Below are 72,089 nucleotides of genomic sequence, written 5' to 3'. Positions count from 1 at the left end.
ATCATATACTATCTGACTTATAAAATCCTAATAGCCAAAATTGAAATTTGTCAATGGTACCAAATGAGCTCTTGAATATCTTATAAGTGCATTCGTGAACTTGTCACTTGTCAGGCTGTGGAGCTCATTTTAGTAAGGGTGATGAGAGCAGTTTAGCTAAAAATGCTACTCCCTATTAAGTACTTTAATTTGTCTAATGGGCTAGAAATTAAACGAGCTTTCACGTATATGTTCAAATTAATATGAATTATGAAAGCCAAAAATTTCATTTGCTCTTAGCAGCATGAATGACAATGGTTCTTGTGCAAATTAATATTTCCTCCGTTTCAATTTAGTTGCGACACTTTCTATTTTAGAATGTTAGCAATAAATGCAATTTCTAGGACCTAAGGTTTGCTAATTAATTTCAAGTTCAACAATAAATGCAAAGTTATAAACTTTAAATGATAAATGTAAGCAATAAAGAGAGACAAAGATATAACGTGGTTCGGTCAATCTTGACCTACATCCACAAGCAAGAACCTTGGAGCTTTTCTTTAGCCTCTCTAATGGAGGAATTACAATGGAGAAGAAGAGGAGAGGGAGAGAGTTATTTTGTAGCTAATTTGAATCTTACAATCCCAAATGACTTTAGGAAGCCTTATATATGACTTCCAAAAGTTTACAAAATCACCCTAAACCCAATACATTAAATCCGGAAAAATCCGGATTAAAATCGCAAAGAAACGAAACATGGCAAGCTGCCCGGTCGGGCTCCCGCCTGGGCTGTGACCCAGCCCGCCCGGGGAACACAAAGGCAGGAGGTTCTGCCTCGAAGGCAGAAAGTTGGGCTTGACATAGGCCCGCCCGAGCTGACACCTAGCCCGCCCGAGCTGAGCCGCCCGCCCGGGCCCATACACAGCCCGCTCGGGCCACTGATGTTGGTGAGGAAACTGCCTCAAGGCAGAAAGTAGCAACCGGTGGCAGCCTGCCCGAGCCACCACCAACCCGCTTGGGCCTCACAGCCCGCCCGGGCTGCTGTGGTCCATGGGTGTGTCTTCGCTCGTCCGGGCTTGTGCGCGCGAGCCTTCGAAGCCCATGAACTTTCTCTCCTCTTGGCCCAAGAAATCAAGGCACATGTTTCAATTCTCCATCTTGACTTGAATTTCTCCAAACACCTCCAATAACAACAAAAACTAAACAAACTGCAAGGCCCAACCCCATAAGGGCCTACAACGAACAAGAGGAGAGACCCACCAAGTTCACACACAAAGTGAACTTAGTGGTTGGCAAAGGCTTTGTCAACATGTCGGATGGGTTCTCCTCGGTACGAATCTTCATCAATGTCAACTCTTTCTTATCAATGACATTCCGAATGAAGTTGTACTTCACATCAATGTGCTTCGTTCTTCTATGGAACGTGTTTTGGTTCTTAGCTAAGTGAATTGCACTTTGGCTATCACAAAATACGGACACCTCCATATAACATGAGCTAATCTCCCCAACCAAACCTTTGAGCCACTTTGCCTCCTTAAATGACTCGGTAATTGCTATGAACTCCGCTTCCGTAGTTGAAAGAGCTACAACATCTTGTAGCGAAGATTGCCAACTCACGGCCGTACCTCCCAAGGTAAACACATAACCCGAAGTCGATTTCCTATCATCCAAGTCTCCACCATAATTCGAATCACAATACCCAATCACACCATTTGCATCTTGACCAAACTCCAAGCAAACATGTGAGGTACCCTTCAAGTACCATAGAAGCCATTTCAAAGCTTCCCAATGCCCTTTCCCGGGCCTTGACATATAACGGCTCACCATGCTCACCGCTTGAGCAATGTCCGGCCTAGAACATACCATGGCATACATCACACTCCCAACGGCACTAGTATAGGAAATGTGAGCCATGGCCCTTTCTTCCTCTTCGAAATGAGGATAAAGCTCCTTTGAGAGCTTGAAGTGAGAACCGATAGGAGTAGAAACGGGCTTTGCATTGTTCATTGAGAATCTCTCAAGAACCTTCTCAATGTACCTCCTTTGGCTAAGGTACATGTTGAGTCATGTAGTATTTTGATGATTGTAAACAAATGATGATTATCTAACTAACATGTGCGTTTGAGATGTGCATATTACATTAACATGAAACAAGTCATCAAAGGTTGAATATATCACACCATGATGGTAATCCAACAAGTGAAGTTCCTAAAAGAGTTCTTATAAGGAACACAACTAGAGCGGTTCCTAGGTACATCCTATGAGGAACATTGAATATGAAGTTCTGGAGCAGTTCCTGAGTGGGAGCAGCAATATAGCGTTTCAGAGTTAAAACAAGAAGTTCCTGAGCAGGAACTATGAGTGCGAAGTTTCTTAAAGGAACTAGCACACTGAAGTTCCAAAAGTGGAGCTATCAACATGCGGTTCTTGAGTTGGAGCAGCATGGAGCATGAAGGCAGAAAATATGAGTTTATTTTCTAGGATTCATGTAAATATATGGAAATATGAAAGGTAATGGAACAAGGTTTAAAGGAACTCGTAAGGTCAAAGGAACTCGTGGAACTTAGAGTCAAAAGTATTTAAGAGTCAATAAATCTGATGCAAATTATTATCTTGATCTATCAGAATTTATTTAGAGTTTATTTCTTAATAAATCTCTACGTGGTTAAATATTTATAAATAATTTGCATTGGTTGTTTTAGGATAAGTTTTAGTTTTAAAATAAAAGATAAGTTTTAGTATGACAATAAAAGATAAGTTTTAAATAAAATAGATTTAATAAAATCGGTTTCCTTTAGGAATTGATTTTAATTAATTTAATTTTATCTTTTCAGTTTTTGGAAAATAAAAAGCCTAGATTTATAATACGTATAATGAGTATTGTTAAAGAAATTGTCTGTCTGTTCCTCTCTAAAGGAACAGACGTGGTAGTCTATTAATCTAAGTTAAAGGAACTAACTATTACAAGGAACTAGACTTAGGCGTGCAGTAATATAACGGTACAATTATAATTGAGTAAGTCATGCCTAAATAATAGGAAATCAGTTTTACCCAAGTGAAAATCAGTTTTAATAGAAAATCTTTTAAGGAAAAGATTTTGTTTTTTGAAAAAGATAAGAAAATATTTATCCGGTTTTTATGAATATTTTATTTAAAAGATAATATTTTCTTAAAGATTAAAATTAAGTTTTAATGATAAATCTGTTTTAAAACTAACTGATTTTGGATAAAGCTCAAGGAACTCCTATTACTTAGGAGTTGTGGCTAAAATATATCCACGTTCATATTGAGATATATGGGATCATGGGACATGATAAGGAACGTGTTCCTTCGTGTAAGGAACATCATGGGATAATGGTTTAACCACTAACACATGATTAATCCCACGTTCATTCTAAAAGATTCTATAAATATACAAGTTCAATTGAGTTTCAAATTGTCTGACTAGTGTCTTTCCATAGTGTTAGACTTATGTCATTCCATAAGTTTGGCTTAAGGAATAGCGTTACAAAAGAATTATATTTTCTATTCCTTGTTTGAGTCAGTTCCTTTGAGTTTCAAGTTCCTACGAGTGCCATGTTCCTTTACAGTTATTCAGTTTCTATATACTAGAGTTAAACCAAATTATCAAGCGTCTGTATTTGAGTTTGGGGTTAAAGGGTTTGAGTGAACTCTTGTAATGGGAACTTGGTAAAGGGTTTGAGTGAATTCTTGTATCAAGTTCGAGTTAGGAACTTGAGTAAGTTCGAGTTAGGAACTTGAGTAAGTTCTTATTGTGTATGCGTAGACTTAGGGTGAAGTCTATCTAGGGGTGAAGGGTTTGAGTAAACCTTTGTAAAGAGTTGTGGGAACTCTTGAAAGACTTAGAGTTAAGTCTAGAGTATAGAGTGGAGATTGTGAGAGAGTTGGAGTTCCGAGTGGAACTGAGTATGTAATAGGTTGAATCATAGGAGATTTCCTATTATAGTGAAGAGTTTAAATCCTGAGTAGGTCGTGGTTTTTCTTCTTGTATTGAGACAAGAAGTTTCCACGTAAAAATCTCTCTTGCACTTTCAGTTCCTTATTGCTTATGTTTTAAATTCCGCATTATTTGGGCAATAAGTTCCACACTACAATTCACCCCCCCTCTTGTAGTGTTCCTAGTGAAATAACAATTGGTATCAGAGCCGGAACTCATTGATAAGCAGGAAACCCTGCTGAGTTAAGTTCCTGCAAGAAGAAAGAACACGTACGAGAAAGGAACTCCACCCGATGTCATTCAAAGGAACAAGTGAAGGCTGACTTTTTATACACAATTAAAAGTCACTCAAGGATTATGAACAACCCCTTTGATGTAAGTATCTCTTCCTTGAGATATTCTTTATACGCATATATTACATTGGAACTTGTTCCTTATAGTATTTCTAGTAAGATTGTTTTATTTGGCTTTGATGTTTTTATAGAAATTTAGGATAACTTTAACATTGTTTTCTAAAACAAAATTCAGATTTCCAATTTTCTTTAAAATATCAAAGAATCATATACTAGAAATGTTGAAGGAACAAGTTATATGGAACAATGCATATTTGTGTCTTGGAACTTGGTTTCTCATCTTAAGGAAAATCCATTATTTTTGGCATGTTATATCACGCTCATATTATTATTCATTGCCAAATGATAGTTTTATTATGCATCATGAATATTTGAAATATTTCTTATGTCGGTACATGATGTTCCTTGTTAGTAGTGGTAGATATGTGCGTGCATCATGAATATGGATATTTTATGTTGCTCCTACTAACAAGAAAGGACCCAACATATATTTGGGTACCAAAAACCAAGAACTTGCTTATTTTGCAGGTAATGTGAAAGGAACTGACATCTCTTGATGTAGAGGTTAGTTGTTTCTAGAAAGTAGTTCTAGACATGAGTTCCTATGACTACAAAAGCTAGAAAAAGTATGTAAAAGGTGAAATATATTTCTTAGGAAATTGGGTAATAATCTTTACATACTATATATCTTGGTCATTATTATTATCAAATTTGATTTTTGATATTCTTATAAATACATGATTGAAGAAGGTTATGAAAGAGAAGTTGTTTTATGTTGTTACATATATATGAATTATTTCAATCTAACTTCTCTTCAAGTTTTTGTGCAAGTAAAATTATATCTTGTAGGTTTGTCTACGGATATAATTAATATTGGTAAAGGAACTTATGTGTAATAAGAGAAATATCTAGTTCCTCTGAAAGGAACAACTTATTGGCACAACTAAATTGATTCAAACGAACTCTAATATAATCACAGAGTATAGTAATTAAGCATGAATCAACAGATCTATTAACTGATGTTCATTTTCAAATAATAATAGAAGCTTAATTAAGGCTATAATTTAGGAAGGTTTTAACGAAAAAGATTTTGACTAATTTACATCATTTTAAAGATTTTTTTGGTTATGGAAAGATTTTAATTAAAAAAAAATCTTTTATATTTAAAGATAAACCTTCTTAGATATTATGAAAAAGAATTGAAATTAACTCTTATTTAGATAAGAAAGATAATAAATCATGCTTAACAATTTCCTAGAATTTAGGAAAGTAGATACTGGATATAACACGTTCAATTGAACGTATACAAAGTGGCGCATGATGTGCTTGTTCCTCAAGGAAAGGAACAACGTGTAAATCCATGATCCTATGATCTAATCTCATGATTAATCTAAATAACTATTATATAGGATCTTAATTAATGAAGTTCTAAGTGTCTCTGACTAAGTGATTAAGTGAGTTAAGTAATTAAAGTCTCAGTGCCTTTATTCTCTTATAATAGCAAATTGTTCCTATTGCCTACTTATTCTATTTCCACCAAATTAAATGCATAAAATCAGCTTCTCAAATCAAGAAACATTGACTATTGATTTGAAGGAAGCGATGGTAAACTAATATTAGTGGAACTACTAAATGGTATAGAAAAATACCAACATTTGGAACAAGTTTCTAATTCTTTTGAAATTAATCTTAGTTCACTTGAACAAAGCAGAAGTTCCTCTTATATGAGACTATATTTTTTAAGGAACTTTATTTCATTATATGCTTTAATATATTCTCTTTACTAAATATTAAAATGCACAAAGTATTTCTTTTTGGGTTCGCTTTATGTTATATTTCTTAGTTTGACAACCCAAACTGAAGGAACAAACAATATTTAGTGAGGGGAACAACTCGTAAGATATAGCTCGACAACGAGTGTTCCAAGCATATGATGATAGACAAATCAACATTACTCTCGCTATATGCTTATGATGAAGATGTAGCTTCAGAAACCAACGTAAAATGGTAAGACTGTTTAATAACAAATGTTGGTAAGTTAAGTTCTTGTTTCATTGTATACATATTTATTGTCGAGTTAATGAAGCACTTTATGTTTACAGTTTTTAAAGTTCACTAACTCTGGTTGTCTTGCAATTAAATTGTGTCTTCAATAAAAGCTAGAAATGTCACACTTGAAGGGAATCAAGTAGGGAACACATACTTTGTGGATCTCAATTTGGTTCCTAACAACATGACATGACTAGTCATTATTGAGGATGATCTACTTATATCTATCAAAATAATAACATTCTAACTTCATCATGGTTGACAAATTTAGACCAAGGAACTTGATTATAGGTATATCTTATATCTAGTTCCTAAAAGGTATACGTTTGTATATGTGTCCATGAAGATAGTATGTGATCTTATCTTCTTTCAAAATTTGGTGTGCATCACAAATTCTTGAACCTTTTCACATGAATTTGCGTGGCATTTTAAGTGTTTAGATTAGAATTTTGAAGGAGATTTTCTTGTTTATAGTTATTTAAGGAACACTTGATTCTTCCTTTAATCACAAAGTAAGTATTCCACATAATGTGAAATCATTGCTAAGAAGATTAAAAGTATAAGTGTTCATAAATTATTATATTCAAGATCTAACCATGGAACCAAGTTCCAAACAAGTTTGATGATGTATGCAGGAACAAGAAACAAGTTAGAAAAAGCAATCGATGTCACTTGCTAAATCATCAACAAAGGATGATTATAAGTTGATCAACAAGACATCCTATGACATCTTCAAAGGAAAAACATTGGTATTATATTCTTAAGCATTTGATTTAAGTGTTTTGGAATTAATAGCAATAAGAATCATCTAAGGAACTTTAAAAATAGAAGCGATGAGGTAGTGTTAAAATGCACCTCTAATTGTTAAACACAAGAGCTTATAGCAAAATGATATATAATGTGTTATAAAGAGTTGACATATTTATTATGAAAACTAACTTGTTTATTCCTAGAAAACAGGTTAAAGATGAATTTTTATGTTGAACTCACAAGTTCCTGTGGAGCTAGAGTTCTTGATATGAAATATGTCACTCTAAAAAGTAATAGTAGCAGCTATATGAACGTATGGAGAAGAGCTTAAAAATGAAGATCAAGTTCAAGTTCATCAAATAAAAGTTCAACTCAATGAATATGTGTAAGCAAAGTTCCTGCCTAATCAGTAGGAAGTAGGAACAAACAATTCCAACAATCGAATTTTTTGATTCTAACTGGAACATAAGAAGTATACCTATGGCTCATTCACAGAGATATAGGGAAAGAAACTCTATACAGGTTAGTTGTTGAGAGGAACAACTAAACAAAGGTATTGATTTTGAGGAAACTTTTATTCATATAGCTAGGTCATGAAATAATTGAATATTCTTTTTGTTGCTTACATGGGTTTTAGGTTGTTCTAAATAGATTTTCAATGTGTTCAAAATAATTCTTTTTACTGGAAATATACGAGGAACAACATCAAGTTTCTTCTTAAAAATGATTTCAAAATTAACAATAATTTCTGTTTTCAAGAGGAATTGACTTAGTAGTTTACATCGTAACATGGATAATATGTTTGGTACACTAACTATTTTATGCAAGAGTTTTTGCTAACCTTATACGAAATGAGTACACGAGCATGATAAGGGAACTCAACTACTCTCTTGGAGCATAATGATATTATGACAAAAACATGTCAAGGAACTTTTGAAGAACGATGAGTATGAGTCAAGTTGGAATGGAAGTGTCCATCAGATGTGAAGACATCAAAATGATGGAACTAACAGTTCGGGAATTCAAAAGTAAGTCATCAAAATCAGTCCAGTACTTGAGGTAATATTATATTCATGGTGAAATATGACTTAAGTTATGATGTTCATAATTTGTATAAGTCTTGCTTTAAAAATTATGTGAATATATATTCTTTATAATTTCATCTATTCATGGACTGTTTAGAGGAACAAGACTTAATGAAGTATGACTTGAGTAAACATGTTCTTTTCCAAAAGTTTTGTCGAATTGGGTTCTTACATACAAAATTGAAGTGATTATATGCACACTAGAGTAAATATGTTACACTTAATTTTTGTGTCGTAAAGGCATATTCCCTTGCCTAAAGAGTTTAGAGGTCTCATAATAGAACTGTGGATGTTGTCAAACATGAAAGTCCTAAGTTGCCAAAGATACAATGAAAGAAACCTTGTTGGAACAAGACGGTAAATTCCCTTAATATATTTCATTTCATTTAACTTTTAGAGGGAACAAACCTATTCTTAGCCAACTATCACAGTTCACACCACATTTCTTCAAAACCCTTTGATTAATTAATTTATCATTCCATTCATATCCTGTCACTTCAAATATCCTAATTCCCGTGTGCTCTAAATTAAAATTCATGACTTTTTATGGTTCAATGATACATAAAGAGTGATAAATGGTAAATACATTTTGAGGGGGAAGTTAAGGAAGAAGTGAGAAGCAAGTATTTTATGTTTTATCAATTGATGCTCAGAAGATATGTCATTAGAAGGAACTACTCATATAAGTTCCTAATGATGAAGGAATGGTAAGGAACTCATGGGGAATAAGGAAGGAATCAATATATATATGTTTTCATTCTTGGTGGTGGATTTCAAGTATGTGTTTGTAAACAATTACTTCTTTGTGGGTAAATGTGACATTCTAGAAAAGTGCAACAACTTGTAATGACACCCTTGTTTTATAAAAAAAAATTAAAAAAAAAAAAAAGGGGTAAACAAGGGTGATCAAATCTTTATTATTTCCTAGAAGTCAATATGTCATATATATGGTTGTGAAGATGCTTACTCATGAATTTGATGAGAAGAGGAACATGAGCGAAAAAATGGAAGAACTTGATTATAAAGATGAATTCGTTCAAGTTTCTTCACTCAATGAGTTCCTCAAGGTTGATTAGTTGAGTAAAAGTGAACTTGATAGATATAATATATCAAGGTGTGTGGGTTTGACAGAGATTTCAAAAGTGTGAGGTGAAGTGATTAACTCTAATGATTGTTGAGAACCTCTTATTATAAGTCTAAACCATAGAGCACACAATATATCTCAAGTTCCTTCTACTCAAAATTTTCCACAAACTTCTTTCATATTTCTTTGAGCCGGATATTACAATGTCCTACTCTTAATCCATTCTTGACCTTCAAAATTGATTTTTGCTTGACTTTTATTTTCTTACTTGTCAAGTTCCTTCAATGGTTTTGAAGTTGGGTCTTTGGATTGTGAGTTGGAAATTTGTGTAGCACTGCATCCTAAGTTTGAAAACTGAGATTCTTGAGGCTTTTGGGACTAACAAGTGTTAACCATGATGGTGGTAAGTGTAGCATATAAAATAATGTGTATATGATTTACCTAAATAAATGTGTGTAAGATGATCCTTTTCGATAATGACAAAAGGGGGAAGAATATGTATGATGCTTAGGTCAAATATAGTTAAGCTATATCCTTCTATGATGAATGTTCTTTATATGATGTGTCTATTTATGTTGATATCTCCTTCATATACATGCATGACTTGTTCATTATGGGGAATTAAAGTACATCGTTTATTGCTTAATTTGTGATAAGCATCATTTGTTTGTCATCATCAAAAAGGGGGAAATTGTTGAGTCATGTAGTATTTTGATGATTGTAAACAAATGATGATTATCTAACTAACATGTGTGTTTGAGATGTGCATATTACATTAACATGAAACAAGTCATCAAAGGTTGAATATATCACATCATGAAGGTTCCACAAGTGAAGTTCCTAAAAGAGTTCTATAAGGAACACAATAGAGCGGTTCCTAGGTACATCCTATGAGGAACATTAAATATGAAGTTCTGGAGCAGTTCCTGAGTGGGAGCAGCAATATACGTTTCAGAGTTGAAACAAGAAGTTCCTGAGCAGGAACTATGAGTGCGAAGTTTCTTAAAGGAACTAGCGGTTCTTGAGTTGGAGCAGCATGGAGCATGAAGGCAGAAAATATGAGTTTATTTTCTAGGATTCATGTAAGTATATGGAAACATGAAAGGTAATGGAACAAGTCTAAAGGAACTCGTAAGGTCAAAGGAACTCGTGGAACTTAGAGTCAAAAGTATTTAAGAGTCAATAAATCTGATGCATATTATTATCTTAATCTAATGAATTTATTTAGAGTTTATTTCTTAATAAATCTCTAGTGGTTAAATATTATAAATAATTTGCATTGGTTGTTTTAGGATAAGTTTTAGTTTTAAAATAAAAGATAAGTTTTAGTACGACAATAAAAGATAAGTTTTAAATAAAATAGATTTAATAAAATCGGTTTCCTTTAGGAATCTAATTTTAATTAATCTAATTTTATCTTTTCAGTTTTTGGAAAATAAAAAGCCTAGATTTATAATACGTATAATGAGTATTGTTAAAGAAATTGTCTGTCTGTTCCTCTCTAAAGGAACAGACGTGGTAGTCTATTAATCTAAGTTAAAGGAACTAATATTACAAGGAACTAGACTTAGGCGTGTAGTAATATAACGGTACAATTATGAAGTTGAGTAATCATGCCTAAATAATAGGAAATCAGTTTTACCAAGTGAAAATCAGTTTTAATAGAAAATGTTTAAGGAAAAGATTTGTTTTTTTGAAAAAGATAAGAAAATATTTATCCATTTTTATGAATATTTTATTTAAAAGATAATATTTTCTTAAAGATTAAAATTAAGTTTTAATGATAAATCTGTTTTATAAACTAACTGATTTTCGGATTAAAGCTCAAGGAACTCCATTACTTAGGATTGTGCTAAAATATATCCACGTTCATATTGAGATCATGGGATCATGGGACATGATAAGGAACGTGTTCCTTCGTGTAAGGAACATCATGGGATAATGGTTTAACCCCACTAACACATGATTAATCCCACGTTCATTCTAAAAGACTACTATAAATATACAAGTTCAATTGAGTTTCAAATTGTCTGACTAGTGTCTTTCATAGTGTTAGACTTATGTCATTCCATAAGTTTGGCTTAAGGAATAACGTTACAAAAGAATTATATTTTCTATTCCTTGTTTGAGTCAGTTCCTATGAGTTTCAAGTTCCTACGAGCGCCATGTTCCTTTACAATTATTCAGTTTCTATATACTAGAGTTAAACCAAATTATCAAGCGTCTGTATTTGAGTTTGGGGTTAAAGAGTTTGAGTGAACTCTTGTAATGGGAACTTGGTAAAGAGTTTGAGTGAATTCTTGTATTAAGTTCGAGTTAGGAACTTGAGTAAGTTCGAGTTAGGAACTTGAGTAAGTTCTTATTGTGTATGCGTAGACTTAGGGTGAAGTCTATCTAGGGGTGAAGGGTTTGAGTAAACCTTTGGTAAAGAGTTGTGGGAACTCTTGAAAGACTTAGAGTTAAGTCTAGAGTATAGAGTGGAGATTGTGAGAGAGTTGGAGTTCCGAGTGGAACGTGAGTATGTAATAGGTTGAATCATAGGAGATTTCCTATTATAGTGAAGAGTTTAAATCCTGAGTAGGTCGTGGTTTTTCTTCTTGTATTGAGACAAGAAGTTTCCACGTAAAAATCTCTCTTGCACTTTCATTTCCTTATTGCTTATGTTTTAAATTCCGCATTATTTGGGCAATAAGTTCCACACTACAATTCACCCCCCCTCTTGTAGTGTTCCTAGTGAAATAACAGTACAACACCCCCTTAGATCGATCTCTCCAAATCTCCATCCCAAGTATCATCTTGGCTTCACCAAGATTCTTCATATCAAACTCACTACTCAACAACTTCTTCAAATTGTTGACCTTAATCAAATGCTTGCAAGCAACCAACATATCATCAACATAAAGCAAAAGGTAAATGAAGGAACCACTTACTAGCTCTTTGTAGTACAGTAGGGGAAAAAAATGAAGGGCTGCGCAGGAAGGGCTGCGCTTTTCCTGACAGCGGAGCCCTACAAGTGAAGGGCTGCGCTTTTTTTAAAAAGCGCAGCCCTACATAACAGAAGGGCTGCGCTTTTTAAAAAAAGCGCAGCCCTTCACTTAGTAGGGCTGCGCTTTTAAGAAAAGCACAGCCCTTCTTACACTCAGAAGGGCTGCGCTTGTAGAATGCGCAGCCCTACTAAAATGAAGGGCTGCGTTTTTTTATTACACGCGCAGCCCTTCATGGACTTTTTTTTTTTTTAATTTTGAAACAAACGCGGGCTTAAATTAAACAAACGCGGGTTTACTACTTTACTCCATGAGCCGTTTTTCAGCGCACTTGCCTCCCATTCTCTCACAAAATCTCAGTCTCTCTTGTCTCCCAATCTCTCTCGTCTCTCAGTCTCTCTCAGACTCACAACCACCTGCGTTCGTCTTCTCCGTTCGTCGGCTCATCAACGACCTGCGTTCGTCTTCTCTCTGTTCTCTCGCCGTTCGTCACTAAAGAGTTCAAACGCGGCCACCTCCGTTCGTTTTCTCTCTCCTCTCTCGCCGTTCGTCTCCGTTCGTCGTTGGTCTTCAGATCATCCATCATCAACTTTAGGGTTTTTTTTATTTTTTATTCTTTTTTGTTCGTTTTCATACAGTTTTTAGGTTTTTTTTTTCATTTTTTCGTTCATTTTTGTTCGCACTTAATTTGCAATTACAGATCTATAATTTTAGGGTTTTTGCATTTTCGTTTATTTTTTGTTATTTTTTCGTTTATTTGCAATTTCAGATCTCATTTTTTGTTCATTTTCGTACATTTTTTAGGGTTTTTTTTCATTTTTTCGTTCATTTTCGTTCGCACTTAATTTGCAATTTCAGATCTATAATTTTAGGGGTTTTTTTCATTTTCGTTTATTTTTTGTTATTTTTTTCGTTTCGTTTATTTTTCATTTTCGTCGTTCATTTTCGTTTATTTTCCGGTTCGTCGTTCATTTTCGTTTCGTTTATTTTTCATTTTCGTTTATTTTTTGTTATTTTTTGGGATATTTTTGTTTTGGGATTTTGTTGAATATTTTGTTGCGGTTAGACCAGTAGTGAGTAATATTTTCGTTGGCAACAACTACTGTAATGTTATTACTTTTCTTTTTTTGTTGTATTTTGATGTTTTATTTTGATGTTTATGTTAATTTTTACCAAAAAAGCGCAGCCCTACTTAAAAAGTGAAGGGCTGCTATTGAAAGGGCTGCTGTCAAAAAGCGCAGCCCTACATGCCTTTTTTAGCGCAGCCCTTCCTCATTTTTCCACTAGTGGTAGACACAACTATCATAGAAGCTTCTTGTGAACTCATGAGCCAACATAAACGAATCAAATCGCCTATACCATTGCCTAGGTGATTGCTTCAACCCATACAATGATTTCACAAAACAGCGCACATGCTCTTCTTTCCCTTCTACCTCAAAACCTTCCGGTTGCTTCATGTAGATTTCCTCCTCCAAATCCCCATGGAGGAAAGCGATCTTAACATCAAGTTGGTGTAGCTCCAAGTCTTCCATAGCTACCAAGGCAAGCAAAACTCTAATGGACGAGTGCTTCACAACCGGTGAGAAAACTTCATGAAAATCAACACCCGGCCTCTACTTGAGTGAAACCCCTTGCCACAACTCTTGCCTTGTAGACGGGACCTCCCGAATCCGGTGTACCCTCTTTTCTCTTGTACACCCACTTACACCCAACGATCTTCTTCTTCTTAGGTGCAACAACCAACTCCCAAGTATTGTTCTTGTGCAAAGATTCCATCTCTTGCTTCATTGCCATCAACCACTTGCTTGAATCGGGTAGAGACATTGCTTCCTTGTAAGAGCATGGATCATCAAATGTCTCCACCTCATTTGCCACGATGAGAGCATATTGCACATAGTCACACTCCTCAACATATCTTTGAGGAGGCTTGATTTGCCTTCTTTGTCTCTCACTAACAAATGTCTTGCGTTGGGTTTGAGGTGAACCCTCAACATGCCTCTCATGAGTGAGAGCATCATCTTGTGAAGCACTTTCAAGCTCCACCTTCTCCCCGGTGTCATGTGATGAACCTACATCATTACAAATAGAAAACTCCTTCTCCGGAGTGATCATGCATAATTCATCAAACACAACATTTCTAGAAGTTATTACCCTCCTAGATTTTTCACACCAAACTCTATATCCCTTAACCCCCAAACCATAGCCAACAAAACACATTTTCTAGCTCTAGGTTCAAGTTTATACTCTTTTACATGAATATAGGCCGGACAACCAAAAATTTTCAAATTTGAGTAATCACATGGAGTTCCGAACCATACCTCTTGAGGAGATTTAAAGTTAAGGGCGGAGTGAGGAGACCGGTTCACCAAATAGCATGCCGTGCAACCGCTTCGGCCCAAAAGATCTTCCCAACTTGGCTTGTGAGAGCATACATCTTGCTCTCTCTAGAAGAGTCCTATTCTCCTCTCCGCAACACCATTTTGTTGAGGCCTCCCAACACAAGTTCTATGACGAACAATGCCTTCATCAAGACAATACTTAAGAACTTCTTTTCAACAAACTCTAGGCCATTGTCGGTTCTCAAAACCTTGATCTTCTTGTCGGTCTTCTTCTCAATCATAGTCTTCCATTGAAGAAACACGTCAAACACACCATCCTTGTGCTTGAGGAAGAACGACCACACCTTCCTAGAGAAATCATCAATTATAGTGAGCATGTAACTACAACCACCCAAAGAAGTCTTCCTAGAGGAACCCCACAAATCCGAATGGATGTAATCAAGAGGTCCTTTGGTGTTGTGTATTGCGGGCTTGAAGCTAACCCCGCTTGTGTTTACCAAAACACACAATGCTCACAAAAGTCAAGTTGCCAAGCTTCACATTTCTAGCAAACCTTGCTTGCAAAGTTCGGACATTCCATGCTCTCCCATATGACCAAGCCTCAAATCCAAAGCTTGTATCATCATCTCTCATAGTGCCGGTGGAGACATTTGCCAAACCACTAACCATGGAACCTTGTAACAAACAAACTTCCCCTTTTAATGCCCTTCATCAACACAAGTGCACCCCTAATAACCTTCAATACTCCACCTTCTGCTATGTACTTACACCCATTGTTGTCAAGTGTACCAAGAGAGATCAAGTTCTTCTTCATTTCCGGAACATGGCGGACTTTGGACAATGTTCTAACCGTGCCATCAAACATATTGATATCCACGGACCCTATACCAATCACCTTGCAAGTAGCATTGTTGCCCATGGTGACCGTGCCTCCATTGAACTCCTCATATGAGGTGAACATGTCTTTGTAGGGTGTCACATGAAAAGAACATCCCGAATCCATTATCCATTCACTTTTGATCTTGAGCCTATCATGAGTAACAACCAATGCACCACTTTCGCTATCGGAATCAACATAGCTTACATCGGCGGAGTTCATGGGTTCCTTGCCTTTCCCGGGCTTACTATCCCATGATTGCTTGTTCTTCAACTTGTAGCATTCGGACTTAATGTGTCCCTTTAGATGACAATAATTACAAGTCTTGTGTCTATTAGAATTAGGCTTCTTAGACTTAGAACACCCCCTATTCTTACCTATTACCTTGATAAGTAGATGCAACATCATTTGATCTACCCCTAACAAACAAGCCATCACTAGAGTTTGACGATTTAGATGTCAATTGATTATCAATCAATTCCCTTTGGTTCAAAGCATCCTTAACATCATCAATACTCAAATCATCTCTACCATATAAGATAGTTTCCCTAAAATGCTTGTATGAATGTGGTAATGAGCACAACAACCAAATAGCCAAATCTTCATCATCCAAAGTCACATCAATGTTTTGAAGATCCATTACAATAGAATAAAACTCATCTATATGAGACTTAAGAGAGTTACCTTCCTCAAGTCGAAGGGCATACAATCTACTCTTGAGTAGAAGTCAGTTGGTGACACTCTTTGCCATGTAAAGAGACTCCAACTTCAACCATAGACCCGCCGCCAAATCCTCCTTAGCAACTTCCCTCAATACTTCATTCGAGAGGCAAAGTTGTATAGCCGATAAGGCCTTCAAATCCAATTCTTCCCATTTCTCTTCGGTCATAGTAGTAGGCTTCTTCACCTTGCCTCTAGAGCCTTGTGAACACCATTTTGAATCAATATTGCCTTCATCTTCACTTGCCATAGTCCAAAGTTAATGGACCTATCAAACTTCCCAATATCAAGCTTCATTGTTGACATATTCTTCAAAGAAATAAACTAGAAACCACCCAAACCTTAAACTCTTGATATCAATTGTTAGCAATAAATGCAATTTCTAGGACCTAGGGTTTGCTAATTAATTTCAAGTTCAACAATAAATGCAAACTTGTAAACTTTAAATGAGAAATGTAAGCAATAAAGAGAGACAAAGATTTAACGTGGTTCGGTCAATCTTGACCTACATCCACAAGCAAGAACCTTGGAGCTTTTCTTTAGCCTCCCTAATGGAGGAATTACAATGGAGAAGAAGAGGAGAGAGAGAGAGTTATTTTGAGGCTAATTTGAATCTTACAATCCCAAATGACTTTAGGAAGCCTTATATATGACTTCTAAAGTTTACAAAATCACCCTAAACCCAATACATTAAATCCGGAAAAATTCGGATTAAAATCGCAAAGAAACGAAAAAGGGCAAGCTACCCGGCCGGGCGCCTGGCCGGGTGCCCGCCCGGGCTGTGACCCAGCCCGCCCGGGGAACACAAAGGCAGGAGGTTCTGCCTCGAAGGCAGAAAGTTGGGCTTGACATAGGCCCGCCCGAGCTGACACCTAACCCGCCCGAGCCCATACAGCCCGCCCGGGCCACTAATGTTGGTGAGGAAACTGCCTCAAGGCAGAAAGTAGCAACCGGTGGCAGCCCGCCCGAGCCACCACCAGCCCGCCTGGGCCTCACAGCCCGCCCGGGCTGCTGTGGTCCATGGGTGTGTCTTCGCTCGTCCAGGATTGTGCGCGCGAGCCTTCGAAGCCCATGAACTTTGTCTCCTCTTGGCCCAAGAAATCAAGGCATATGTTTCATAGAAAGTTTTAATTTAGTTGTGATGCATTTATTTTGGATAATAAGTGTTGGAACATTTATAGTGTAATGGGTTTGCATGCTCATATGATCATATACTAGAAGAGGAGTAGGTCTAGTAGGTTAAACATTAGAGTACACGAAGACGCAAAGGCACGTGGAAAACCAAGGAAAACAAAAGACTGGTCGCGGGTCCCGACACCCGTCGCGGGTCGCGACCAGCGCCTTGTCGCGAGTCGCGATGAGTCTTGGGACGTGAAAAGGTGCGTTGACGGTTTTCAACCGTTGTGATGTGTATGTTATCCGTTTAATGACTATTAGGATTCTTAATCAGTGGATTAAAGGTCTTTAATCAGTGATTAAAGGGGGGTTATGAAAGTAACAACTCTAATCTATGAAGGAGATATTTCTATATAACCTTTGTGATTCATATGAGGAGAGAGATAGAAAAATCGGTTTTTCACACTCAAACTACTTGCTTTTGCTTGAGAAAAACTTTGCTAATTTCTCTTGAGTGTTCTTCACAAACTCTAAACACAAGTTCTTGTTGATTCACTTAGAAGATCAACTAAGTGAATTTTTCTCTCCATTGTATCTCATTAGTTATTTCGTGGTAACCCGGTGATCCTAGAGGGGCGAAATTAAACTAATAGGAAAACGTAGTTTCTGTGACTTAGAGTAATATATCCGATCCGGTTCTCTCGTTGATCACACCTAACAATCTATTAGTTTAATTTTCTCTTTCTTTTCGGATATGGCTCAATCACTCAAGGACATGGCTATGAACTTCCAAAAGTTGGACAAGTTCGAGGGGGTGGGATATCGAAGATGGCAAAAGAAGATGCACTTCTTGTTGACTACTTTGAGTGTGGTGTATGTTCTATCAACACCCATACTACCATTCCCGGAAGATGGAGAGGAAGAGTCTATTGAAACTGCAAGGAAGAGGATAAAGTGGGAGAATGATGACTACATTTGCCGGGGTCATATTCTCAACTCTCTTACCGACCCTTTGTTCGATCTCTACCAAAACGTGGAGAGTGCAAAGGAACTTTGGGATACTCTTGAGGCCAAGTATATTTCGGAAGATGCTTCAAGTAAGAAACTTGTTAGTAATTTTAATTCATTTAAAATGACTAATGATCGGCCTATTGTAGAGCAATTTCATGAAGTTCATCACATTTTGAACCAAATAAGATCACATGGTATGGTGATGGATGAGGTGATTGCGGTTGCCTCAATCATCGATAAATTACCAAACTCTTGGAAAGATACTAAACATTCCTTGAAACATAGGAAGGAAGGTATATCCATGGAGCAATTAGGAACTCATCTTCGTATTGAAGAGGAAATTCAGGCTCAAGATGGGGTTAAGGATACTACTACTAGTATTCCTAAGTCTACCGTGAATATGGTAGAGGTTGGTGGGTCTAGTAAGACCAAGGAATCCAACTATAACAACAATAACAAAACCAATGTTGCAAACAAGAAGAGGAAGACCCTCACTTGTTGGATATGCAATGGTCCTCATCTCAAGAGAGATTGTCCTTCTAAGAACAAGAAGAAGACAAAGAATGAACAACCTAGTGTTGTTCAAAACCAAGGTAACATTGCACATGAAAATGCAATTGAAGAAATGAATTTTGTGGCTCTGATTTCTGAAATTATGTTCGTGCAGGTTGATGATTCTTGGTGGATAGATTGAGGAGCCTCTAGACATGTGTGCAATAACAAGCACTTCTTCAAGTCTTTGAAAGATTTGGATGATGGTCCTATCTTGTATATTGGGAATGATTCTACGGTAAAGGCTAAAGGCATAGGCCAAGTAGAATTGTTGTTAACCTCGGGAAAGACTTTAACTCTCCGGAATGTTGTATATGTACCGAAAGTTAGGAAGAATCTTGTGTCGGGAGGTCCTTTGAATAAGTTTGGTTTTAAAGTTATTTTTGAATCGGATAAGTTTATTATTTCCATGGGTGGTATTTATGTTGGACAAGGTTGCTTTTGTAATAGGATGTTTAAATTTAGTATTAATAATAAAATTGATACTAGTTCTATTTACATGCTTGATGTTTCTTCTCTATGGCACAATCGTTTATGTCATGTTAACTATCGTAGATTATATGACATGTCTAAGTTGGGTTTAATACCTCCTTTCGATTTAAAGTTAGAGAAGTATAAGACATGCATGCTAAATAAGATTACAAAGAATCCTTATCCTAGTGTGACTAAACAAACGGTATTGCTATAATTGGTGCATAATGACTTGTGTGACTTTCATAGTTCACCTTCTTTGGAAAATAAAAAATACATTGTAACTTTTATTGATGATTTTTCAAGATTTTATTACATATATTTATTATTTACTAAAGATGAAGCACTAGAAAATTTTAAGATCTTTAAGACCGAAGTGGAACTTCAACTTAATGGAAAAGTTAAAAGACTTCGGACGGATAGGGGTGGTGAATACTATAATCCTAGTTATTTTAGTTCCATTGGTGTAATTCATGAAACAACCGCCCCATACTCACCTCAAAGTAATGGTATAGCGGAAAGGAAAAATAGGGTTCTAAAAGAAATGGTAAACACCATGCTTTCTAATTCGGTTCTTAATAACGGTTTTTAGGGTGATGCAATTTTAACTGCATGTTATATATTAAATCGAGTTCCTAATAAAAGGAATAAGACTACTCCTTGTGAACTTTGGTGCAACAAAAAGCCTAATCTCAATTACCTTAAGGTATGGGGTTGTAGGGCAATTGTAAAATTGACGGGACCTAAAAGGAAAACTTTAGGTGAAAAAGGAATTGATTGCATTTTTATAGGCTATGCGGTACATAGCAAAGCCTATAGGTTTTATTCTCATCGATTCCAAGACCAAATGACATGATATCTAGTACTAGTTCCAATGTTGTGGATGACATTTCTAATGATCATAATACTACAACACCGGAAATTAGGAAAAGTAAAAGAATTAGAAAAGAGAAATCTTTTGGACTAGATTTTCAACTATATTTAGTTGAAGAGTCAAGGGAGTCAATTTTGACTCAAATTTCATATTGTTACAATATGGAGGAGGATCCTAGGACCTTTGATGAGGCTATGAAGTCTCATGATTTTGCTTTCTGGAAAGAGGCAGTGAATGATGAAATGGATTCAATAATGGGTAATCATACTTGGATTTTAGCTAATTTACCTCCCGGTTGCAAACCACTAGGTTGTAAATGGATTTTCATAAGGAAAAGGAAAATCGATGGAACCATACTAAAACATAAGGCCCGGTTAGTGGTCCAAGGTTTTAGGCAAAGATATGGTATCGATTATTTTGACACTTATGCTCCGGTAACTAGAATAGCTACTATTAGACTTTTGATAGCATTAGCTGCGATTCATGGTCTAGTAATTCACCAAATGGATGTAAAAACTGTTTTCCTTAGCTTAATGGTGAATTGGAGGAGGAAGTGTACATGAATCAATCCGAAGGGTTTGTGGTCAAAGGTCAAGAAACTAAAGTTTGCAAATTAGTTAGATCTTTGTATGGTCTTAAACAAGCACCTAAGCAATGGCATCAAAAATTTGATGAGGTAATTTTGTCTAGTGGGTTCAAAATAAATCAGTCTGATAAGTGTATATATAGCAAATTTGATAATAACGGTAAAGGAGATATAATTTGCTTATATGTTGATGATATGCTTATTTTTGGGACTGATTTGGAACAAGTAGAAATAAAAGACCAAAGTTTTTCTCTCTTCTAGCTTCTCCATGAAAGATTTGGGTGAACTCGGATGTTATTCTAGGTATTAGAATAATGAGAGGTAAATGGTCTATTTCTTTATCACAATCTCATTATATTGAGAAGGCGATCAAGAGGTTTAATGAGTCAAGTTCGACTCATTTTGCTACTCCCATGAATACTTTTTGGTTCTGAGTAGTGGTACTCCTATTTCACAATTGGAGTATGCAAGCTTAATTGGAAGCTTGATGTCTGCTATGACTAGCACTCGGCCGGATATAGCTTTCGCTATTGGCAAGATCAGTAGGTATACTAGTAATCCTACTATGTTGCATTAGCAAGCGTTGAAAAGATTGCTAAGGTATTTGAATAAAACCTTGGATTATGTCATAACTTACAAAAGAGAACCGTCTATTCTAGAAGGTTACTCGGATGCTAGTTGGATTTCCAATAAGGAAGATTATTCATCCACTAGTGGTTAGGTGTTTCTTCTTGGAGGAGGTGTTAAATTCATGGGCATCCAAGAAGCAAACATGTATAACGGATTCGACTATGGCATCGGAATTCATTGCTTTGGCTTCTTGTTGCCAAGAAGCAGAGTGGCTAAGGAATGTGTTGAGTGAGGTTGACTTATGGGTCAAACCTATGTCACTCTTGCTATCCATTGTGATAGTGTCAACCATAGCTAAAGCTTATATGTCTACAATGGGAAGTCAAGGCACATTGGAGTTAGACATAGCTATGTGCGGGAAATGATAAGGAATAGTTGTATAACTATTAATTTTGTTCGGTCTAACCGTTGTCAAGGGAACTAGTGAACAAAATGAACAAAGGGATGGGTCTTAAGCCTCTTGAACAACCTATGGTGAAGGAAAACTCTATTTGATGTCTAATACAATGTTAGATCTCAAATTCAAAGAGGATGGTACTTCTCTAGAAGGTTGGCAGCACTTGTTTAATACATCCCGAGGTTAGTGCTTGTTGCTACAATGTTAAAAGAGGTTGAATTTATTCTTAATAAATCTTTGATAAAGTTCTCAATTGTAGGAGCATGTTCGTAAAGATTTACCTATATAAGCTAAAGGTTTGGCCACTTCACCAAGTCTAAGGCTTGACTTGGAACGTTTATGAATGGATATGGACACCAAGGCTTCATAGTAGGTGTCGAAGGTTAAGAACTTAGTTTATGTTTATGTGTGTATTAGTATCTTCAATGATTTGTAGTGGTTATATGATTCAAAGCTTTGTCTATCATTATGATCGAAATTATTGTAAAGTTACTTTTACTAAGTGGAAATTCAATCGTAAGATATTTCCATGATGCATGAACATGTTTGTTTGTGGTTTATAGCAAGTTGAAAACTTTTCAACATTACCCTATAAAGGGAGGAGGATTGTTGGAACATTTATAGTGTAATGGGTTTTCATGCTCATATGATCATATACTAGAAGAGGAGGATGTCTAGTATGTTAAAGATTATAGTACACAAAAACGCAAAAGTACGTGGAAAACCAAGGAAAACAGAAGATTGGTCGCGGGTCGCGACCAGTGCCTTGTCGCGACACGCGAGCTGTTTCGCGAGTCGCGACGTGTCTTCTGTCTTGGGGACGTGACAGGTGCGTTGACGGTTTTCAACCGTTGTGATGTGTACGTTATCCGTTTAATGACTATTAGGATTCTTAATCAGCGGATTAAAGGGGGGTTATGAAAGTAACAACTCTAATCTATGAGGGAGATATTTCTATATAACCTTTGTGATTCCTATGAGGAGAGAGATAGAAAAATTAGTTTTTCATACTCAAACTACTTGCTTTTGCTTGAGAGAAACTTTGCTAATTTCTCTTGAGTGTTCTTCACAAACTCTAAACACAAGTTCTTGTTGATTCACTTAGAAGATCAACTAAGTGAATTGTTCTCTCCATTGTATCTCATTAGTTATTTCGTGGTATCCCGGTGATCCTAGAGGGGTGAAATTAAACTAATAGGAAACCGTAGTTTCCGTGCCTTGGAGTGGTATATCTGGTTCTCTCGTTGATCACACCTAACAATAAGTTCTCTCTATCTCTCTCCTAACACATGGGAACCTTTTATTTTCTTTCTCTATCTCTCTCCTCTCCAAAAATTACTTAGGAGTCCATAATTTTAAAAGTGTCACAACTAAATTGAAATGGAGGAAGTACTTGATTTTCTTTTATACAGTACGCAGAATATTTGAGGACGAACTTTAGCCATCAATTACTCTCAGTCTATATGGTTTGAAAGTATTATATAAATAAATCTTAAGATGAATCTATTCGTATATTTATTGTCATCTAAAACATTACACTATACTTTTTTTTTACAACGAGAAAGTTTGCATTAGTTAAAAACATGATATATCCTAAATATAGTACATCCATTCTAAAAAAAACAAAGAAACTAAACTGAGTAATATGTGCTCATATAGAACAAGTACAAAAACGTAAATAACTGAAACTGAGAGAAATCTGCTCGACTTGGAGGTCTCTGAGGTTGGATAAATGTATGGCTCTGCTGCTAATGGATAACGATCGCATGATCAGAGACCAAAAGAAAGGAGAGGAAGGAGTGGGTCAGCTTCACAATCGCAGCAACAAAGAAACAGCGAGTTGAGAAACTCACAACATGACCGAGCTAAGTCACAGTCCTTTGTGACTTAAAATGCATTGGAACGGGTATTGTAGGCTTCTCCTATGAGGAAAAGCTCAAATGAGTTGACGTGCTATAAACCCAATTAACAAATTTGGGAGTCGCCTTCAGATTTCGTTTTGTCAAGACAATGATTGATAAGATCATTACCAAGCGAGATGGAGATCTAACCATTGTTATATCTCGAACAAACATCTGATTTGCAAAATCGCAGAGAACAAACCCCAGCCATGAAACATTTTGCTACACAAACCTAAACCAATCGTATAAACTAGACCTAACATCTTGAAGACAAGAACTACCTCCATCAAGAAACAAAAGTACCAAGTAGATTGAGAAAACAAAACACATACCCATACTAACACTATCAAGAATTAAAAAACGCGGGAAAAACCAACTAGGGTCGACACTCGCCGACGAAAATGATAGCAAGCACTCTCGAATAGAGGACGTTGAAAGGGAAGTCGGTGACTACCGCATCACTAACCAATGGAAGGGGGAAGGGAACCCCAGAACAACCGAAACTAACAATAACCAGGGGGAGGCCAGGGGGGAGGCCAAACCAAACTAACAATAAGCAGGGGGAGAGGGGAGGCCAAACGGACCTTCCACGAACACCATCACAACTAACACCAAAGGGGGAGGTGGGAGGGGAGGCCAAAACAAAAACGAAAAACACCTAACAGGGGAAGGGGGGGAGGCCAAACTGACACGAAAACAAGGGAGCGGGAGAGGAAGCCCAACTAACGAAAAACAAAGGAGGGGGAAGGAAACCTCACCGACGCGACTGGGATGGGAGCCAACGAACTGGAGGCTGTCGGAAGTTTACTCTGTCCACGGCGAAGAAAGAGCTAAAAAAAGTAGGGAAAAAACCGATAAGAGAAATGAAAAGGCGACGAAAAAACAAGGGAACTCGTTGGAGAACCCGCCGAAAACCTAAGCGGCGCTGGAACTCCAGCTAGTTTCTAGGCTTTGGTTTGGGGAGGGGTTGTTTTGTTTAGAGAGAAGTCAGAGAATTGTTTAGAGAGATAGGCGAAAAATTCTTCTTCCCTCGAACATTTTTTTGGTTAGACTATACTAATGGTCAAAGCAAGAAAGCCATGTTCCTCATGTAAATATATGTAGGGGCTTTAAACATATGAGGGTAACCAAGCGATGCAATCTTAGTAATTTTGAATTTTTCAATCATTTATGAAAATCATAAAATATCATGCAATCAATGTAAATGAAGTTAATTCACCAGAATTAAACCCATGTACCCAAACTCGAATGTCATGGCCCATGCGACTTGTATGCAAATTACATTCATTACTCATTACAATACTTATACCTAATTGAGATACAAGTCAAGATGAAATTATGCGAACGGTGATCTTGCCCGGATACAGATCAAAACTCAAGAGGTATTAGTATGGTCTGAACTTAGTTAATTGGAAAAAAATCCCGACAGAATTTTCTCAAAGTATTTTTCCCTACGTCTCAAAATATAGTGCTTATATTTCATTTTGGTGTCTTAAAATATAGTGCCTATTTAAAATCTTTCTAATTTGATTATAAACTTTGTTATAATCTTATTGGTTGTTTTTGTTTTTTATAGTTCATTTTATTGGTTCAGTCATTGAGCACAAACCACAAGTTTTAGTTTATGGTGTTTGGTAATTTTTGTTTAAAAGAAAAGGGAAAAGAATCACTGACTACCCAATATAAGTAAAGCATTAATTGCACATAATGATATATTCCACTTTCTTAGATTTCCACGAAAAATAAAAAACGAACGTTATATTATGAGACAAATGGATTGATTGAAAACTTGCGAGACAGACAGAGAAAAAGGTCACACTAAGTAATGCCAGAGAGAGATTGTACTTGATGACTGATTATGAAAAACTGATTACTTAAGAGAAGATACTAATTCCAACCCAGGAGTACTTATAACATTCCAATTTCCAACCATGGCAATTCTACAAATAAATTAAGTAAATACTATTTCTTAAAGGAAAAGCAAAAGTAATATTGCCTATTAAAACAGTTGTGGTATGATAAATAAGTAAATAACAGATTTTGGATAAGAAAGTGCTAATATTGGCCTTGTTTGGTAATTGGCGATTGGCGGTTTTATGTGGCTGGTTGTTTGTATTGGCAGTTTGTGTTGGCTGTTTGACTATTTTTATTTTATAAACATGTTTGGTAAAATTATCTTTAGTTGTTGGCTGTTACACTATAAAATGACCATTATGGGCATTAATTTTTTTCTTCCAACTTATACCATAAGGGTATATTTGTAATTTTATTATTAAAAAGCCAACAGCCAAGGAAGAAAAGCTACTTGGAGTAGCTTTTGGCTTTTGGCTGAAAAGCCAGCTTAAAGCCACAAACCAAACATGATTTTTGGCTGTTTGACCAAACTAAAAAGCTAAAAGCCAAAAACCAAGCAAAAAGTCATTTACCAAACACCCCCATTGTATATAAAAAAAGGCAAATGTTGTACTTCCTCCGTTTCGTTTAATGAATATTTTATATCTCACAAAAAATACTCCTTTGTTGCATTTAAAAAGAAATAGACGAAGTATAAAAAATTACAAATGCTATATATAAAAAAAAAAAAAAGTGAACGCAGATTTTTATCCATTGGAAAAAAATTGAACCTCCCAAGTGGGAACCAGGCAACGCTTGATTACTTTTTGTCCAACCAAATCACCCAATTTGAAAAAACATTGTGCCTCTAACAGTCTAACTAGAGAGCAAATAAGCTGCTTTGAACGAAAGACAACATCATATATTCCGACTTACATTTTTTCAGGAAACCTATAAGAATAAGAACCATGCATGCAGCATATGGCTAAACCAGGTCAACTAAATGCAAGCACAGCATTGCAGCAGTATATATACATTTGGGTAAGATAACACAACTTCTCAACTTCACAGCAAAAAAGATGTGACGATCACAAAGCTTGTGTAGTTGTGTACAATGGTCACAGTACAAAATATAAACATACAACTTTAGCTAGCTATAGTTGCACAGGCAATTGCTTCCTAGAGAGAGCAGTGACAGCCTGTAGAATTTTCTTCCTCGGCCCCTGTTGACAGAGCAGAACATGTAATCAGAATTCAGAAGTGCTAAGGGTTAAGTACATAGTAAGTCTATATTAATTTAGCATTTGCATCACCTTCATATCACCAGGTTGCAAAATTCTAATGTGCATAAGTATAACGACTAAGGCTCCGTTTGTTTTGAAGAAAAGGTTTTCCAGGAAAACCATTTCCTCAATTTATGTTGTTTGGTTGGATAAGCGATCTAAAAAGGAAAACTTAGGTAGAAAACAGTTTTCATCCCTTTGTAAACATTTTCCTCCAAAATTTAAAGGAAAACCATTTTCCTCCATTCTCTCATTCCCAACATCTGCATTTTCCCTTCTTAGCCTAATAGTTTTCCATCGAACCAAGTAAAGGAAAACTAAGTACAATTCATTTGCATTTTCCACCGAAAAATACTTTCGAGGAAAACCATTTTTCATGGTAAATGTTTTTCATTAAACCAAACGGACCGCATTCTTAGATACACAAGAAACAGATAAGCTGGAGTACTTCAACTTGGAGAGGACAAAGGTTTGGTTGTCACAACTCACATCTCAATATTCATGAGGGCACAAGAGGAAAGGTTTTGATATCAGAGAGTTACCAATATAGGCTCAGATGAAATAGACAATTTCAATGAAAGATACGCTCAAACAAAAAGAACAGATGAACAATAGTAATCATGACAGGTAAACTTCAGTATAATATGTCAGTGATATACGGAAAGTGATAATAACATGGATAACAAATCAGATGTAGCATGCTATAGCAAAGCTGTTGCTTTCTCACAGTCCAGTAATTAACTTGAGACTTCAAACAATTTAGCTTTGCAGATTGTACATTTAGTTATAAAATTGTCATGTGAACTTAGGGCCACGGGTAACAAAAATCATACTCCAGCTTTTCCAAAAAAAATCACCAACTTCTATTTTCACTAAAAGCAAGATCATTGAAATGTTGCTGGAACTTGGAAGGAGACAAAAAGTAGATAGAGGAGAGAGAAAAACTAAGGCATGTGAGAGTAGATGGAAGAATAAGTGGTCGGTTCTATTTTCCAAATTGGTTACATGTAAAGTATATCGTTTTTAAACGGCCGAAAAAGGGAAGTGATTAGATCTTTATGAAACAGAGGAAGTACATTTGCACAGAAAGAAAAGAAGGGTTGGTCCTAACTCCTAGTAGGGACCAGTGTTCCAACCTGTGATTTCACCACATAAAGCAATTTGGAGGGAATCTTTTTAAAACAATTAAAAAACACATTAATTGAATAACTTTGTAAAAAAACTCTATTTACCTAATTGTTCGGTACTGAATAAGATGTCTCTTGACATGTTTGCCCTCACTCACTATTGATTGGTTGAGTTACTTGAGTAGCTACTTTATTTTTTATTGTTCAGTTAGACACTATAGATCAGTAACCTGTGATATATTTTCCTGGTAAAAAATATTCTGCTTAAAATCTCTCTGTATATTTGAAAGGTATAGCTGTCCAGAAGTATATTTTACAAATGGCCTGTTTTCTAAATCAATCCATCAGAGTCTCATGATCTTAAGTCTTAATAGTGAGCTGTTAAGAACGTTCAAGAGGTTGAACAGATAGAGAACTAATATTATTACTATTTGGGTCTTAACAATCACGTCATCTTGCCATGTAGAACTGTTTTTTAGGCTTCTACAAAGTAATGATAAAAATGAAGATCTCACAAGCTGAACAAATATTATTCTCTGGGTAGATTGAGGCAAGAATTGTGAAGGGAGAGAGTAAAGTCGTAGTAGTAAAGGCAGAGAAGCAAGGAACTCAAAACAAAGATAAAAATAAACAAAAAGAAAAGAAAAGAAAAAAGCAGCTTGACAGAAGAAAAAAAAAATCATGTAAATTCATGTATATAAATGCTACAAAGTTGTATACTATACCATTGGTATTCCCAGATCTTTCAAGTCTATTTCCCCCATCTGCTTCAAAGCTGACATGTCCACCTGAGCATAATAAGGTGAGTTGCATTTCCACATTAGTATGTACTCTGATAAAGGAAGTGAAACAAAAGGAAGTCAAGCAACATTGAAGCGCGCCTTCGAGGTCATCCCTCCCAAATAAATCATCGAACGAGAAGGTAGTTGAAGTTCAGGCTACAACTTTGCAGTGGTAAAAGGGCCTCCTCTATAATTGGTTTCTTATATAGATTTATGGTTTCCATTCAGCTGAATTTGGGAAATCTCATCCAGGCAATAGGCATAACTTCGTTCCGAGGATCTACCTTCTTGGGCTTGGTTCAATTATCAATTGCATATTTGACAGCATAGTAAAGCTATAATAGATTCAATTTGATGCTCTGGTAGCAGGGAAAGCAAGAACTACACTAAGTTACTTAGCTACCTTCGAAGGCATGTTTGGATTTGTCCTGCTTCAATGCATCTACAGAAATAAGGGAAGGAAGGCTATTTTGTTGCTTGGCTATTTTGCAGGTTTGCAGCTAAAGAAAATACTTAAATTCGAGAAGATGTCTTCCAAAAGCAGCTCCATTTAGTTTGCGTGATTTCAGTTCTTTTTCCTTCAATTATATCGAATGAGATTCCTGGTTCACTGATGCATCATTGTCAATTTCTTTTTTAAGGCAACTTCCTTTAACCTACAGACTTTTTGACCACTTAAAAATCTTGAAATTCAACTGCAAATTCACTCTACCAGATACATTAACGGTCTTCCAAACAAACAAATGAAACGAAAGACTCTAGACTCTTGACTCTAGACATTACCTCCTCAACCTGAAGAAAGATAGCATATTTGCCCAAACCAAGTGAGTTTAACAAACCAGCAACAGTCACAGATGGATCAACCTGCACAAAATGCCTAAAGGTTTGAGCATTGTTATAAAATGGCAAACCTAGAAATAAATTAGACTAAAGAACAAAATCAAGCCCCGTTTGGCTGAAGATCAAAAAACAAACCCCGCCCCCCCAAAAAACCCCCAAGTCCCAACCCCCTTCTACAAAAAGGCTCTGATGGGTAGCAGATAGTTGTCTAAGATGTCATGCATGTTATAGATGAGATTCACAGGAAAGCCAAATCAAATACTAAGCAGAGGCACTAGTACTTTTATGCAGTATGGAGATAAGGCTTCTTAGCAGAAGAGGGTTCTAGTCAACTCACACAATTGCTATCTAACTTAAGTCCCTTGGAGAACAAATGGCCCCTTGCAGAATAGAAGAAACATTTTATCCCATCAGCTCATGGACTAAGAATCTGATGAACTAAGTACTAGGCATCATAGAAACAACGGCCAAGCCCACACCGATTTCTTGCCTACATTCAGTCTAGGGTGGTCTATAATAGAAGTGCAAGGAGGTCCATTCCCCGTACCCACAATACACAAGCAGTCCAGTTTCAAAGATGAATTTCCTGGTATCAACTGACAAAACCATCGATTTATTATGACTTACTAGCAGTACACTGACATATATACAGATTTAATTATTTGAATAAACAGCCTAATACATCACACGTTATGTATACTATACAGATTTATGGATTAAAAGATAAAATAGAGCAGAGAAAGAGAGAGAGCAAGTAAGAGAAACTATAACTACAAAATGAAACTGGAGTAATAAATGTGTGCTGTGCAAACTGAGTAAATAAGATGGTGTACTGCAGTTGGACGTCCAAAGGAAAAGTTAGAAGAGGTGTAAAGCCTAAACATGAGTGGATCATTCCTGTCATTGGGTGATTTCCTGTCAGAATTCTATATAGCCATCAAAGGCGGCAGCAAAGAGAGGAGTATTACCATGAACGAACTTCTTGGGACACTGCCACTTGATGATGGAAACAAAGCCACAGCTTCGTCCCTTCTTGACTCCGCTAACGTCATCAAATGTGGTGGTAGAGTTGATCTAGCTGGAACAGGGACAGAACTGCTACAAGCATGTCGACTACCTAAGGGATCAATTGATCTTGTTGATGTCACTTTCTGCATTTCTGTCCTAAAAGTTGGTGGTGACAAATAGCCGGAATTATAAGTGGGTCTTGCAGGAGATCTCTGCCTTAAATCATCTCGTGTCACGGTAGAATAATAATTTCTCGATGAGTCCAAGTAGGACAAGTCTCTAGTAGCTTCTCTGTAAGGATCTCTCTGGAAACATATATCCCTTTCAGATTGAGGGCCATGCTGAAGCACATTAGAACGTATAGATGACTTGGCAGGTGCACCAGAGAATTCTCCTTTGAATTTCGCCCTCTTCTCACCACCAGTAACTACAATACGGCTTTCACTGGATAGCCTTCTCTTGGTCAGTTTGTGACGGAGATCATTTCTGTCAAGGCCCAAACCTTCAAAACAATGGAGATAATATAATCAATTTAGGCATGAACAGGAAGAAGATATTATATGTAAGCCTTCAAATGTTTCCTGTTAGGCTAATTATTACCATTTTCACCAACATTTCTTAAATGATCTTCCACGGCAATATCCCGCAGCCTGCAAGATTGAAATAGTAACTGCATTAATAAACTAACAGTTAGTAGTGACCAAATGCACACTCCATATAAAATTTGCATTCATTCACTAGCCTCGCACGCCACAACAGAAGCAGTTTATGTACACAAAACCAGTGCCCTAACACGCTGATTTTTGTATATATCTTTTTATTTATCAGATAACAAATTCCATTAGTGAAATATCTACGTATTCCAGAGCCATTTCTGGGGTTTAAATTTCTTATCAAAAAGTGGTGCAAAATTGACCATAACCCAGTTTTCTTTAGTTCACAACAAGTTTAGCTAATTATGATCTATGGGTGCAATATCTTCACATGAAGTCTCCCGAACTTATCTGAACATAATTGAACTTAATGAAACCTAAAACTTATTATTGTTCATTTAAGGCGAAGAGAATGCACCCTATATCAGTTTAAACTCCAAAAATTGAGTTTAGAACATACACAACATTTCACTAACTGAAATTATTATACATAGAAGAACAAATTAAATTTCTGTCAATTTGTTACCCTGAACATAAACCAAATGAACAAAATGACTTACATTACGTTATCAAAAACCAAGAAATTACAAAAACCTTTTATGGTGAGACGAAATAGAAGCGTCTTTATTTCTCGCAGAAAATTTGTAGGAATGAGAGCTATTTCCCGCTAAATCCGACGGTTTCCTCTTCACTACCTGCATCAAAATTGAAAAGAATTACACACTTTTAAAACAAGAAAGAAATTTGCGAAATTTAGGATGAAAGAGATGAATGAAGTAAAAGACTGGTACAAGAAATGCAATTAAGGTGGAAGAAACTATAGAGAGAGAGTATAGTTTATACCTGACGAGAGCGGCCTAAAGTAATGGTGATTTCGGGTGTGAACATTGAAGAGAGAGAAAGAAAGAAAGAGAGCAGAGTGAATTTTGGAGTGAGATGCTGATCAATGCTTTTCTCTATAATTTGTTTGTGAGGGAGAACTACAACTGAAACGCCGTTGAGGAAGTATTAACCAGAATTTTGCAATTTTTTTTTTTTTTTTTGGCAACAAAGGGAACATATATAAATAGGATATCAAAACGAGTTCAACAGCTTAGCCATGGTCCGAGTGACCATGCACCATATTACCGATATTACAGTTACGTGAGTCTGTTTCTAGAAATTTAATACAAGCCGGGGGAGGGGTACAAAGTTCATTCAAAATATTAAAGCCTACGGTCCTCCCTTGTGCATATTTTGCTAATGAATCTGCAAGCTTGTTGGCGAGTCTCCCTTCATGTTGTAGCTCTAACCCTGGATTTCCTTGGAGCAATTCCCTACATTCAAGAATAGCATTATACATAATATTCCTTATATTTCTATTGCTTTTTATTTCCTCTACCGCATTTACGCAGTCCGACGCAATGATGCACCGGGACCAATCCTGATTGACTGCCCATTTTATAGCCATTAATATGGCTCTTAATTCAGCTTCCATGGCATTTGCACAGTACGAGATCAAAAATACCGCACCCTGCCACTTACCAAGGTGGTCTCGGCAAGTTGCCGCAAAACTAGATTTTTTTGTTAGTGAGAGGAAAGAACTGTCCACATTGATTTTCAAGGTTGATGCTGGGGGAGGGGCCCAAACAGGCTCACGTGGGGCAAAATTTGAGGAGGAGGATGGGTTTAGAGAGAGGGAGGGGGAGGCGGAGGAGTAGGAGTCGGGTGCTTTACCCACCTTAGGTTGGTCCCTAGAATAGAACCATTCGGTGGCGGCCCAACTGGACTTTTTGATTGTACTGGAAGAGGAAATGTTACTCTTGGTGAATACCCATGCGTTTCGCCTCAACCATAGGCCCCATATTGTGAAAAGGAAATCAACTTCCGGGGGAATCCCATTTAGAGGGAGGTTAGTATTTTTTGTGATTTTTTCTTTAAGCCATTCCTTGAATGGGATATTGATGTTATGGTACTCCTTCTTTTTATCCCACACCTGGATGGCTCTTGGGCAATCTCTAACAATGTGACTCATGTTTTCGACAATAAGAGGGCAAAAAGGATAAAATTTATTGTAAGAGTTAACTCTATAATTTATGTTTTCGTTTGTTGGCATTCGATTCCACCAAACTTGCCAGAGGAAGAACTGGTGTTTAGGCAGACCTGGGCTCTTTCCAAATCCAACCCCAGTCCTCGTTATCTTTGGGGGAGGAGAGAAATAAGTTAGCATTTTTTGAACTGAACTTGCCCTTTACAGTCCAGGTGGAATAAGTAAGGTCGGCCTTTGAAGATAACTCAGTGGCTCTCACTCTTTCCACTAGGACCTTGGGGAGATTTATGGAACAAACCGAGGTGATGTCATTATGTTTTAACGAGCTCAGGCACAGATTATGTTCATTGATATTTAAGGGCCCCTGCACTAGAGATCTGAGGCTGTCACCTTGTAACCATTTATCATTCCAGAATTTTGCAATTTGGTAAAACTAGTTATTCTAATAGCTATTCGCTTTTGCAATAGCTATAAAAAACAAACGGATAAATTTTATATTAAGGGTCTGTTCATTATCGTTTTTTGTTTTCAGTTTTCAGCTTTTTTTCTAAACTAAAAACTGGAAACAGGAAACAGAAAAAGTGGTTTTCACTTTTTAGTTGTCAGTTTTCAAAATCATAATGTTTCCAATAAGTTTGACTAATTTTTTATTCATTATAGAACATTAATTATATGACTATGAAAATCAAAAAACCAAAAAACAGAAAACCACAGCAATACCGAACGGGCCCTAATTAGTCAAAAAGTATTTGTACACACGAGTGACAGAGCTGTTGTGATTATTAAGGGCATGTTTGATTCAATTTATTTTGTCTTGTTTTATCTTATTTTATCTGAACTTATCTTATTTGATTTGATCTGATCTTGTCTTATCTTATTTTTTTTCTGAAATGACTGAAAATAAGTTGAATATGACATCTTATTTATCTGATCTTAAATAAGTTCAAATAAGTTGAACAGAACGAGACCTAAGCTAGTAGTGACCAAATGCAATTTGGTAAAAACTAAAAGAGAATCTTGAAATTTGATAAAACTAATAGCTGTTTTAATGTAGTGTGCAATTTGGTGTCTTTTAGTAGTGAACATAATTCTCTCTTTACCAATTTGGTCACTAATTGTGCACACGACAAAGCTATAATATCTCGCTTATAGGGCTTGTTCTCTTTGACATAAAACAATTGAACTGAATTGAACAGAATTGAATTGAACTGATTGCAACTGAACTAAACTGAATTAAACTGAACTAATTGCAATTGAACTAAACTTAGGCCTTGTTTGGTTGACAAAACAAATCATAGGAAGTGCAAATTCTTAGGAAATAGAAGTATATGAAGTTGTTTGGTTGGCAAAATCATGGGAATTTGCACTTATTAGGAAGTTCTACTTCCTCCAAAATGGAGGGAGTTCTACTTCCTCCAAGATGGAGGAAGTTACTTACCTAGGGCCCCCTACGTAAGTAGAGCTTCCCATAGGAAGTTCTACTTCCCATTATCAACCAAACACAATTTTACACTTCCTAAGAATTTCAAATACATGGAAAAAATAACTTCCTAAGAAGTATGACTTCCCATATACAACCAAACAAGGCCTTAATTGAACTGGACTGAAATGAATTAAATTATAACTAACAGAAATGTTAGTTGGAGCTGAATTGAATTGAATTGAACTGAATTGATTGCAACTGAACTGATTGCAATTGAACTGAACTGATTGCAACTGAACTAAACTGACTTGAATTGAACTGGACTTGTTAGCTATTAAAAATTAAAGTAGTTGTTTAATTGTGAGGGTTTGATAAAGGTAGTCGTTGAAATTGTACAAGATAGTAAATTATATTTATTCAAATATAATCAACTACAATAATTTTATATGTTCGTTCAATAGTTAAATTCAATATTTATTTTTTCAAAGTACTTACAGAAAAGATAGTATAGGACTTTTTAACTGCTCCAAAAAATATATAAATTTAAGATAATATTCACCCTCAAAAAATTTATATGACCTATTTTAACTACAATGCTTGTGGAGTGAGGACTGAGGAGTATATAATATTGTGCAATATTTGTTATATTTTATTCTTGAAATAAATATTAAAATCACATCCCTGTTATTATAAAGAAAAAATAATGAATTGTGATGAAATAAAGCAATTAATAAACAGAAAAAGGAAAAAGAAACTAAAAAAATTGGTTAACAATTCTACCTTATACTATTATATAGTAGTGTTTATTTGCTAGATCGCTACCTATAAATCTCAAACGTTACTTGTATTAACGTTCTACGACCACTACCATAATCTATTCCAACCACTACCCACTACTATACAACCACTATATTATCAAACACTCATAACTTTTTAAGTAGCGTTTTGATCTTGTCCAACCGCTACCCGCTACCTTAAACGCTAGTGCCGAATAGGGCCTTAATCTAACTACTCCATCTGATTTTTTAATTGCTACATTTTCTTAAATGGTTGTTTCTTTTTAATTGTTATTTTAGGGTACTTGGCCCATCAAAAGTAGTACTATTATATTTGTTTTTCTCTTTTTCTACAAAAAGTGATATTTTTTCATTTTTTTTCCATTAGTTTACATTAAATTGGTCAATAAGCACACTCCAAAAAGTTGGAAAGTGACCTCGCCTAAACCCTTATATATAGCACGATGTAGCAATTAAAAAGAAACGAATGAAGTAATATATTAAAAAGATGTTGCCCTTTTAGGGTTTAACTTCATGTAATCCACATATAATAAAAAAATAGAAAATTTGACCCTAGTTATCAATGAGCACAATCATATACTACATCCATTTCTAAATAAGTGTTACATTCACCCTCGCGCAACCCACTACGCCTCTTTTATCATTAATATCTTTAATTACACACAAGTAAAAATTATAAAAAGATATTTTGATAATATACATTGAAAGGGTTCTAACAAGATCTCACTTGACTATATTGTTCTTTATGTATAATAGCGAGAAAATAGAGTCAAAGTTAGTTGAATTTACTAATACTTAGTCCCTCTGTTTTGTTTATCCTTCTCTCTTTAATTTCATGTGAGCGTCTTCAATGCACATCTTTGAAGTTAAATATCTTTTATTACATATTAGTAAAAAATCATAACGATTGAATATTAATGAAGTACTAATTGAGTCGAATCAAACAAGACCTCACATGACTATATTTTTTCTTATAAATTGAAAAAAAAATTGAGAATATTCTCTCTAAGTATAAATAGTGTCAAGATTTCAAATGAGAAAGATAAAAAAAAGAGAAAGTATTTATGAATGGAGGTAATATATAATAATATCTTAAGCACTAAACGAACATATATTTGATGATATTATTTCAAAGTAAAATAATAATAAATAAAAGATAAAATTACCCCCGGATTAAAAACTAGTTCAATTTTTTCTTTATTTTTTCTAAATTCTTCTTTTTTTCCCTAAATTTTTACTTCTAAACTTTTTCAAATTTTCTTAATTTGTCTCAACTTTTCCTATGTTTCCTTAACTTTTCTTCTGAACTTTTCTAATTTTTTTCTAAAATTTTCTAATTTATTCTGAACTTTTCTATTTTTAACTAAAATTTTCTAATTTTTTCTAAACTTTTCTTTAATTTTTTTCGGAACTTTTTTTTTCTAAACTTTTCTTTTTGAAAAAAAAAGCAAAAATTAGGTGAATAAAACAGACCCTTAATTGTCCTACTTTTATTGATTGAAATTTATCTCTATTATATAAGCCAAGGGAGGAGGTGTGGTGTCCTCTTTTGAAGTGACTAAAATACCCTTAATGATCTAATTAATGGAATGAAAAAAATTACAAAGCAAATCATTTAAAAATTCTCATTCCAACTTGCCATTTAAAACAAGTTCAAAATGGTATATGCATCAAATACTTCAATCAAAAATTAAATGGACAAAATACTTATACCTTATAAAAAAAATGGCATACATAACATGCACATGAAAAGTCTGAACATTCACTACCTTTGATACTCTTTAATTCAGCTAAACCAACTCATTATTTTTGTTCTTTCTGTTCAATATTCATTCACAAAAAATTAATGTCAACAATCACTCACAACCTTTTTATTACATTAGCGAATTAATATATCTAAATTCATCTAACTGTTGAATTTTTCACATTTAAGTTTAATCATAAATAAAGTACGAATGGAGTATCTAATAGAATAATAAATTTTAAAATTAACACACGCATCGCGTGCATATGAAGGCTAGTTACTACTAATTGAAACCAATTTTTGCTTATTTAAAACTTATTTTTTATGATTGTTTAAATTTTCTCAATTTATAGATTAAAAACCTTTTTTTAGTAGTTGTAATTAATGTTACTTATTAGTACAAATATTATAACTTATTTTCAATAAATTAAATTCGTGCATCTTTTTAGTTGTCCCCTTTTTTTTTGGGTTGACATTCACCACTAATACATTCAAAGGTTCATTCAATTCAGGCGTAACTTGATTAATCTAAACATATTTATATCATTTAAACTATTTAAACTTATATTCAATTTATCTTAACTTTATTGTAATTGGTTGAAATTTATTAAAGGTTATTGTATAAGGGATTAAACCTTACTGAAACCCATTCGAATTCGTTTGAGTTATTTGAAACTTATATTCAATTTATCTAACTTTATCTTAGTTTAAATTATTTTTTCATAATCAAGTTAAACTGAACAAAACATTTATTATCAATTTGTAAAGATTATGAAAAAAATAAAATATATATTGAGACAAATACAATAATATAGTGGCATGATAATTTTTATTTTCATTGGAGTACTCACTCCGTATTTTCATAGTCTTCCTACTTTCAACATAAACATGCTCCTAAAAGATCTTCCTATTTTTACTTGTTACAAATTACACTTTTCAGGTATGCTACCAAAATAAATCTCAAGATTACCTTAAGATTTTTGGTTCATGCATCTTCAATCATGGATTGAAATGTGGACCAATAAGCTTTGATTGTGCTCAATACAATATGTAATAATCTAGCAATTTTTGCACGCTATGCGTGCGTGTCCTATTAATATTTTTTGATTTTTCATTTAGTTATCCATCAATGTTATAAAAAATTTGATTCGAAAATACATTTATAATAATTGTTAACTTTTTACTATATTTTTCTTAAATCAATGTTTCATTGGTTTTATTAGTTATGTATTCATCATTATTCAAATACATTATCGAAAGAAAGAAATATACATTAGAAGAAAGTTTGTGCTCAAATAAAGTAAAATAATTTATATATCAATTTCAATCGTCGAAAATAGTTTGATTTATATAATAGAGATTACCGAAGAACAATCAACATTTAGGTTTTAAAAATATTATGAGTATAATTATTAATATGAAATTCAAGTTTTAATTTTTTTCTTCTAATCGTGTCAATAAAATAAGTTATATTATTAATTCAATTTTTGAATAAATTTTTTTCACACGTAGGTAATAAGAGGAAATCATTCTCCTTAATTTAATATTTAATTGAAATTTCAAATTCAATTCTTTTATTATCTTGTTCAATATATATGACAAGTAGAAAGAAGAAAAGATTTATATGACAATTTAATTTCATTAAGGATATATTAGACTTTTTATGAGAGGACACCATCTTCCTCCCCCCTTCACTTATATAATAGAGATTAATACTAAGGGGTGTTTGGTTCACTAGTTTTAGGTATGAGGTATGGGTTTGGAATGAACAAAACCCATACCTAGTGTTTGTTTAACTTATTTCTAAATTTTAAATCCATACCTCAAACCCATAAGGTATGGGGTTTAGAAACCCATGGGGGGAGGTGGGTTGGCCGTATGGCTCATACCTTATCTCTAGGTATCAAATAAAAGAAGATTTTTCATTCCTAAATGAAACCAAATACAAGGTATTAAGTATCAAGTTCCAAACCTATACCACCTTGGTTTCATTCATGATTCCAAACCCATACACCATAATATGAACCAAACACCCGTAAGACTTTCCTTTTATGCTCTATATACCTATTCCTTCTAAAGGTTTGTGCCCAAAAAAGTGGATCAACTATTAAAAACCGAAAGGAGTATTAGTGAAGAGATATTTTGAAGATATACATTTAGAAATTCCAAGCTCTCCTTCAACCCCCAAGGGTCCCAACCTATGAAAAAAAAATCAAGACAGGAAGAAAGAAAAAAGCAAAGAAAGAAATGAAAACATAGTTTGATAAAATGACAGTGTTAAGCAAAGTTGTCGGGGGACTGAAATGCGCATCAATTCTCCCCATTACATGTTCTTTCAATTACACTTGAAAGTTGAAATCAACTTAATGGCTAGTTTCACGAACACCAAATGCTCTCTACAAAGTCTCACAATTCACTTTCAAAAGCCATAACACTGAGATGAAAAAAGAAGATAATGATCTTAACTGTAGTAGTAAAAAAAACAACCTGATCACATCAAAAGGTAAAAACCACTGAGTGCCGGTAATCACAGCGACGCAGATACATGACTGAGAAAATCAAATACATCAGTACTCATATAAATCAAGTATGGCTATATACCTTGATGAAGCTCTAGAGTTAGAGATGACAAAGCTCTCCAACATAAGTGTATATACAGCATAATAGTACAACAGTTATTGGCATCCTCGTGATAATACGTAATGTACAGGCCTACAGTGGCTACGCAGAAGAGGACTCAAGTCGTAAAAGATCACATATTTGCTGTTGTTTCCCGTATTTCATCCAAACTGATAGTCTGCAACCAACATGACATGCTTATCAGACAAATTATGAAAACACAGCTAGGATCTCTTTCATTAGTTCCATCACATACAAAAAAATATATGCTTTTTTTTGTTGGGAAGAACAGCATATAAGCTAACCTGATCCTTGCCAGCAAAATCATTGTCAGGTGTCAAGAAAAGCATGCAGTGGCACTCTTTCCTGTCAAATTGCCAGTTTGATATTCTCCTTTGTTAGATATGAGGATTGACATCAACTAGAAATAGAAAAACTGAGGAATAGTGAAGTTTCATCATAACTTTTCTAAGGAAACTTTCAAAATACAAGGAAAATCAGTATCATATGGGATCTTTTAGTATCAATACTAGCCTTTATATGCACGCGATGCGTGCGTTAATTTTAAAATTTGTTATTCTATTAGATACTCCATTCGTACTTGATTTATGATTAAACTTAAATGTGAAAAATTCAACAGTTAGATGAATTTAGATATATTAATTCGCTAATGTAAAAAAATAAAAAAGGTTGTGAGTGATTGCTAACATTAATTTTTTGTGAATGAATATTGAACAGAAAGAACAAAAATAATGAGTTGGTTTAACATAATTAAAGAGTATCAAAGGTAGTGAATGTTCAGACTTTTCATGTGCACGTTATCTATGCCATCTTTTTCATAAGGTATAAATATTTTGTCCATTTAATTTTTGATTGAAGTATTTGATGCATATATCATTTTAAACTTGTTTTAAATGGCAAGTTGGAATGAGAATTTTTAAATGATTTGCTTTTGTAATTTTTTTCATTCCATTAATTAGATCATTAAGGGTATTTTAGTCACTTAAAAAAAGGACACCACACCTCCTCCCTTGGCTTGTATAATAGAGATAATGTGTATTTCAAACTTATGAATTTTGTGTACTTATCAGCTTCAATAGGAGGTATCACCGAATCAAGGTCACCGAGTTTTCTTCCAGTGCCATTATGAGGTTAGGTCGTGTAGCCTGTAGGCAACTCACTATGTTCTATCCCAAAAATGTGTACTGCAGACCGCAGGGTTAATAGAATACTATCTTGGTTGAGATCCTGACATCAAATTCCACCAACAGTTTGGCTATTTGGCTAACTTTTAATTAGTATCAGTCCCTCGAGTCTTAGATAGGCCATTTTTGTAAATGCACGGGATGTGGAACCCACTACACTACCTCAATTAAATATCTAGGGTTTTTTTTCTTCAAATAACCCCATTTGAGTGGCGGAGAGAGACAGACAAACTGAGAAACAAAGATTACCAGGAATTATATAGCATAATCATGGCATCCAAAGATTCCTATATATGAAATATTCATAAGTTCCTACCATACTCCTAGTTTGTATTTTGTAATAGATCCACATTAACCACTCATAAGAGAGATGCCGAATGATAAGTGCATATTCTAACATAATTTAGTTGCATATTGGGGTGCATTTTCATGTATTATTTGACCATTTAAATTGCTTTATGCATATTTAGGTCCCTAGAGTGCTTTAACGGGTTGTTTGATCTTTTGATGTAATTTCAGGTACTTTAGACTTCTTCTTGAGGATATGATGATTAAGGCACTTGGATGACTTTCAAAACGATATATCATGTGCTGGAAACGGATTGGAAATGAAGAAGATAAACGGCTATGCGAAATATGACACCTCTTCACTATTTTGACTATAACTTTTGGCACAAAACTGATAATGAGGTAACTCCAATTGGGATGGAAACTAAACTTCAAGAGCTTTCCAACGTTATATTACATGTGTCAAACAAAGCTCTAGATCAAAAGATATAGTTGTTCAAAGTTGAGCCGAAAAATCTGACGATTACTGGCCAACACGTCTGTGTCACCCTAAGTTCTTCGTGGTAGTAGCTTCTATTCGTATTATAGTTCATTTGGTTACAGGTCAACACATCCGTGTTGATCTGCTACTGTAGCACGTTATATCTTGTCGGTTTTGTTATTTTAGGAAGATATAAATACTTTTTATTTGTTTGATAACGATAGAGAGAGATTATTATATACACTCTTTAAGGTTTCTAGAGACAACTTGTAGATCTTCATTGTTCTCCAAAACTCTATCTTTTTTCCATTAATTAAAGTATTTATTTTCTCCTTCTTTGCTCTTTTTTTTTAGTATGAATTTTACTTTTTCTCTAGTTTGTTTATTTATTTCAATTATTAAGTAGTTCTTTAATCTATGGTTAGAATGAACCCTAGTATGAATTGATTCATGATTATACCTTTAAATTCTCAAATTAATTGTTTAATAATTCTTGCTTAATTGATTGTGCATATTCCAATACTAGATTAGGGATAATTAGTATTGTTATTATTCTATTGTTTTGACCATAACGGGAGTTGGCTTTTGACGAATTTGAGTATTTTAATTAAGGACATGAAATTCTCCACGGGAGTAGGTAAAATGGATTGTTATGAAGTTAGGGTGTTGTGTTTAATGTCTTTAATATGCATGATTCCACTAGAATAGACTTGATTGCATATTAGGGAAGTTATATATATTGTGGGAGGTTTATGGTATTTTATAGGGTGTCCCTTTCCTTATGAACATATAATTGATTAATTTGGGGTAGGAATTATTTTGTATTACTTCATGCTAATAGGGATACTTAATTCTAGAATCATTTATTTATATATTGATTAGTATAGTTGATTCGACCATCATCGACACTAACCTCCGTTAGTCTTACCATTACTTAAGGATTAATCATTAAACAACCTTCTCTCTATTAGATCCCCTAACTTACACTACTACATTGTTAGGAGGATTAGTTAGGTTATTTATTTTTGTTAGGGGTGTAAATATTACTACATAGAATTAAGTTGGTTCCATCAGTCTCTAAAGTGATAAAGCATAAAACACTATCGAATTCTTCACTTCCTAATAATCTCTAGAACAGACTACAAGCACGCTTCTCCTAGGGCTCGAAATGTGCCAATTGCACAAATGTAGAACAACATTTTAGCTAGTGTAAGCAGAAATATAAAATACACACATCAAACTCTTCTACCACTTTGACACAGACAACATACCAATAAATACAATTTCCTAGTACCACCGAGCTAAAAATCTCCGTAACAAGAAATTTAACATCACAAGTTTCAACATTATTAACTCTAATTGCATGTTTGGTTCAACTCATGAATAAATAATAAGAGAATCACTTATAGGTGTGGGATTGAGGAGGGTGATAATTGGGTGGAATTAGTTACCCTTAAGTAATTCATACATTCATTCCTCATACAAAACATGCTATGTGAATGGTTTCTTATTTCCGTTTCCAACAACTAACAATCTCATACCAAACATGCTATTATTGTGCTCACAAAACCAGCTCTATGCTCCACATGTGAAGAAGGTATGACTATATGCTGAATCCAAGAGGGGACATGCTTTACTTAGGAAGGAGATCATACCTCTCCCTCATCGGCACACATGGGCAATTCCAAAATCCCTGCTTCGCTTCAGCTGCCTTGTCATCATAATGCCTGCGGCACATTAGAATAACTAATAACGTTAAAAATGTAAATAATAGACTAAGGAAGAAAAGCTTCATGAACATAAAGGAATACTCACCGACAAGGGCAAAGGGGGGCACCTAATGTGTCCTTATGTTCTGCTAATCCCTGTTAACATCCCAATAAGCAAGTTAAATTTAGACTTTGAATGGCATGATGAGAACAAGTGCATCTGCGGAGAATGTTAGATATCTGACCAGAGACTTTTTTCCATAGATATGACCAGAGGGAGGAGATAACCCTTAGAAAATCTACTTCGTCCAATATCTATGAATTTCTTTTAAGGACTTTTCATATATATTCTCTTTTACTTCTATTATGTAATGATCATTTAGGTATCTCAACTAAAGGTTGGCCAACCGCCAATGTTTGCAGTTACATAATCAACAAGGAGCAACCAATTGCTTGGTGTAGTTGGTAATGACTCCAACTTGTGATACCGAGTGTGGGTTTTTGGGGTTTGTGCTTCCTTTATCCTTTATACCCCCCACCCCCCAAACTCCTTGCCCAAGGGCCCATAAAGGCTATATCAAATCGACCAACAAAAGGATTTGATCCAGTTGGATCATTCATCTTACCTACCATAATATATAAAGTTGAGAAGTAGCACCAAATTTTGAAACACTGCATATAGTTTTAACTCCCTAGTTACAAATCTTTCTTATTTTTTATAGCACCCTAGTTACCTTTCTTGACAACACTACACATCATGTCCCTACAAAATATAGGTTTATGAAATTTAACCAAAATACCATAATCATCGTTTATTTTGAAATTTAAATTTCCACCTTACCAATGTAGCTTTTCATTAAAATCTTAGTGAAAAGTCTCGCCACGAGTATTATAGGAAAATTCAAAATTTTACTTACTGAATCTAGATAGTGGCTTGCTTCTTTGAGACGGCCCAAAATAGAAATATGACATTATAAAGGGACGAAAGGAGTAGCATATTATCTTAGGTGGCCTCCTAGGAAGTTCTCATATTCAACTCTCTACTTTGAATGTATTGGCAGTGGTAATGTTCTATATGGTGTGGCATCTTATAATACAATCATTTCTATACATTCCCAAATCCCGGGTCTTTCACCACAAAATGGGGCCATGATTGCAAAACCGAAGAGAGCAGAGAAAGATGGTCATATAAAGCAGTCTCTTTTTGAAGAAAACAGTAACATCTCTTTCAGACACACATGAAACAAAGAACAGAGGCAGTAGCATCAATATGAAAACTCTTTGGCAACAACAGGACTTTCTTCCGCTTGGCCATTTTCATTCAATGGATAACAGTTATTTGAGGGCCACTTTTATTATTTGAAGCAAGTTCTGCCTAAAATTATTGAACCTACAATAAACAAATTAGATACAGAGAAAAGAATCGCTTCGTATGTGGTTTCTGTAGGCTAACATAATCTTCTTTATACACACACACACACACACACACACACATACTCAAGAACAAAAGTACCAAACAAACAAGGAAGAGAAACGGTAGAATCGCTCCCCTCTTATGTGGTTTATGTAGCGTAATGGAATCTTCTTAAACAGAGAAAGAACAATATACACAGGGATAGTCAAGAAACAAGTGTCAAACAAGCAGGGCAAGAGAAAGGGCAGAATCACTCCCTACTAATGTTGGTTTGGTAGGGTATACATATAATCTACTTAAACAGAGAAAGAACAATATACACACGCATAGTCAAAAAAGAAGTATCAAAGAAACAATGTAAGAGAATGTAAGCATGTAATCTAGGGGATGAATAGTACCTTGATAACAACAGCAGTGACACTTTTATCAGCACAGAAGTATGTCTCCGACTTACGACAGAACTGCTCAGAGAATTTCCTCATCACTTCAACAGATTTCTCGGAAGGATCCACTGAAAGACAAGTTGACATATCAAAAATATATCTAATTAGACACATCATACATGTTTTTTAAAATACAAAAAGAAGTAAAATCAGAAAAAAAAAAAAAACATATCATAGACCCTTGAGTGTATAATCTGCAGTCTTTAAATATCTTGTGCAGCAACTAGAGATTATGAATTGAGCTGTGGCAGTCAATTGCACAAACAGTATTTCTGCACACCCTTCAGTGTTCAGACAATCCATGAAGTCCTATAATAGAAGTCTTGATTTCGACATAATAGTGCGTCTAAGCCTTATCGGAGATTTCTCAAGGAACTTTTGGGAAATAATCCCACTTCTTGAATCAAACTGAGTACATCTTCTGAATAAAAGAGAGATTCTATCTAATGCATTTTCCTTACAGTAGTTCTTTCCTAGTGGTCATCTATTGGTTCATGTAAAGTTGCATATTAGCTGTCATTATCTTTTTTATTTTATTTTATTTTTCTTTTTCTGTGCATTTTCATTTTTCACTTGATTTTGCCTTGAAATTGGTTAGGGTGATTGGGTGAGTAATCCTAGGTTAACAGCTAACTACTAAAAGAAGATAGGTGTGTATAAGGCTGACAGCCGCATCGTCAACAGGCAAGAGTGAATACAGATTACAGATAAGTAGGGATTCTTCCCAAACCAAAAACATAATCTTTTAGCCAATTTCGTATTTGCTGTATCTAAATAAGAAAGATTTCCCCATCTATTTTTATCGTCACCTTTTCAAAACTCATCCATGATAGGAACTATTACCGCCATGTTAGCATGACTGAAACCTGAACTCCAAAACCTCCAGCGTCCAGACAAGTACATAATACAACTTCTGGGTAATACAACTTAACCATTTCATAACGTTCATGATTTGAATCAGCTGATTGGGCAATCCAAATAATTTTTGCCATTCAGCTATACTAAAATACTTTTGGTTAAATTATCCATCGAGCTCATAAATAAACTTCTTAGCATGGCGAAATATTCTACAGGTACCATACAACACCACAAAGCATTGGAAGTAAAACATGCCTTATTGCGTTAGGGCTTGCTTATTCAAACACAACCATCCATGAAAATTTCAAGTTTTATGAACGAAAGAAAGAAAATAAAGATACTTGGTTGTCTCATTATAGTTTTTATGTCATCTAATTGGCATAGAACATTAAAAGTTGCTTACCTAGGGTACCTAGGGAAAATGAAACATCCCTTGTTCACCAACAGTTAAGTACTATCTCGCGGTGTGATAGGCATCCATTTCTAGGAGACATTCGAGTATCTATCACATAAACTGGTACAGAAATCTCTTCGATATACTACCACGAAAACTTCAAATTGGTACTCCTTGACTACATAAGTACCAATTGAAAGAGTTTTGAGTACTGATTGAATTCCTTTTTGGTACCAATTAGAAGAGTTCTGGATACCAATATAGTGTCATGTCGTGTTAGTGTTAGATACCAAATTGGTCTCCCAAATATAGATACTGAGACTTTCCGGTACTATATAGCATCTGTTCCTCTTAGTGAAAATAGACAAAATATTTATCTAGCATATTGTCTTCGAAAATTAACTTGCCAACCAAATAAACCAAAATACCTTTATAAATAACCATGTTTCTTCAGAAATTTTAGTTCCATGAATATAAAGTTTAGCAAATTCAGTTGAACTACTTCCACTACACATAACCCTCCATTCTTTTTGTAGATTTCACATCCTTGATGACTACAAATGATATATTTATTTGAAGACATAAATTCAATATATAATCAAAACAGAAACAAAAATAAAAAGAATATAAACAAAGTTTCAGCCAATTTGTAACAAGCTCAAACGATTATATCCACATAACATTCTCACATTTTTCAACAACTTCAACAAAGATGTGCCCACTATTTCTACTTCAAAATCTCAACACTACCCAAAAGAAAAATTTCACACCCACCGAAAAAATCCCAGATAGCTTCATACCCAATAATCAAGATTGAAAATACCCATCTAAGATAAATCAGTTCTGTCACAAAAAAGAAAATCTAGATTGAAGAAATTAGATTAAATTATACTATGAATAGTAAATAGTAATATAGTATAAAGTATTTACCTTGAGCACGAATAACACGGGAGAAGCGTCTGGGAGAGATTGAAGGAGAAGAAATTGGGAAACTGTAAGCAGTTGAAGCTTGGAGAGATTTCATGGTCATTATTTTTGCAATCGAAATGATTAAAGATTAGAAAGACAAGAAAACATAATAGAAAAAACCTACGAAATTTTATGAAAGAAATATTTTTGTTGTTTTTGAGGGGTTTAAGGGAAAATGAAAATATTAAAAACACTGCGCGCCACTCGTTGAAAATATCTTTGATAATTTTTGTAGTTTTTTTAGGTGAGAAAATTAGTGAGCCACTCGGTTTGGCTTTGGTTGTTTTTGGGCTTAGGGTTGTGAAGAATAGAGCTAGGCCTAAGGGTAGGACACTTTTTTTGGCTGTCTGCTTTTCATACTTGATGAGCCAGATTTGGTTTCTTTATTAGATTTAAGAGGTTATAATTAGGGTGAAAGTTATTCGGATAAAAATCGAAATCTAATTCGAATTAGTAATTTGGATTGAATTCGAATTATGTTTAAATTAAATTCGGATGGAGTAATTTTTAAAAATCAGATTTCCGGATTAGATTGAGTTGAGGGTGGTTGCATCCAAAAATAAAAAATAATTGAATATTAAATAAGCCTTATATTGTATAGCTATTATTGAGCTTAACTAATTTTTTTTTTAAAAAAAAAGCTCAAATGGTACGGCAACCTTTCCTTCATCCTAAAAGTTATAACTCTAACTTGTTATAAAGTTGAGCCTGATGTACATTTAAACATGTTGTTTTGTAGTTGTTGAACTTTATGTTATAATGAATTATTAGTTGTTATTAGTTTATTAATTAAATTTAATGGACCTGTATGAATTACTTATATTATTTGACACTTTTATATTGATTTTTGCACCAAATTCATTTCATAAAAAAATCAGAGTTTAAAAAAATTGGATAATTCAGGTCGGATTCATGTGTCTGAAAATTTGAATTTGATTAGTTTGGACTCAAGCTATAGTTGGTTTGGATTTGGATTAGAAAATTAAAATTCAAATTTTGTTCAAATCAGTTTGGATTAGGCCTAAATCCAAACTGTACATCGAACTTTTATTCCTAGTTATAATAGCAATAAAAATGTTAAAGAACACATAGTACCCTCTCTGTTCGTTTTTAATCTACACATTTTTCTTTTTAGTTTGTTTCTTTTTAACAATCCGTCTTGTGTGGACCCGGTTCACATTAAAAATAGTGTGGACCAGGCCTAGACACGTGCCCCACTACAAACTAGTCATTCCCGGTTTCCAAAATCCGCGCGATTTTCTCTCTTTTCAATAAGATTCTCTCGCCCAAAAATTTTGACAAAACAGTTGTTCAGAACAAACATACACTATATCATTTTAAAATACACTATATCATGTCAAAATACACTATCATGTCAAACACTATAACGATCGATTAAGATAATTTTGTGTAATATACAAATAAACTACACTATCACATTTCAAAATACACTATATTATGTCAAAACACACTATATCATGCAACACTATCATGTCAAAAAACACAGCAAAACACTATCATGTCAAAATACACTATATCATTTCAAAATATACTAATTATGTCAATATACAATATAACATGCAACACTATCATGCCAAAAAACTCAGCAAAACACTATGATTTTAAAATACATTATATCATTTTAAAATACACTATAACATGCAACACTGAACGCGGCAAAAACGGAAAGTTGTAATCACTAAAACTCACGTGAGATGGATAAGGTGTACACTAAGTAGTTAGTGTGCACCGGGTTCAAATTAGTTTTTTTATCTTTTTAATATACACATTGTTGCTTTATCTATTCCTGGTAACATGTTCTATCTAATTTCTTATCTTTTTCCACATTTGTGATCCACTTTTTAATATTGTAATCTACTTTCTAGTTTCTTTCTCTCACTTTTCATTTTCTCTCTTGATCTTTTCATCTTCTCTCATACTTCTATACTACCTCCTTGATTTTTCCTCCAAAGTGAAATGAGCAAACTAAAAAGAAATACCGGAGATCTTTTAATTGGTCATCTGATTTTATACTACCTCCTTGATAATTGGTCTACAAAAAAAGAGTCGTTAACAATAATGGGGGGAGACCCAATTCAGATGACTTTTGAGATCCTTAAACGCATTAATAACAAGCGGACAACTAGAAAAAAGATGAGAGGCATTCTCATAATAGTAATTAGAGAAGACACACTCCATAGGTAGAAGAAAAATATGACTTAATTCCAATCTTTTTTTTGTAGGAAGGCCATTTTGGCAAATTTTCTAAATAAAAAATTTAATTTTTGGAGGAACTTGCAGCTTTCATATCCAATGAAAAATTGTAGGCTTATACGAATGCGAATGAAGACCTTGAATAAGATCGACACCTAACTTAATCGAATAATTTCCACCAGGAGATAGGCCCCTAAACATTTTGTTAGGGATTTGATTACTAGGGATAAATAATTAGCCACTATTATAGAAAAAGCTAAAAGGATATATTGGATAAGAAGAGATTTATCCCATTGACGATCCTGATTAATAAAATAACTAACTTTTATCCTTTTAGTCCCACTAACTACAGGGCAGAGATTCACAATAGGATAAATAAAAATCGATTTTCATACCAAAAAGAAATATTCTTACCATTCCCCACACACTATCTTAGCCCCTTCTTAAAAGAGCTTCTTAACCCTATCAGTTTTCTCCACTGACAGGAAACTTTAGCTTTGACTTTATAAGAAAATAAATCATCACTCTTTAAGTATTTTTTTCTTAACTAGATTTACCCATAAATTTTCAGGAGAAGCTAAAATCTTCCAAAGAAGTTTATGTGTGTTGTGAGAAATATTATTAGTCTTACTTTTCTAAGTCCCAAACCTTCAAAATTTTTAGGTGTACAAACCTTATCCCACACTATAAAATTTGGAGACTTAACATCTAAAACTTTGTTCCCAAAAAAAAACTCCTATAACATTTATCAAGGGAAGATAAAACTGTAGGGGGGGGGGGGGTTTTAAAACTTTACTTTTGATAATTGGCTTTCATTGATAGATTAGATTAAACAAGAGCATGGGATAAAAAATTAGCTTTCCATTTGGTCAGCCGAGAAGACACTCTCTCTTGAATTTCAGCAAACCTAACATTCATTACTTTACTACTAATAATTGGACATCCAATATCTCTATTACATAAGGGAAGGGGGGAGCAATGATGTCCTCTTTTGAAATGCATATTTTACCCTCCTTTCCTTTCTAAATTACAAAAGGAATGTCAATATTAAAATGGGGGTTCTAACAAAGCCATCGGAAATCAATTTTCAACATCACTCAAAAATCACTTATATCAGGACACTTTACAAATCACTCATAGAATTGAGAAAATCACAAAAAATCACGAAAATTACTCAAATGATCGGGAAACTTTACAAAAATAAAATATTTAACTTACAAACTAAAACTAATATACTAGGACGTCAATACATACAAAAACATTCACAAAATTCACTTACAAATCATTGTTCTCAAAAATCATCATCTCTATTATATAAGGGAATGGGGAGCTATGGTGTCCCCGAACGAAGAGACTATTTTACCCCTTTTCCTTTCTAAATTATAAATTCACTTACAAACCAAAGGGAGATTCAAATAAAAATACTGGAAATAAAATTATAACAATCACTCACAAGTCAACTAAATTCATAGAATTGCATAATTTACATTATACAAATCACCCAAATGAGTAAACTTTACAAAAACCAAAAAATTAACTTACAACCAATACACTACAACGTCAATACATACTCACAAAAATTTGACTTGAAATCCAAGTGTCCACTTTCTTCACAATATATGAAGTAGTATACTTAATTCAAAAATCAACTAAAAATTATAATATTAGAAATCATAGATAAATTCAATAAAATTTCTATTTTGTTCATAAAAGACTGGTGAGAGACTTAAGTGACAGAGACTAAACCAATTAAATTTTGTAACTAAATACACTTTTAATTACTTTGTATGTCTAATGTTCAAATTTAGTCTTTTACATACGTCGAAAAAAATCGAGTTTCTGTCTTAAAAAAATTCAAGCACGCATCGCGTGCAAAAAATGCTAGTATTTACCTAAAGGGAGGGATTCTTTTATTTGTAGTATATTAGCAAAATTAGCATAATCTAATTCTGAAATATTTTGCGTATATTGGAAAGCAGCCTCATGAAAATTAACAAGTTGACCTGACATACCACAATAATTTTCCAAACTATCTTTGATAGTATGACAACTTTCCTCAATACCTTTAGCCAAAACCATAGCATCATTTGCAAATGTTAAAAAAGGAATTTAACTCTTGAATGCCCTAATTTAACACCTATAGATTTCGTTCCCACTGAACTTGCTTGAAGCAATTGACAAGCTACAATTTCTGCACACAAAATAAAAACATAGGGAGGTAAAGGGTATCCTTGATGAATTCTTTTTATTTATAGATAAGTGAGAGTATTATTAAACATGAAAAAAAATAGTTTACAACCTAAACTTCCTCCCTTAGCCAAGCTAAACAAAGGACCAAGAATAGGATAAGCTAATTACAAAGACTCCAACCAGCATTTATCTCTATGACTGATCTTCTTAGGCATAACACTAATACACCTGTATTTAACTATCTATTGTATTATATTTACAGTTTAATCTATATGTTTGACTTTCCCTAACCACAAAGCTTCATTTCTGACATGTCATATAAAGTAAACTAAGTTAAGGCTTCCACTGTTGCATCTTGAGCCAGTCTTCGATATTAATACCTCTTCTCGTACTGACTAATCAATTAATCAAGTGTTTAAACTCCATGATGTGAGTGTGCATCCCACACCATTGCTTGATTTTCTTGAGACACCAACTGCTGCAAGCACAGTTAAAAAATAAATTCCCTAGATCTTTAGCATGTTCCCCATAGATTAAACATATATATCATCACAAATGCCCATGCTATGTAATTTAGCCTTAGTTTGTAGTCTCTCCTGAATTGCCAACCAGGTGCAAAATTAATGTTTTGGGACCCTAGATCCCCAGATAATAGAACTCTGGTGTAACTTCTCATAATCTCTAGTGAGCTTCATATACACTTCCTGAAATGAGTATTGTTGTATTTGCTGGAATTGAGCACTAGTTAAAAAAAGCTTAAAGTTTTTCTTTAACACTACACACTTGCCTCTAATACAAACTGCTGGTATTTTTTTTGGCAAATAATCGAACCAGCAGTCCTGCTGAACATAGACAGCATGAACCCATTTAACTCAAAAATCGTCAAGCTTTTTCTCCACAGCCCAAACATACTTACCCATCGCATCTATGTTCCACAGTTGAGTATTCCTTACACCTAAACCACTATCACTTTTAGGTATATATACTCTAGACCATTTGACATAGCCTACTTTAGTACTGTAGGATTCACCTGACCACAAGAAGGTCCTGCATATCTTTTCAATCTAATGTAACAAATTCTTGGGCAACACAAACACTTGAGCCCAGTAAGAATTTATACTTATCAACATAGAATTAATAAGTTCGACCCTGCCAGCAAATGAAATATTTCTAGTGCTCCAAATCCTAATTCTAGCCACCATCTTTTGAGTTAAGCTCTCACATTCAACTATAGATATCCTTCTGGAGCAGATGGCAACCCCAAAGTATTTGAATGGTAAATAGCCCCTGACAAACCCAGACCTATCAAGAGCTCTCTAAACATCATCTGCCTTCATACCACTACAATACATGGCTAACTTTTGAACATTTGCTTGTAACCTAGATGTTTCATAAAAGAGTTAAAAACCCCTGAGAATCAGATGCACAAAAGTGAAATCACCCTTACAACAAAGTAATATATCATCAGCAAAACACATGTGTGTCAATTTCATTACAGCACACCTAGGATGAAATTTGAAATCAGCCTTCTCGATCAGTCACCTTCAATTCAAAACCCTTGAAAGGTGCATATTACAAATTATAGAGGGGACAAGGAATCACCTTGTATTATACCTCTTTTAGAAGGGAAATAACCAAGCATTACTCCGTTGATCGTAGAGAACTTGGGAGAGAAAACACAAGTCATGGCATATCCAATAAATCTATCTAAAAACCCAAGGCACTCAAGCATTTGTTTCAAAAACCCCCATTCATAGTTCATAAGCCTTCTTGATATCTATTTTCATCATACATCCACGAGTAGCATTACTCCTACCATACTGTCTCACAAAGTCCTGGCATATCATAATATTATGCATGATATGTCTACTGTTAACAAAAGCACCCTGATTTTCCATGATAATATCAGGTAGAGCATCCCTCAATCCGTTACAAATAACCTTTGTGATGCATTTATATATAACATTGCAGCAAGATATAGGCCTAAAATCACCAACATTACTTGGACAAAGTAATTTGGTAATGAGAGTAATAGTAGTAGAGCTTACCTCTGTCAACAACCTTTCCTGTTGAAAGAAATCCACCACAGCAGATATTACATCTCCTCCCACTATATACAAACAATCTTTAAAAAATTGGTTGCCAAAACCATCAGGCCCAGGGCCTTGTCTCCATGAATGGACTGTAGGAATAAATAAGTACTATAAAGCGGAATTTCATGAATCAAATTCATAAGCACTTAAATCAGGATCACATGCATATACAATTAAGGATCACATACAAGTTTAGAAATAACCTTTGTAGCGTGATTTCCACAAAGCTTGAAGAACCCGGATTGAGAATCTCAGATGTGATTCCTCTACTTAGTCCACCAACCCAGATCAACACTCCACCAATGCTAGTTGGAAAGGAAGAAACTTCTTCTTTGTTTTCTTGGAGTATAACGTGACTTTTGAAGAGAGAGAATAGGAGAGAGAAAATAATAAGAGAATAAACTGATTGTTTTCTTTTCTGCCTAACCCAAATATATAATAGTATTTAGGTCAGATTTCTCTCCCCTTTTCCCATCTCTTGGCCGGCCACCCTAGGGCCCTCTTGGGCTCTAGGTTTCTTTTGTTGATCCAAGTTTAATGTGTGACCTTGTAGGATCCGTTACATTGGGCTTCGGGTTTATTTATTTACTAATCCGAAGTTCTATAGCTTTCTCTAGCAAGACGTATAGACGACCCAATATAACGAACTTATTATCTCTATAATACGATCCATTATATATTAGTAATTGCATTTAAGTCGAGGACATAAATCCTTCAATCTCCCACTTGTCCGAGACGAGTGTGCAATGTTTTTATTCCTCAAGTCTCTTAATGTCTTAATTTGATAGTATGATCATATTTCTATATCATCCATACTAGCTTTCAAATTATTCCTTGAAATCCGAGTTCAAATTGTCAACAAATGATCATCGAATGATCCATTTGAGCACGGCCATGCATTTTCAATTTTTCACTCTTCAAGGGGCCAAGACACCTACCTATCTCATATAGGAGGACTTTTCCAATCTTGTAGTAACCAATACTCCCACTCAACTTTAGCACAACCTGAATGCTGCCTTTATAGTCCCCTTTTACGGCATGACGTTTGACAGTATCAAAGCTATACTAATCATTGGGCTGAGTAATGTTCTACTCATGTCTCAGGAATCTACTAATATAATTTCGAAGTTATAAAACTTCTAAGTAGGTCAAGTTCGACTATGTATCAACTATACATGTCCATATGATTGATTAAACATCTCTATGTTTCCATAGCCCATGAAACGGCGCTATCAATCAATCTTATATGCTAATCCCTTTAATAAGTCATTTATGTCCAGTTTAATGACTTAGATTAGGAACTTTAATATTCTATGAATTCTGTTCACTTATGGTGTTTCATTCATCAAATCACATATTTGACAAAACCATAGAATTCAAGATATATTTTGGACATTTTATTTAATACCAAACCAAAATTAAATAAGACAAAATTTATTATTAAACATAAATAGCAAAACCATGTCTTTACATTGAATAAGTTTCTCTAAACCTAGTACAATCTAAAGCCATCTAACATTTGCTTCAAGCCTATAGCCCTAGCGTGACACTCATGCTTGGGTTGAGGTAGCGGTTTAGTTAGCGGATCAGCCACGTTCTCATCCGTATGAACTTTGCAGATTCTGACATCCTTCCTGTCAACTATCTCTCGAATAGGTGATACTTCCTCATCACATGTTGGACTTGTTATGTGACCTTGGCTCTTTTGCTTGCGCAATAGCACCATTGTTGTCACAAAACAACTCAATTCCTTCCAGAACACTAGGTACGATATCCAGCTCTGTCAAGAATTTCTTTATCCAAACTGCTTCCTTAGCTGCTTCAACTGCTGCTAAATATTCTGATTCTGTCGTAGAGTCTGCTACAGTGCTTTGCTTTGAGCTCTTCCAGCTCACTGCTCCTCCATTCAGACGAAAGACATACCCTGACTGAGAGCGGTAGTCATCTTGTCGGTTTGGAAGCTTGCATCCGTGTAACCTTCAACAACCAACTCACTTTGTCCCCATATATAAGAACATGCCTTTAGTCCTCCTTAAGTACTTAAGGATGCTCTTAGCTGCAGTCCAGTGTGCTTCTCCTGGATTTGCTTGGAACCTGCTCACATGCTCAAGGCATATGCAACATCAGGTCGAGTACTTATCATGGCATACATATAGACCCTATAGCCGAAGCATAAGGAATGCTACTCATTCGCTTTAACTCATCAGGCTCAGTCGGGCACTGACTCTTGCTAAGCGATATGCCATGTGACATGGGAACGAAACCTCTCTTCGAGTTTTCCATGTTGAACCTTGTAAGAACCTTATCAATATAAGTTTCTTGACTTAGCCCAATCATCCTTCGAGACCTATCTCTATGGATTTTGATTCCCAGTATGTACTCAGCTTCTCCAAGGTCCTTCATAGAGAAACAACTTTTAACCATTCCTTGACTGACTCAAGCATTGGTATGTCGTTTCCCATGATTAGTATGTCATCTACATACAGAACCAAGAAGACTAAGCTGCTCCCACTAAACTTCTTGTAAACACAAGACTCTTCTTCGCTTTTGATGAAACCAAATTGTTTGATTGCCTCATCAAACCGAAGATTCCAGCTCCGAGATGCCTGCTTCAATCCATAAATGGATCTTTGAAGCTTGCAAACCCTTTTAGGATTTTCTGGATCTTCAAAACCTTCAGGTTGTGTCATGTACACATCCTCATTCAAGAACCCATTCAAGAATGCGGTTTTGACATCCATCTGCCAAATTTCGTAATCGAAAATGCAGCAATCGCTAAAAGTATCCGAATTGATTTAAGCATTGGTACTGGAAAAAAGGTCTCATCATAGTCTATACCATGAACTTGTCTGAATCCTTTTGCAACCAGTCTTGCTTTGTAGACATAGACATTTCCATCTTTGTCTGTTTTCAATTTGAACACCCACTTGCATCCAATAGGGTTAACCCCACAGGCAAGTCAACCAGTGTCCAAACTTTATTCTCAGACATGGAGTCTAACTCGGATTTCATGGCCTCAAGCCATTTCTCAGAGTCTGGGCTCGTCAAAGCTTGTTTGTAGGTAGTAGGTTCTGAATTTTCCAAAATCATAATTTCAGAATTTCAGTCATTAGGAAATCAACCAACCTTTTGTTTGGAATCCTTGGTCTACTGACCTACGCGGGGTCTGAGCATCAAGAGAAACGTTCTCTTCAACAGTTTGAAGATTTTCGCTTGATTCAACTTCGAATGGGACGGTAGGAGGTTCAGCGTTGAATACGTTATCTCCTCAACATGACTTTCGTCTTGTTGGGCCGTCTCTGACATGGTGTGAGCCACGTCCAGTTGTTGCTCATCTCGAATTTCTTCGAGTGTTATTTTACTCCCACTTGTCTTTCTAGAAACAAATTCCTTTTCAAGAAAGACACCATCACGAGCAACAAACACTTTGTTCTCTTGACGGTTATAGAAGTAATAACCCCTTGTCTCTTTTGGATATCCCACAAAGAGACATTTATCTGACTTGGGTGCGAGTTTGTCTGATAGTAACCGCTTTACATAGACCTCGCATCCCCAGATTTTAAGAAAAGACAAGTTTGGAGGTTTTCCATTCCATAACTCATATGGAGTCTTTTCTACAGCCTTTGACGGGCTCCTATTTAGTGTGTGTGCAGCAGTTTCGAGAGCGTATCCCCAAAAAGAAATCGGTAGATCAGCAAGACTCATCATAGATCGAACCATATCTAGTAATGTTCGATTCCTCCTTTCAGATACACCATTTAACTGTGGTGTTCCTGGTGGAGTTAATTGTGAAAGAATTCCACAATCCTTTAGATGATCATCAAACTCTTGGCTCAAATATTCACCACCACGATCGGATCGTAGTGCTTTTATTGTCTTACCAAGTTGATTCTGTACTTCATTTTGGAACTCTTTGAATCTATCAAAAGATTCCGACTTATGTTTCATTAAGTAATATAGCCATATCTACTCAAATCATCAGTGAAGGTGATGAAGTAATTAAACCCTCCCCTTGCCTTTGTGCTCATAGGACCACATACATCTGTATGTATGAGTCCTAAAAGATCGCTGGCCCTTTCACCTTTTCCAGTAAATGGTGATTTTGTCATCTTACCCATTAAGCATGATTCACATACATCAAATGATTCGAAATCAAATGATGGAATTATACCGTCCTTTTGTAACTTGTGAATGCGCTTTTGGTTTATATGACCCATTCGGCAATGCCAAATATAGGTTAGGTTAGAATCATTTGATTTTTGTTTCTTGCTATCTATGTTATAGACTTGTAATGATTTATCAAGCACATATAAACCATTTATCAAATTAGCTCTGGCATAGAACATATTATTGTAAGAAATGGAACAACATTTGTTCTTTATTTCAAAGCAAAAACCTTCAGAATCCAAAACTGAAACCGAAATTATGTTCTTAGTTATTGTAGGAACGAAATAACAATTATTTAATTCTAAAATAAGCCCAGATGGCAAGTGTAGACTATAGCTCCCGACGGCAAGTGCAGCAACTCGTGCTCCATTTCCAACGCGTAGCTCTACCTCGCCTTTTGCCAACTTCCTACTTCTTTTTAGTCCCTGCACATCATTAACTATGTGAGAACCACAACCGGTATCAAATACCCATAAAGAAGTAGAAGTCAAATTGATTTCTATAACATATATACCTGAAGTAGAAGCCCCAGACTTCTTTATTTCCTCCAAGTATATCGGGCAGTTCCTCTTCCAGTGTCCAATCTTGTGACAGTGGAAGCACTTGCTTTCCGCAGCAACCTTGGGCTTGGCGGTTGGCTTAGGTTTTTCAGCGACAGTGGCAACTTGCTTGCCTTTGTCCTTCTTTCCTGCCCATTTCTTTTTGAAACCCTTTCCCTTTTGAACCAACAGAACCTCTTTCTTTGGTTCAACCTTAGGGATGTTCCTTTCAGCATTGACCAACAATCCATGCAGCTCTTGCAAAGTCTTTTCAGACTCATTCATATTGTAGGTCATTCTGAACTGATTAAACTTCAGGAGTGAGTGGAGAATAATGTCAGTAGCCAACTCGAGCCTATAAGGAACCCAAGTCTTTCCATGTTTTCGAAAAGACCCATCATTTCGAACACATGGGGGCCAACAGCTTGACCCGGCTTCAAGTGACATTCAAGGATCTCCCTGTTAGTCTCATACCGCTCAACTCGGGCCTGAGTTTTAAACATGGCCCGCAGCTCTTGCATGATCGTGTAGGCATCCTTGGTTTCGAACCTCTTTTGGAGGTTCGGCTCCATGGCTGCTACCATCAAACAAGTGATTGGTATAGACTTATCACTAGCCTGTTTTGCACGACGTTTTTCAGCGTCAGTTGATTCATCAGTTATTACAGGAAGCGGGGTATCTAAGACGTCCTCTCGACCCTCAAACCTCAGAACGAGTCTTAAGGTCCTTTCCCAATTAAGGAAATTTTCACCATTCAGTCTGTCCTTTTCCAGAAAAGGACGAATGTTGAAACCGGAGTTGTTGTTGTTGTTATTAGACATGATATCTACAGACAGAAAAATAAGGCAAAGTTCAATTTTATGTTTATAAAGCAACCTAAAACATGTAAAATTTCTAGGTTGACCACCTATTCAAAATTAAAGTCCCCTATGAATAAGTGTTTTACAAGATCCTATCAACATGTAACACTAAGCAGACGGAGGCCTTATCTTAACGTTACATTATCAAGGTAAGTAAACTCTTTTACTAATTATAACATTTATAACTCTTGTTTAGATGGATAAACATCGCATGTTTAACTATCTCTTGCTTCAAAATTCAAAACGCTTTTGATAATTTTGTTAAGGACAACCAAACTAAGTTGTAAAATTCGCAATTTTACCTTATATCCCAAAATTAATGATAACACCCTGCGGAGGCATGACCTATTACTATTAATTAAGGGTTTTATAAGTACTTTATGTTTGGAAAAGCAAACCTTAATATTTACGGGGCCTAAGTTTATTATGTTGTTATGAATTAGTGAACTCTAGCGCATCAATAACCAACATACAATAAACTTATAAGCATTTTAAAGAATAATAAAATGCGAAAATAAAATGATCTAGTATGGCCCCTAATCCTAAGAACTAAGCATCAAGGCTCCTTCTTGGACTCTTCATGGATCTCCATCCACTTTTCCATGGGCCTTCTCTTGATGGACTCTTCTTTGGATTACATAAGTATCAAAATAATTTAAATAATAACTAAATTAAATAAATTACAAAAAATACTTAACGATACGCAGATCGTATTTAAAATTACAAGAATACATACGATACGCAGATCGTATTTTCTATCTTAATTTGGGCCATACTAGTCATACATAGCAAATATATCATAATTAAAAGCCACATAATAATATCAATATTATACTTGCCAATCAATTAAAATATCAAATATTCTTAATTAAAGCAAGAAGATAAAATTTTAAGTAATATCTAATCACCTAAAGATTCTATCCCTTAAAACTAGCCTAATTAATTTTAATTAGATTAAAAAATCAGATTATGGATTGAAATTTATGACCAAGTCAACTAATTGAAATTTACTTATCTTTCTCAAAATTCTGTTTTCAAAATTTTAAACTTCCAAAATAATAAAAAAAATAACTGCTGCTGCCTTGATATTAGGCACGTTTCTTTTTCAAAAAAATTTTTTTTTTATTTTGTTTTTTGAAATCGTGAAACTACATCACAGCCCAAGGCTGCCATTCACGCAGAAAACCGGTCGGACAAAAACAAAACCCGAGGCCACCTTGCCGGCGTGCTTGCCGGCCTTTTCTTTCGCGAGCCGACACCGGCGTTCATCCTGCGGCGGCGAGCAGCACATTGCTTAGCACGTCAAACGTGCATCGCGTGTGGCTGCTGCCACCACCTCTCTCGCTGACTCCGACTACTCGCCGGCAGTCAAGATTCACCCTTCCCGGCTTGTCGTCGGCAGACCACCGGAGCCGCCACCGTGGCTGTCTCTTCTCCCCTTTATATATTTTTTTTTCTTTTTCTTTTTTTCTTTCTGAAGGATATTAAAATACAACCTTTGTAAATTTAATTAGGTGATCTTGATTAAATTAAACATAACTCTTTATGCTTAATACAGAAAATTAAATTTAAAATCTCTATTTTAATTAATTTTCAGATTATTCATATAATTAATCACTAATTCATACAAAACACCTTTTATATGAATTTATCTTCATACATAAACTATTTTAAACATGAAAATTAGATTAATAACATGAATTTATTTTCGAAATTTAGAGATCTAAAATCAGAATTTTATAAATTTCGAAAATTAGGGTTTAGGAGGTTAAAATTTCGGCTATTAAAAAAAATGAGAAAGAAAGTAAAAACTCTTTTTAACAAATTTCAATTAATTATTCAATCCATAATTTAATTCCTCCCCTTAATCAAATTAAAATTAATCATACAAAACTAAACTTTATGACCAAAATTCTATATGCAAGAGGCTAAAACTGATACCACTGTAGGAATATTAAGTACTATAAAGCGGAATTTCATGAATCAAATTCATAAGCACTTAAATCAGGATCACATGCATATACAATTAAGGATCACATACAAGTTTAGAAATAACCTTTGTAGCGTGATTTCCACAAAGCTTGAAGAACCCGGATTGAGAATCTCAGATGTGATTCCTCTACTTAGTCCACCAACCCAGATCAACACTCCACCAATGCTAGTTGGAAAGGAAGAAAACTTCTTCTTTGTTTTCTTGGAGTATAACGTGACTTTTGAAGAGAGAGAATAGGAGAGAGAAAATAATAAGAGAATAAAACTGATGTTTTCTTTTCTGCCTAACCCAAATATATAATAGTATTTAGGTCAGATTTCTCTCCCTTTTCCCTCTCTTGGCCGGCCACCCTAGGGCCCTCTTGGGCTCTAGGTTTCTTTTGTTGATCCAAGTTTAATGTGTGACCTTGTAGGATCCGTTACATTGGGCTTCGGGTTTATTTATTTACTAATCCGAAGTTCTATAGCTTTCTCTAGCAAGACGTATAGACGACCCAATATAACGAACTTATTATCTCTATAATACGATCCATTATATATTAGTAATTGCATTTAAGTCGAGGACATAAATCCTTCATGGACCATAAAGCTCTCTTAACTTCCTCTCTAGTCACAGATCTCAGTAAATTTTTACAATGTTAAGCAGACACTAGAGGCCCATGATGCACCACACTTCTCTTAACATCTCTTCTGTCATCACTTCTAGAACCAAGGACCTTCTGATAATAATCCGAGAAAGCACTAGTAACAAGCTCGGGTTGATCCACCCTTTCTCCGATCCTGCTTCATTATGGATGACAAAAACAACATTTTGTAGCTGTATTTTTCTTATACTTCGATGGAACATTTTTGTGTTCATATCACCATATTTTAGCCAAGTACAATTAGCTTTCTGTTGCAAGAAATTCACATAAGATTCATGAACAGTTGACGAATTCCTCTGAAGGGGATAGAAGTGTCACCAGGAATACCATTAACTAAAACTGAAAAAGAGATAGCAGTAATACATTGACGTATCCACTCTATCCAGCGAGAGCATAATTCTAATTTCTTGAGAGTAATAAAAATGAAATTTCACTCTAATCGATCATATGCCTTTTACATGTCTAATTTCAAAGCGATCTAACCTTCCAGACCTTTTTTATTTGTAAAAGAGTGAAAAAATTCATGATCCAGGAGAACATTATCTTGAACTAATCTTTTAGGAACAAAAGCTCCCTACAGAGGATGAATAATCTTACCCATAACAACTTTTAATCTATTGGCCATGATTTTAGAAATTATCTTATAAATTGTGGAACAGAGACTAGTAGCTCTGAAATAGTTAGGATTAGAAGGATTATCTATTTTTGGAATTAAAGTAATGAATGTGCGATTAATCTCTTTTAAAATCTTTCCTGAATAGAAAAAAGCTTTAACAACTCTGGATACTGATCTACCAACTAATGGCCAATAGTTTTGGGAAAAGAAAGGGGAATATCCATCTGGACCTAACGCTTTATCAAGCGCCAAATCAAAAGTGGCAGTCTTCACTTCCTAAAAGGTGACATCCATACATAGATAAGATAAAAATTATTGTCATCTAAAATAATTTCATCCAGCAATTCAGAATCATTGATGCATCAAATGAACATAAAGGATTAGCTAGAAAATGTTGTTTAAAAGCACTATTAGATGAGTAATTGGGTTATTTTTAGGGTCTTGAATTGTATTGATTAAATTAAGGTTCCTTATAAATGACAGCACAAGCTAAGAGCGATAATATTTAGTATGTGATGTGTCCAAGTTATCCGCCAATCTTAAGCGGATATCGAGGCATTTTTGGTGTCGGTTCAAGCTTAGTACTGGGATTTAGGAGAGCTTTGACGTTAGGAGGTGTTGTCCGAGGATGTTGTGTTTTGAGGAGTCTAGGGAGCGGTTTGCATGGTGGCATAATCGAGGGCCGATCTTGACCCTCCGATCACTTTTTGTGCCTCGGGGTCCTTGGTTCCTTTATTGCGCATCTTCCGAGGCTTCCGAGCTTTGCTCGAGTTTCGAGATCCGTGGTTCAAGCTTCTTGGTTTGCTCGTCGTCCGAGGATCGTCTTCACTTTGGTTCTGCATCTTCATGGCTTACTCAAAAGACAAGTTCTCCCTCTTTTTCCTCTTTATGGTTTGCTTAGGCAGTTTTGAGGCAGGTGCTACGTCGCGACCCGCGATCAGTGTCGCTAGTTGTGATCTGTCCTTGGTCCGCGAGTCACGACCCCTGTGTCAGCCGCCTTTTTGTTTTCTTTTCCTCCCTTGGAAGGTTATGTTGTTAAGTTTCTTTTTAGTTTTGGTTCTAGCTACGAGACATGGGCGAAAAGAAGATTGCTTTCCAGGGTTTCTTCTTCTCTTCTTTTGTAGATTTGTAATGGATTCTATGTTTTTGCTAGCTTAAACATCTATCTTGGATTTGGTTGTTGAAGCTCTAATGTATTTGTGAGATGTTCTTATCCTCTACTTTCTCTATGGTCATTGTGACGCTTCTTGTATTTACTTTCATGATGTTTGCATAATCTTTGCTAGGAATGTTACTAATATTTTTGTGTGATTCATCTAATGCTAATTTTAGGTGCATAATCGAATTGTTGTATTCCTAGCCCCATGTAGCATACTAGGTGTTTGATTAAATGCTGAACATTAATCTTTGCACTTAGAGAAGCATTGCTTATTATTTGAATGTCATTGCTTTGATAACATTAGTAATCCTATCGTGTTCCTTGATCTTCATGCTACTTTGGTTTGGACTTAAGTGCGATTCATTTGAGTTAAGTCATAGTAAGGGTCGTTCAAACAACGCGGATCGTGTGTTTAGCCACGATCTAGGAGGATAGAGGTCTAGACTTCTCGATAGGTGACCATAGGAAGTGTCGGGGGTTAAGGTTTTGTGATTACAAACTAGGTTAGGGTGGACGCTAATCGAGTCCAAGGCCTTTTATATTTTAATCTCTTCATATTTTAATATTGTGCTTAGTTTAGCTTGCTTGCATTGTTTCAAATCTCCCCCAATTCGGTTACTTTGGCCTTAGCACATACTAGGGTCCGTAATTCACTAATTTCCGATCAAGTTCCTTTGCTCCCTATGGATACGATCCATACTTTCCATTATACTTGCTTAGTGTGCATGAGAGTAGGTTAATTATATTTAGTTAGGAGTACACGGCTAACGCCTACCAGTATTAGCATCACTAAGTTTAATATGGTTTGATTTAGCTTTAATCTTCCAATGCAAATCTTAAAAATGAAGAAGCTTAGTTTTCTTTGCCAAAAACTTTTGTTATGAAGCTATAAGATAAGGATAATTATCATCATGTACTAAATCACTTTGGATAGACTTTAATTTTTCTTCTACAATTCTGAGGTGCCTAAAGATATTCCTAGAATAATACTTATGAGAGCCTTGAAATTGAGTGCACCATGGTTTTTTTTTTCAAACAATGAAAATATTTTCGAGTAGTCCACAATTTGTTAAAACTAAAGGGTGGAGCTTTCTCACACTTTTATTTTAAAAATAGATACTTTTCATTAGAAAAACTAGCCGTTTTTTCTCTCTGGACATGGTGACTTTGAATGGTTAGGGTTCTCACCATTACGACAATCCATGGCAAGAAAAAAGAAATCGTCCACTTTTGATAATCAAGGAATGGCATCATCGTCGAATACTAGTAATGAACAGATGATTACTAAAGATATAACACCACATCCAAGTGCAGCTCCGATTTTAACTGAGCTTCAATACGTCATTAATAAGATGTTTCAAGTAGTAGCTGCTCCAATTCTTCCTCAACCATCGACTGTGGTGAATGCAATAGTTAAAACTGAGCAAAACACAGTTTACCCCTAGAACACCCTATTCAAGGGTAATCGATTAATAGCTAAAGGTACATCGTTGAAATTTGTTGCTCCTGCTATTAAGAATGGTGTATCTGTTGCTTGTCTAGATAAATATGAAACTGACAAACTATCTAAAATATGGGCTACTTCTCTTGTGATTTATGTTGTGGGAGTTATTCCATCAATTGGTGCTTTAACTTGATATATTGAAAAGGAATGGAAATCTGTAGCTAAACCAAAAATCTTCTTACATGATGATGGTTTTTTTGTGGTGAAATTTCGTAGTACTGATAATAGGAATGAAGTTCTCTATGCTGGTCCTCATAGCTACAATAGTCGACCTATTATCATTAAACCTAGACTCCCAATTTTGACTTTAATGAGGAAGTTCTCGAACCGATTCCCATTTTGGGTTACACTTCCTAATCTGCCTCTGAATTGTTGGAGTGCTGACTCTCTTAGTAGGATTAGTAGCTTGTTGGGGGTTCCTTTATATGCAGATGAATGTACAACCAAACAATTAAGAATCTCCTTTGCTAGGATTCTTATTGAGATAGATGTTACAAAAGATATATTATATCATGTCAACTTTGAAGATTCAAATGGTACCTTAATTAAACAAAAAGCGACATATGACTGGCTTCTATCGTTTTGTATAGTCTGTCAAAAGGTTGGACATGACTCTGGCAATAAGAGAAGACAAGTGATTCAACAACAACATAAACCTATGGTGATTCAAAAATGGATACCTAAGGTACCATAAGTTACTGTTACAGACCCTAAGATTAATCTTGCTATTACTAGTGATCCTGAGGTACCAAGCAACAGCTGAACAACAAAATAATAAAGCAATTAAATATCATTCATCTAGTGTTGTTAACACTCCTATTTAGCCTATAGTTCATCAATGGAAAACGATTACCAAGAGGAAAGGGGGTAAAAGAATCATTGTTCCACGAGAAGAAGATAATGTAGAATTTCTTCTTGAAGAAAATGAAGAAGAGAACGAAGATTTTGGGGAGGATATTGAGATCAAGGATCCAGGAGGTACTAATCCCTACCTTTCATGATCTATACATGCACTTGGAATGTAAGGGGTTTTAATGATCCTCTTAAAATAAAGGAGGTTAAGTAATTTATAGACAGGAATAAATTGACTACGTTTTCTCTGACTGAAACTAGAGTGAGGATGACTAATAAAGATAAGATCCAAAAGAAGTTTGGCAGATCTTGGAAATAGAGTGATAATTATCATCATCATCCCAAGGGTAGGATATTGTTTGCTTGGAAAGAAAATATGGTTCATGTAGAAATTATTTCTTCTTCAAATCAGTTTATCCATAATTTAATCACTTCTAAATACTCTTAACAGCAATACAATTTCGCAGCTGTATATGGGCTTCATACTATGGAAACAATAAGACCATTATGGTCTTCTCTTTATCACTTGAGTAATGTCGTGAACAAGGAATGGGTGATTATGGGGGATTTTAACTCTGTTCTTGAGAGTGATGACAAATTAAATGGTCTTCCTATTTCTAATGCTAAGACACAAGACTTTGGAAACTTACTTGACACCACTGATTTAATTAAAGTGAGAGGAATTGAAGCTTTCTATACTTGGTCCAACAAGAGACAAGGAGATGATCGCATATTCAGTAAAATTGATAGGTGCATTTGCAATGCAGAATGGTATGCTCAGCATGCTAACATCACATTTGGAATCAAGAATCAATCTATATCTGATCATAATCCTTTGATGATTTATTTTAATCAAAGCTCTCAACAAGGAGGCAGACCTTTCACATTTTTTAACCATTTAATTGACCATCCAGATTTTCATGAGATAGTAACAGTTGCCTCGAGAAAGAGTGGAATGACTATAACTCTTGCAGAAATTTAGTTCAATTTAAAGAATGTGAAAGTTGTCCTCAAAGATCTGCAAATCAGTAAATTTGCTCCTATCACTGAACATATTAACACAACCAGGGAGGAGTTGGAGCAGATTCAGTCTCAATTACATGTTGATCACTTCAATGTAAATCTTCATAATCAAGAGGTTCATGCTTTTTGTTCTCTCATGAAATGGCTTGCAATTGTAGAAAATATCTTGAGACAAAAATCCAGGATTCAGTGGTTACAAGTTGGAGACTCAAATACAAAAGTCTTCAATGCTGCAATGAAGGAAAGACAAGCTAGAAACACTATTGATGTGATCTATACTGCTGCTGGGGTGAAGCTCACAAATCCTATTGACATTCAAGCTGAATTTAAGCTATTTTAGAGCAAGCTAATGGGAAGTTGTGCTGATAATCTTCAAGGTGTTGACCTTATAGTTATCAGAAGTGGCCCTACTCTTAAACCTGCTACTGGGAGAGCACTCATCATGTCTGTCACTCTACTTGAAATTGATCAAGCTATGTTTAGTATTGATGGAGACAAAGCCCCTGGGTTTGATGGATTCAATGCAGTTTTTTTCAAGAGTACGTATATGGAATATTATAAAAGTTGGTATCTACACTGCTATTATTGACTTCTTCAACACAGGTCAGCTTTATCCTCAGGTTAATATTGCTTCTATTACCCTGATTCCTGAAATTTCTAATCCTACTTATGCTAGTGTTTTTAGACCTATAGCTTGTTGTACTATAGTCTATAAAATCATAGTTAAGATCCTTACTCATAGGATGCAAGATGTGATTGGGGAGGTTATTAACACTGCTCAACCTAGTTTTATGCCTAAGAGACATATAGCTGAGAATATTTTACTAGCTACAGATCTTATTAAGGGATACATTAGGAAAAATATCTCTCCTTGATGCACAATCAAAATCGATCTCAAAAAAGCTTATATTTCCGCAGAATGGCCATTTCTTCAAACCATTTTATAGGAATTGGATTTTCCTCCTATCTTTGTAACTTGGATTATGGCTTGTGTGAATAATATCTCCTATTCCATTCTCATTGATGGAAAATCTTGCAAGCCTTTTTTTATGCTAATAAAGGTCTTAGAAAAGGGATCCTATCTTCCTTTTCTTATTTGCAATTGGCATGGAATACATTGTCCATATGCTTGGGTTCCCTTCGGTTGAATCCTAATTTCAAATATCATCCTAGATGTGCAAGATTTCATCTCACACAGATGATGTTTGCTGATGATCTTTTAATCTTCTTTAAAGTTTATATCTCCTCTATTCAGTTAAATTTTGAAGCTTTTCACTCCTTTTCTAAAGCTTCGGTCTTGGAAGCTAATCTTCACAAAAGTAATCTCTATTTGGGGGGAGTTAACTCTAGCTTATGCAATGCTATTTAATTTGCTACTCAAATTCCTCTTGGTGATTTCCCATTCAAGTATCTTGGAGTCCCTCTCTCCACAAAAAAAAAAAAAATTCTTACCTTGCTTATAAACCTTTGATAGAGAAGATCATGGCTAGAACAAGAACTTGGAGTGCTAAAAACTTATGATATGCAAGCAAGGCTCAGCTTATTAAAATTGTTCTTCTAAGCGTGCAAATTATTTTGTGTCAAATATTTATTCTGCCCAAAAAGATTATGAAGGAGATTCAAAGTCTTTGTAGTATTTATCTGTGGACATGTAAAGATGTTCCTACAAAAAAAAGCTCTGGTGTCTTGGGGTCAACTTTGTTTCCCTAAAATTGGAGGAGGGTTGAATTTTATCAACTTGGATAATTGGAACAAATTAAAGCTGCTATAACTAAGCATTTCTGGGCTATTTCTATGAAACAAGACAAACTATGGATAAAGTGGATGCACTCTTATTATATTAAGCAACTCAACATATGGACAATTCCTATTCCTCATACTATGGCATGGGCATTGAAGAAAATCATGAGTTTCAGAGAGTGTTTTAATCAAGGGAACATAATCCAGGAGTATACTCTGGGGGAAATTTTCTATAAAAAATGCTACTCTGTTATGAATAATCCTGTCAACCCGGTCAGTTGAAAAAGAGTAGTGTGCAATAATAGAGCTACTCCAAAAAGTATCTTCATCACTTGGATAGCTATTCTCAACATACTTGCTACTATACCTAAATTAAATTCTTAGAATCTTATTGTGATTCTAGCTGCGCATTGTGTCAACAGGAGGATGAAGATATTAATCACTTGTTCTTCAAGTGTGTTTATTCTGCAACAATTTGGTAACACTGTCTGCAGGTTCTTCAAATCAATAGACCTATCCTTCCTTTTATAGCTAAAATCAACATTACAAATGAAAAGTGTAGACGAAGACAAAAAAAAGAAGCAAGGTTTATGGCATGATTTTTGCAAAAGTAGTGTATAACATTTGGCTACAACGAAATCGAAAGATCTTTGAAAACAAGCTTATTGTTCCTGCTTAGTTAGTAGATAAAACTCTTTTTAATGTAGCTTGTAGATGCTTTGATGATCTAATTAAGGAACCTTTTGTGCAGATAGGTTCAATTCCTTGATTGACTTTGTTACTGTGTAGGCACTACGTTTGTTTAGTGCTTAATTATAACAAACATGTTGCTTTGAGTATTGCTATAGGAAAACACATAAAGAGTTTATTTTTTCAACCCTTCCTAGAAGGTTGGCTAAAATAGATATTGATGCTTATCTTCCTTTAGCTTGTTGGTTTGGTAGTTTTATCCTTTTTTTTTTGGTTATCAACAATAATTTTAAATTTCCAAAAAAATAGATACTTAACAATAATAAGATAAAGTAAAATTATGATGATGTACCTTAGAGTTTGGAAATAGATTTCAACCAATCCATACTAACAATGCCTCTATCTAAACGTTAAAAATATTGTTAGGGCCATGGGATTTGTTTTTTCGCCAAGTATAAGCATTACATACAAATGGTAATTCTATACATTCCACTGAATTAAATAAAATATTCATATAAGATGACCTAGAAAAATTGAAATTTAGATCCTCCCAACTTACCAAAACTAGAACTAAGCTCATTAAAATCACCTAAGATAATAAATAGGCTACTTAAAGAACTAAGATAGATAATTAAATTTTCCCAAAAAAATTGTTTCAAAGCATGGCTAGAAGGAACATAGCAACAAAACTATAATTCATAGAAAAGAAACGTATATTACAAGCCATAAATCTATCAGGTTTATGAGTAACTAGAAATGATAAGGATTGCTAGCATTGTCCTTCCATATCAACCAAATCTTACCAGACAAGCCAAAGGGTTGGGAGGAAGTTAGAATGTTGAAACCCACAATGTCTAACACTCCCCTCAAAAGGAGGAGATTGCACCTTAGTTTCACATAACATCATAATCTGAACATTATTATAATTACAAAAATCTTTAACCTCCTCCAGCAAGGTGCCTTCTACACCCTCTAATATTCCAAAAACTAATATTCATAACACGTATACATATGGAAGGCAAGACTTAGCTAAGTCCTTCCCCCTCTTCATGCCCTTCTTCAAACTAGAACTTGAGGGTTGAATAATACTTGCACTTAAAAAGAATTAAGAGGCGGAAGAGAAACCCTTCCTAAGTATAAAACACCCACACTCCTCTATGCAGAACTCAAAAAAAATACTTACACTTTGAAAGAGTACCAATGTTCCTCAAACCTTCCAACTTTATGAACATAACACAATTAAAACTATTATAATCAAGATTACAACAAAAGGAAACTCATTAATTTCTAATAAATACTCGATTACTGATAAGGTTTATGAGAACAGGAATATACGGAGCTTACTAAAAGCCTTGCTGCTCACAAAATGTGCAAAATCCTCAAGGGATTGAACATCCTTTTAATTAGGAAAATTTCATATGAATAATTCCAAACATATGATATCTCTAATATTAATCTCAACTATGAGTTATTTCAGTATAATCCCAACTATGATAATATCTTCCTAAACTAAATCCCGGTTACGAGGCACTTGCTTAACTGGTATTTTTTCTTTTTTCTTTTCTTTTTTTGTTCCACTTCTTCCTTGCTCTCTCTCCCTCTCCTCTCTCTCTACCTGACGTAATTGGCCATGATTTCCTCCCCACTTCCCCAGCGAGCCACTTTAAAGTTTCAACCTTATCACACCATGAACTTGCCACAACCCTCCCCAAGTTGTCGATTGTCATATGAATTTCCCATCAATATTCAATAACACACATCCACAACCTAATATCTAACAATTTCACACACACCATGATCAAGCTAACAAATCATAGGCCTTATACAATAGAGGAATATTCTATTGATAAGATCATTAGAAACAATACTACATATGAACAAATTTAAATAAAACACAAACTAAATCTATCAAAAAATATTACTAATCATACTTTTCAAATTCCACCTACATTAGCAAACTAAAAATGCAAACAATTTTTTTTATTAATGGAAGATTATCCCTAAAATTCCAAATTAATTGTTTTAATGTTAAAAATTGAAATCCCATATCTTTCTTCCACTCTCTTGTCCTGTGCCGCTATTGTTGGTGGTTGTCATGGCTTGTTGCAACCATTGCTACGATGCTGCTGTTGTGGCTAGTGGTGTAGCAATCGTTTTAATTTGCTAATGGGTGTTGTCACTCAGATGTTGTTCT

General features: G+C 35.0%; 4 protein-coding genes across 5 annotated transcripts; 1 reads left to right on the top strand and 3 right to left on the bottom strand.

The window, feature by feature from the left end:
• Window positions 1–26,427: 26,427 nt before the first annotated feature.
• Window positions 26,428–32,469, bottom strand: LOC104908590 (hypothetical protein). Of its 2 annotated transcripts, XM_010697712.4 has the most exons (7): window positions 32,083–32,467; window positions 31,834–31,934; window positions 31,187–31,236; window positions 30,547–31,088; window positions 29,522–29,602; window positions 28,682–28,744; window positions 26,428–26,769 (listed from the first exon to the last, which is right to left on the bottom strand). In XM_010697712.4, the coding sequence occupies exons 1-7, from the start codon at window positions 32,125–32,127 to the stop codon at window positions 26,701–26,703; spliced, it is 951 nt and encodes a 316-aa protein (XP_010696014.1). In that variant the 5' UTR covers window positions 32,128–32,467; the 3' UTR covers window positions 26,428–26,700. The 2 variants fall into 2 exon arrangements, with proteins under 2 accessions (XP_010696014.1, XP_048504496.1); XM_048648539.2 differs by lacking the exon at window positions 29,522–29,602 and having other exon boundaries at window positions 32,083–32,469.
• Window positions 32,470–39,672: 7,203 nt separating this feature from the next.
• Window positions 39,673–47,798, bottom strand: LOC104908591 (ferredoxin-thioredoxin reductase catalytic chain, chloroplastic). The gene is made up of 6 exons (XM_010697714.4): window positions 47,574–47,798; window positions 45,347–45,459; window positions 43,641–43,690; window positions 43,481–43,552; window positions 40,157–40,217; window positions 39,673–40,029 (listed from the first exon to the last, which is right to left on the bottom strand). Exons 1-6 carry the CDS (start codon window positions 47,671–47,673, stop codon window positions 39,985–39,987), a joined length of 441 nt encoding a protein of 146 aa, XP_010696016.1. The 5' UTR covers window positions 47,674–47,798; the 3' UTR covers window positions 39,673–39,984.
• A 10,628-nt stretch (window positions 47,799–58,426) lies between these two features.
• Window positions 58,427–59,121, bottom strand: LOC130589436 (uncharacterized). The gene is made up of 2 exons (XM_057390692.1): window positions 58,791–59,121; window positions 58,427–58,701 (listed from the first exon to the last, which is right to left on the bottom strand). The coding sequence occupies exons 1-2, from the start codon at window positions 59,110–59,112 to the stop codon at window positions 58,685–58,687; spliced, it is 339 nt and encodes a 112-aa protein (XP_057246675.1). The 5' UTR covers window positions 59,113–59,121; the 3' UTR covers window positions 58,427–58,684.
• Window positions 59,122–67,814: 8,693 nt separating this feature from the next.
• Window positions 67,815–68,340, top strand: LOC104908610 (uncharacterized). Its single transcript, XM_010697734.1, has 2 exons — window positions 67,815–68,004; window positions 68,069–68,340. Exons 1-2 carry the CDS (start codon window positions 67,815–67,817, stop codon window positions 68,338–68,340), a joined length of 462 nt encoding a protein of 153 aa, XP_010696036.1.
• Window positions 68,341–72,089: the final 3,749 nt, after the last annotated feature.

The sequence above is a fragment of the Beta vulgaris genome, chromosome 7 (assembly GCF_026745355.1).
Source record: "Beta vulgaris subsp. vulgaris cultivar EL10 chromosome 7, EL10.2, whole genome shotgun sequence".
In the NCBI taxonomy this organism is placed as follows: Eukaryota; Viridiplantae; Streptophyta; class Magnoliopsida; order Caryophyllales; family Amaranthaceae; genus Beta; species Beta vulgaris.
The sequence above is the reverse complement of the archived record's forward strand: the minus strand, read 5'-3'. Positions and strand labels throughout refer to the sequence as shown.

Coding starts and splice junctions, on each gene's coding strand:
- LOC104908590 (XM_010697712.4), bottom strand. CDS start 32,127: ATGTTCACACCCGAAATCACCATTACTTTAGGCCGCTCTCGTCAG. Junction 31,237..31,833: donor ATTTCGTCTCACCATAAAAG/GTTTTTGTAATT, acceptor TCAATCTTGCAG/GCTGCGGGATATTGCCGTGG. Junction 28,745..29,521: donor TCTTTCTTCAGGTTGAGGAG/GTAATGTCTAGA, acceptor TATTATGCTCAG/GTGGACATGTCAGCTTTGAA.
- LOC104908591 (XM_010697714.4), bottom strand. CDS start 47,673: ATGACCATGAAATCTCTCCAAGCTTCAACTGCTTACAGTTTCCCAATT. Junction 43,691..45,346: donor TCACTGCTGTTGTTATCAAG/GTACTATTCATC, acceptor GGATGTTAACAG/GGATTAGCAGAACATAAGGA. Junction 40,218..43,480: donor TGTGTGCCGATGAGGGAGAG/GTATGATCTCCT, acceptor GCAATTTGACAG/GAAAGAGTGCCACTGCATGC.
- LOC130589436 (XM_057390692.1), bottom strand. CDS start 59,112: ATGACCTACAATATGAATGAGTCTGAAAAGACTTTGCAAGAGCTGCAT.
- LOC104908610 (XM_010697734.1), top strand. CDS start 67,815: ATGGGAAGTTGTGCTGATAATCTTCAAGGTGTTGACCTTATAGTTATC. Junction 68,005..68,068: donor CAATGCAGTTTTTTTCAAGA/GTACGTATATGG, acceptor TCTTCAACACAG/GTCAGCTTTATCCTCAGGTT.